The sequence below is a fragment of the Mytilus californianus genome, unplaced genomic scaffold (genome assembly GCF_021869535.1).
Source record: "Mytilus californianus isolate M0D057914Y unplaced genomic scaffold, xbMytCali1.0.p SCAF_4, whole genome shotgun sequence".
Lineage (NCBI taxonomy): Eukaryota > Metazoa > Mollusca > Bivalvia > Mytilida > Mytilidae > Mytilus > Mytilus californianus.
Genome location: NW_026262690.1, coordinates 76141724 through 76195704, shown reverse-complemented (window position 1 = coordinate 76195704; position 53981 = coordinate 76141724). Strand labels below are relative to the sequence as shown.

The following is a 53981-nucleotide window of genomic DNA, read 5'->3' as shown; positions in this document are numbered from 1 at the left end:
CTGCTTAAAAAACTTTCTAGGTTTTTTTCTCGTGCTTTTCTTACTTTACTATATATGTGCAACAGGACAACTATATCTGGTATTTAGAATAATTGCAAGATACGCCAGACAACGTTCACCTGACAATGACCGCATTATATAGATCAGTGCTCAACCTTATTGCAAGTTTTAAGTTCCTGTATAATAAGCAATACGGACGAAGAAGAATTTAAAAAAAGGCGGAAGATAACAAGGAGAGAGAAGTCGAGAGAAACTGACAACGCCAAGGCAAAAAAACTGAAGACGACGAAAAGACAAACAAGTTAACAGAACACTACATATGATACTAAGACTACGCAAAACGCACTCCACAAAAAACGGGGGTTATCTCATGTGTACCGAAAGGGTCGGCAGATCCTGCTCCACTGTTGGCACCCGTCTTGAACATTTACGTCTGACCAGGTTCATTTGACCTCGGCCTCTTTTTTAAGGGTTCACTAATCAAGGTAAAGTATGTTTCTCAGATTCCGTACACAAAAAGTCAACTTGTCCATTTAACATTTGAAAAATATTTTTATAGTTCATTGTCCTACGTAAATTTTTTGTGTTAGATAAGGAAGACTATTTATATTTTTTATTACATGTTAATTTTTAAAGATTTTACGTAGGAAGTGCACCATCTTCTAACAGAAATCTATTTTAAAACAAAATCTCAGAACAAAGGTATTGTGGTTTCAACCATCCTATTTTACAGTTTAATGTTTGCGTATTTATAAATAGACATACTCATCATAGATACCAGAATTCAAAATTTTAACGCCAGAAGTGCTTCTCGTCTACTAAAGACTCATCAGTGACGCTCGTATAAAAAAAGATTAAAAAAAAAGGCCAAATAAATTACGAAGTTGAAGAGCATTGAGGAAATATAAGTAAAACTATGTTTCAGAGCAAATATTGAAATTCTTAAATATGTTTAATTTGTTTATATAGAAGCGGCCAGTTTTTATTGGTGGATAGGCCGGAGTGTCCGTAGAGAACCACCGACCTTCGGCAGGAAAACTGGCAATCCAGGATTCATAGTCAATTAAGATTGGAATGGAAAGTATGTGCCACGTGAACTCACAAATACAGTGTTGACAGACTAGTGATATAGTAGTTGAAATACCTAGACCATTCGGCCACAAGGAACTACGAAGGGTTATTGTAAAAACAAAACAGTTTCTCAAAATGTTTGTATACGTATAGAAAAATGATAGAATAAAATGTGAAAAACACATGTTCATAGTTTATGTAATATTTTGTATTCTATGATGAGTATTTTCTTGGATATTCAAAAGCAGTTCACAAGGACATTTTACTGGAGCTTGTACTTTTTAAGTATAATACTAGTAATAACATGCAATCTTAAGAACTAAGATTATCCGTTTCTTCGATACTATAAGCAAAACGTCAACTGTTCTTGGTGTATGGAAAGATTGTAAGGTGTGAATGTTTGTATGTCAGTGTTCATCTCACTTTGACTTCATGTCCATTGTTCATTGGTCAATACTAAGTTTTTATGGTTACATCTGTGTCGCAAATACTATTCGCAAACGGTAGAATTTACAGAGTGTGTGGAATGACTGTTTTATGTTTTGTTTCTGTATTACAGTGTTCATCTATCCATGCCCTTATTTTCATAATTTTGATAATTGATAATGATATTAAGTTTATGTGATGACTGCAGTTAAACTTTTATCTAAAGACTTTCAACATTATATTGTCATTTAAGTATGCGAGACATTTCAACATGTGCACTCTTGTTAAACTACCTTTTTGAGCTATAGTACTTTTCTGCTCCTAAAACTTTGGCTGTTCTGGTGATAGCCTCTAGTGTTCTATGCTTTGGAATATTTTTACCAGTTTCTTTAATTTCGAAAATCTTTGGTCTCATCGTGTTGTTAAAAAGAACATCAGGCCGTTAGTTTTCTCGTTAGAATTGTTTAACATTTGTCATGTCGGGGCCTCTTATAGCTTGCTATGCGGTGTGGTTGAAGGTGTAATACCACCAAATCATAGTACGTCACTTCCGGTTGCCTACGAAAAAGTGTCGAAAAAAATATTCCCTTGAATTTGACAGTTGTAGGAAATTAATCCTACATTTTATTGCAATAAAAAAATTCTGAGTCATAAACATATCTTGGTTGTTTCAAAGCACCATTCTTTTTTTTGTTTGGTGTTTCTATAAAATATTTTGGAAACTTGAGGTTACATGGTTACTGAAGCTTGTAAACAGGAAAGAAGTTTAAAGGGCTTTTACACAGGTTAAAAAAGGGGGAAAATTTGATTGGTTAACTTCCAGTGATGGTTATTATCTTATATGCAATGAAATGTTATGTGAAATTTTGTCTGTAGTACTGAATAGGATAACACTTTACTCATGCCAAGTATTTCTTTATTTGAAACAAAGATAAATTCTGTACAATTTTTTGAAAAGTGCAAATTTAACAAAGACTAATAGGGGAAAAACAATGGTGGTATTACACCTGAAGGTCGTAATATTATGGTGACCTATAGTTTCTAACATCTACGTCATTTGGTCTGGTGGAAAGTTGACAATTATACCACATCTTCTTCTTTTTTTATATTGTAGAGGTTCATTTAGATATAAAATTTAAAAAAAAAAAAAAAAACATATTTTCTATTTTGGTGATATGTATTGTTACTTGACCTAATCGTTTTGCAAATATTCAAAATCGACGAAAACGTGCGATATTTTGCAAGTTGTCGGTTTTCTGCGTTTCGTATATTGTGACAAGAATATGGACAGGTATAGAAGAATGTTTTACAGTTGACGTGTTTTCATCATTTACTAAAAAGGTCGTTCTTTAAGTCTCTTTTTCCTTTTTTTGTTGTTTGTAGCAAAGGACAGAGAAGACACATAGTAACCTTGATGCTTTCCAGCTGATATCAGATTTTTTTACAGATATGGCAGTAGTATTCTAGTAAACATCATTGGAGTAGTGAAATCTGTTCAGATTTCTTAAGTCAAGATATAAGCAAAAAAAAAAAAAGAGAGTAAAAACAGACGTTTATTGTATAAAATCTAGATGATGTAAAAACAATGTTCATCTATCTATTTGGTTGATTTTTTCTTTTAACGTCCAGTGACAATTATATGATGCTTATTCAGTACGATTATCCATTTGGATAGCATCAACTTCTTAATATGCACCACCATCAAGCGTTTCCACGGTATACCTTAGAGATTGTAAATCAAAATAAACTTTCAGTCGGTCTTCCTTATTAAGTCAATTATTTTTTAAGTTGAGTTCAACTCTGCATGTAAAGTGAATATGAAAAAAAAGGATATAGTATATGATTCAAATGAGATACACATTCAGACGTTCTAAAATTCATGAAATATAAGTATTAAAACAAATTGAGAATTATTTACTACAAAAATTATTGGATACAATTTTACTGCCCAAGATGCACTTTTCGACAAGTAATGTCTCGTCAGTGATGCTCGAGGCAAAACTATTTTAAACCCAGAACCTAATACAAACAATGCAGACCTAACAAAAAGGACCAAAGTAAAGAAAATCTAAGACAACGGATTAGTTATACGCATGAGTGAGATACATTTATTGATTTAAAAGATTTAAAATAAAACTCATTTTATATTCCATTAAAACAATATCCGTATTTGTATGCCAGTACCGAAGAACTGGCTACTGGGCTAAATTTGTTCACCAAAAATTATCTTTAAACATTTTTAAATAGAAATGAAAGGTTTATTATTATAGATTATATGTATATAGATTATTGCTATTAATGTCTTTTTTCAATTCCATTTCAAAAGAGTACAACAACACGTATACTAGTAAGAGTGATAAAAATAAAAGAAAATAAGAAAATATTCTGTTAATTACCATATATTGAGAGTGGCCTAAAAAATTACAATCTGCACTGGCATTATGACTATTTCTTTTAGATAAGTAGATCCATTCACAAACGATAGGGTTTTGGTAATATCTAATTCTTGGATTATATTTGTTATTTTTGTAAGAACGTTTTGCTTCATCGTTCCAGATCGGATTTAATTTGGAATGTCAATCTCAAAAAGTAAAGAATCTTTGTTCCGGTATTTTAAACTAAGGGCTTTATGCATTGAAATCATGTTAGCATGCTGCATTCATTTGTTGCTCGTATAGGTGTAGTTTTGCACGAACATCTACAACAAGAATATCTGCCGAAATTCTATACACTGGGACCCCATCTGTCTTTAAAACTGCTTTATCTTTCGAAAGAAAACCTTGAACAGAGAACCCTGTTGGATAGTTGTCTCAATAGCAATCATATCACATCTCCATATTTTTATGTTAACCCACTGAGCAAATTGCAGCTGCTACGTTCATTTCTCCGAAAAGTTAGACTTAAAAAAGGGTAAGCAAAAAGCTGATTTTAAAATCTCTGAAATTACACGAAAAAGAAAGAGGCGGAAGATACCAAAGGAATATTCAAACTCATAAGTCGAAAACAAACTGACAATGCCTTAACAAAAAAAATACAAACTTCAGTCTACAAAAAAATACATATCTAAAGACAGAGCAACAGGAACCCCATCAAAAACCGGGGTAGATCGCAGTTGCTCCAGAAGGGTAAGTAGACCAAGTAAAATGAAAGTTTTCAAAACTTCACTTTGTTAATTTTTTGCCTTTGATTAGGTTATTTTTTGGGGGAAGGGTGTATGCGCTTACATCCTTACGCTCACCTTTGATTCCTCTACTAATATCAGTAAAGTTACTCTCAAAAATAAAAATAACAGATAGGTATCAATTTGTGTTTTCTTAATAATTTTCCCAACAGTGCAAACATAAGCCGGTTGATTTGCAGAAGCATTATTTTTTCCTTGAAATATTTAAAAAGACTAAAATTTGTCATTTCAAAAATTGTCATTGCGATTTACATTTCAGGCTAAATATACAAGAAAGCTATTTTCTTAGATTAAATATTTAAATGGATAGATCTAGTTCTTTTAATTAAACAAATCATAACTACTTTTAAATGGAAGAAACAATGGCTACATGCCTTTTATTCTTGCAGTTTCACGACTTTTGTGTTACTTAGGTATTTGTCAGTGATGTTCTTTGGTCACTTAATGGCCACTTTGATTCTATACTGTTCGGTTGTCCTGATGTCGAAAATTTCGACCCGAGGGATGCCAATTATGAAAACAGCCTTTATACTTATCATTAGATTTTATTGGGAAATATGTTGGGTAGTAATGTAAAATAAAGAATGGTAAAAGAAAACCTTTAGCGAACTGTTTCGCATCAGTCAGACAAATTATGTTATATGAATTGTATAGATCCTTTCGACAAAATTTCTATAAATCAGACCGTCAGCTTTCATAAATAAATAGTCTTTTTCAAACACTGACAGAGGTAATCAGTTGATTTTTTTTATACCTAACATCTAGTAACAAATGTTAAATTTATCATCAAGATAAGACCAAATCTAGAATGAATCAGTGGGTACGGTATAAGAAGGTTGAGTTCTCTAGAAAATTTTACAATATACAAGCCCCCCATAAAGATTTTTTTCTGAGTTCTTTTACATGCACAGAGACTTAGTAAGGTATAAAGTTATAGTCCGTACGTGAATGTATATTTTTACTTCCCGCACATTTTACAGCTCCCCAACCAGGGATTTAGTGGCGGACTGAAGAAAACAGAGTAACCGTATTTCTATAATTCAACTTTAACTATGATAAATAAAAACGGAGTCATTTTGGACATCATATTTTTAGCCATATGTTGTTCTTTATTATTTATCTAATGTAATTCCGCCTTCGTTGTCATCAACATATATGAAATTCGATTTTGAGGAATGAAGTTCTTATACAAGTATATCGAGATCTGTGCCATGCAAATTTTAAACCAAATCGTTTCCGGTTGAGTGGCATGGTGTCATTTTATCAGAAAAATAAAGTACATGAAGTTCTAGATAGGTGGTCCTTCATTTTTGTATTCTTTATTTTTTTAGGTAATTTTTATCTTTATATTTTTTGCCCATTATTCTCTATTCTTTATATTTTAGCACCCCTTTGTTCTCCATTCCTTATTAATTTTCCCTATTTTCTCTAATCTTTACTTATTTGTCAATTTTTCTGTAGATTTAACCCATTATTGTCTTTTCTGTAAACCCCATCCAGACCCTCGTACAGTGTGGTCAATCCGTTATAGCATTGATCAGAATTAAAAAAGTTTAATGTATACATATGGTCTTCGTGCCATGTCACTAATTATATTGAGTTATAGATTTTATATAGCATTTGTATACCAAAGATTAACAGCCAACTAAATTTTTCCCAGTGGATTTGTTTAATTAACAACAGTCAACAGTGATTGGTCACATAAAAACAGTCCAAAGAACTACCTTTAATTGCTAATAATGTAATGGTCTTTTTCAACACTAAGCTTCATGTGATAAATATCGTTTCAATTAATTATCTTTCTTTTCTGTTTTTTTTTTATCTAAGCCACATAAATACTTCATTGATGGAACCAGTCTACCATGGTGAATATAATTGCAAGTAGATGGATTGTAGAACAGTTTAAAGGATTACTTTTGACCTTGTACAACTTGGACTTATTCAAACTGTAAATCATTGGAAATGATTAAAAATGAAATTAGGAAATCCCTCTAATTTATCCTTGAATGATGAGAATAATATATGATGGATCATGCTGCTGCTAAATTTTTTATTATTGATGTTGGTTAACCGGGTATATCATTTCAATATTCTAGGCGTGGTATCTCGTTTGCCACCTATTACTTTTGTCATTTACACCATGTTCACTTAGTCTAGTCTGAACAATATCACACCTGACAACTCTACACCTTATTTTAATTATTTAGCAATAACTTCTATCAATATTTTTTTGATTTTACAATTTTAATTTCATTAAGATGTTTAATTTCACCATTAAATTTTAAAATGGTCGATGTAATCTAAGTTACAATAACTATTATCATATTTTATGAATAAACTCATCATAGATACCAGGATTAACATTTTGTACGGAAGACACGCGTTTTTCATTCGTTCCGTTCGTTGATAACGTTTGGTTTTCTCAGTTTTTATGAATTTCGCGTCTTTTTGAATTTACCATTGAGTTCGGTATTTTTGTTATACTTTGTTAGTTGAATTTCTATTTATGATAACAGCGAACACATTTTTTTTTTATCTCACGACTTGTATAGTGTCTCTTCTTCCAAACTACATTTCCCTTCATAAGGTTCTGTAAAGCTTTAAGAAGACTTTTTACTAATGTTTTCAGGTATTCTGGATTTTCCAACAACGTTAATTCTTATTAGCTAAGTATATATAATAGGGTCCAATACAAGTTATTGTAGATATATAACTACAAGAACAAGGACAAGTGGTTGTAAAATACTCAAATATGATTAATTTGGACTATGACCGGAGGATTTAGTGAAATATCAGAACGGACAATTAAGAATATTTTCATCAAATATCTGCTTTCCTGTGATAAATCTATCACACGCAGTTGTTGATAACATAAAGTATTTACACATTTAAAAAAAAGTATTTATTTGTTTATGTGGTAAATTAAAGCGACAGTAGTTAACCGATGTTCCGAAATTTCGGAAATCGATTAAGAAAATAAATATTAAGGTAACAAAAAAGCAGAGAGAATCGCATGAACTTCAAACGGAGCGAGACCCGGTGTGTGACAGGCAAGCATCTTCTGCTATACATGCATCACAAGCCATGCAAAGGACAACATCGGTAAAACTACAGATCAGACACTATACTGGTACCTAATGGTCTAAGACCGCGAAACCATGTCGCTAGTGAGTTGACACAGACACATCGAATCGGTCATCCAATTTGTGATGGTGACCGTAAAACTTAAGTAATGTCGATTTCAGTCCTCATTACTCTGTTGGAGCAGTTAATGCGTAAAATGACATAAATTTGTTAATATAGCAATTATTATAGTTCATGTCCTTTGAACCACAACAATTTTCGTTTTGTCGTTATATATTCGTTTTGTGTCCCTTTCCGTCATATAGCACTTCACGTATTCAGGTACTTATACACCCCTGGATTATAATATTTTGAGTTTTATTGTTCCTTGTGAATGTGAATGCGCCTCGGAAGCACCACATTTACAATAGTTACTAGTATTAACATTTTCGACAAACAGGATAATATGTCGTTAAAATGAAGAAAATATAAAAATAAGAAGATGTGGTATAATTGCCAACGAGACAACTCTCCACAAGAGACCAAATGACACAGAAATCAACAACTATAGGTCACCGTACGGCCTTCAACTATGAGCAAAACCCATACCGACTTTTAAAAGACTTTTTAAAATTAAAAATAAGAATATAACAACGGGGCAATTAAAAAGCATAAGTAAAAAAAAAAAATAAATAAATAAAAAAAAAAATAACAACATCACGACCAAAAGCAAAAAGACAAAAAGACAACCACTTGACACTTTAAAACAAAACTTTTCACAGAACTAATTAAAGTGTGAGCAGTACGAAAAAAAGAAAAAAATACTCAAGTTAACATTTGTAAACGTTAAATCGAGCCATTCATTGTGAAACGACTGGTCTTGTACACATTTACTGTTATAAAAGATAATGTATATGTAAAGCTTGAATGGTTAATTGACAGTAGCTTTATCGTACATCTCAAATTTCATATCTCATTGAATCCTTATCTTTTTCAATAATTAACTCCTCCTCAGAATCAGTTTGGGACGTTATCACCTATTATACATTGTTTATAGTGAAGTTATACTTTGGTCTTAACAATTAATGACAAAACAGATATGCATTGTGAGCAAGCACAACAGCCTTAAACTTTAGCAATTTCCATAAATATTTCCGAATGAAGCAAAAAGTCATAGTAAAACTTAACGGTTGATGATAACGGGAAGGATTTACGTCCTTGGCTACAAGTAAAAGGTCTTGCACGGACGGTTTGTTGCCTGAGGGCGAGAACTGCATGGTCTTTTAAAATATCTTTTACAACGAAACATAAATAAAAAATAAAATCTAATCTGCCTTTCTAAACATACATTTCTAAACAACATATGTTGAAAAAAAGTTTTTTTAATTTTATTTTCAAAGCAATTGATCACAAATGATCTTTTCACTGTTTTACTAACCTGTATAACGCCTGGAGGTCAACTCAGAATCTTCAAAAATAAAAAGGTCTCTTTTCAATATTTCAAATTCCGAATCTTTGTTTATTCTAAAAAAAATGCAATTAAATGTATTAGTAACTTTTAAAGATCTAACATCGTTTAATCAACTTAATACTCCAAAAGACAAAAATATTTAGTGACACATATACAGACACACGCTAACGAGGTTTCTGACATGGAATTGGTGCATGCATAGACACGTGGCGAAGTTAAAACTTCAGATCTCGATACATCAGAAAATTATGTAAGAGAGGTGAAAGATATCAAAGGGATATCCAAACTCATAAGTCAAAAGCAAACTGACATTGCCATGGCAAAAAACGAAAAAAGGACAAAAAGACATACAACAGTTACTGTACACAGAACAAAACGTAGAAAACTGAAGACTGAGCAACACAAACTCACTCAAAACCAGAACTACAATAACGGAATAATAGATAAAAAACAAACACAATCACAAACAATTAAAAACAATACCTAATAACAAAGTGCTAGCATTTACTGCGAGCAAGCTTAATATGTACTCAAATACTCAACATGCTGCTATGAAAGTATACAGCAAGCTAAAAATGTACTCAAATACTCAACATTCTGCTATACACTATAATCGCAAAGGCGGAATGCTGAGGGCCTTAAGTTGATCCCTTAAATTACAAAAATAGTAAAATTATTAAAAAAAGCTTTTAGTGTTAAATTTTCACTGAAACTAAATATTTATTGCTGTTTACAATTATATTTTATTGCTTCGCATTACAAACTTTATGGTAAATCGACAAAAGTGTGTCAGAAATCGTATCTGATATTCTTCCTCAGTCATAAGTAACCTTCCATCATTACCGGAATGGACACAGAAATAACACGACGGGTGTCGTAAACGGCGAGAATGCTTACCCTTTCGGAGCACCTGAATTCACATCCGGTTTTTAGTGGAGTTCGTGTTGTTTCTTATTTATTTAAACTGTTGTAAATATCTTTTAGTTGTACAAGTCTTTGTTTACTCCTTGGTTTTGATTGTTATTGTCTTCATCACTCGAAATCATGTTTCTCTTAATCAACAAACCTAAACATTCATATATATCTAAATAAATTATATATATAACTAACAATCAAAATCGCAAGTCAATGACCAGCTAAAAGAACTAGAAAACCACACTCCACAGAAACACTGAACAACCAGTTTAAAGTTTCCAAAAAATTCATCTTAATATATACACAAAAATTGATACTCCAAGTCTAAGACATCCATTTGATATCAATCAATATCTAAAAATACCACATTTCCAATACTAAATCAATAACCACATGCACACATATTATCTTAAATTAGGATAGATCGAAGGAAGCAGTCCACAGCTTTTTAGAAAGCTCAAACTTGTCAAATCTAGTTTTGGTTTGGGACATAACAGTTATGAGCTAACCTGACCTTAAAATATGTTTGATATGAATAACCATCTTAATATATAATATCTTGTAGCAACATTTGTTCGGGTAAATATAAATGACAAGATTCCAAAAAACGTTATTTTTAAAGTTTTTCACCAAAATTTGAAAGCGCACAAGCTAATATGTAAGACAAAATTCAAAAACAAAATTATTAATGTCTGACAGGCTAAAAGAGAGGCGAAAGATATCAAAGGGACATTCAAACTCATAAGTCGAAAACAAAGTCTAATGAATATCTGAAGGATTTATAACTCTTGTTTGAAAAATTCGAAGTGCCATAAAATGACTTTATTATTCCTTCCCACTGTTTTGTTTTTAATTGTTACTTGCTGTATTTAAATAGTAATACATCAATCTCCCGACTTTATCTGAGCTACGGATGAAGAATATTTGTAAAGGTAACTAAAAAGGTGCTTTCTCTTTTGTTTTTTTGTAGTTGCGATTTCCTTCTATTTTGTTGTTGAAAATCCTATGAAAAAAATACCAAAGGATGATCGTATTTATTGTTTTTCCTTATCATTACGTTTGCAGAAATGTTAATCAAAAGTTTACACACTGTGAACAACAGGACCACCCATAACGTCCGCGTTTCAGTATTTTATCTGTACATATTTTCGGATGTCAAATAAAATAATTAAGATGATATCAGTATTTCATTGAATTATTATACAAAATTGTATCATTAGATCGGTTTCTTATTCAAACCGAATGACTTTTCATAAAACCCAAAGATTGTGAAATTTAGTAAGCATCGGAGCATTGAACTTGAATAGAATAGTCGAAGAAGGGAGTTGAAACTTTCACCCTTCATTTTCAATGGAATCAAACGATTTTTCGAAGGGGGATTCTACATTGAGTTTCTAAAATGTTCCTGTATGTTATAAAAAAAATGTTTCTTTTATATTAAAGTATAAAAAGAAGGTTCCCACCAAGATGAATGGTCGGTACCCTTAAGAAAATCGTTCTATTGATTTAGAGAACTTTGGGAGTTCTAAAGATGTCACGTAAATGCAGGTTAAACAGCGTTATAATAGACGAAACAAGGATTTTGGAAATGATTGATAGATTGTTGGTTGCTTAATGTACAGTGGCAAATATTTCATGCATGTTAAGGACGAGAACATATTCACAATAAACGCAATGGGTATGCCTTATAAAAGAGGCCGTCTAGGTGAAGATCGGGGTATTTGAGCTACCATTGTAAGAAGAGTATATTGGATAGGGACAGAAATTTCCCCTGGCAACAGCCCACCTATGGACCCTTCAAATAGTTGTTGCAGGGGTTCTTAACGTGCAAAGTGTGTGGCACTCTTTCTACACTAGGCATCGGGATTTAATGTCCCCATTTTGACCGGCTGTGGCTGAGTACTTGTACATCTCAAACAGCCAAACGGACGCCCCACTTTGGCAAGGGTTCTACTACCGATCGGGAGAAGACCCAATTCAAGTGACCATATTTCTATTCCTCGGTCATCCTTGGGGTGATTTTGGAAATTAATATTCTGGACTAGTACTTACTGTATAATAATAATCTTGCCCAAGACAGGATGAAAATGAATATTTTGTCCGACAAAATGCAGGACCTTGCAAGAAATAGTTGTGTACTAAAAGTAAAGAAAAATGTGAGGGATAAATAATTAAGCCGTACTATCAACAGGTGTTAAATGAATACTAGTATTCCATCAGCAAAAAACCTTCCTCCCACTAAAAATCAAATGGTCCACTAAGGTTACTGGAATTGAATCATGTTTTAAATGAGCAATTTTTGAGTTTGTGTTATATAAATAGGCAAATAACTTAAATAATACATAGTATCATTATAATCATTATTATTCAATATATGCATGTAACTTCCTGATATAGTCATGATAAAATCCATATTCTTAATATTTTTATCAATTGGAACGTAAAAGAGTTTAGTTTAAGTGTTGATAATAAGATGTGGTATGATTGCCAATGAGAAAACTCTCCAACAAAGACCAAAATAATGCTGCGTTCACACGTAATTCGAATTCGATTCGCATTAAGGATGTTCGCTACTCTGTTTCAAAATAACAAGCTTTTTAAAAGACTGATATAAATTGATAGTATACAAATAAAGAAACTAAAAAAGCAGAAAAAAATGAAGGGTCCGTGTGCTTGTTTTCGAGATATAAGCCATTGAAAATTTGGCGGGAAATAATTCTCTCTAGATTTTTCATACATTTAACATTGGCACCTTTTTTCTTTCAAAAACGATGAAAAAATAACAAGGTGTTCATAAGATTTTCAAAGATGACATTTTAAACTATATGTAATCAAATTATGGAATGAAAAGTAGGGGTTAATGGGCAAATTTTTTTAATGGCACTACATGGGTAAAACCAGAGGATTCCGAACATCTGACAAAAATTCAAAAACCCAGAGGAGCGAACATCTTTAACTAATTCGAATTAGTTTAATTCGCATTCGAAACGTTTAACGTCCAAACGTAAATTCTAATTCGAATTGCAATGCGTGTCAAATCGCTTTACTGTCCTAACGACGTTAACTTTTAATTCGTATTAACAAAAACGCATTTCTAATGCGAATTGGATAATGCGATTTAGCCAATTCGAATCAATTCGAATTAAAAAAGAAGAGTGTGTGAACGCGATTAGCGAATTCGATTCGCATTCTATTCGAATTCAATTCGAATTAAATGTATGTGTGAACGAGGCATAACATAAAAGTTAAAAACTATAGGTCACCGTACGGCCTTCAACAATGGGCAAAATCCATATCCCATAGTCGGTTATAAAAGGCCCCGGAATGACGAATGTAAAACAATTCAAACGAGAAAACTAACGGCCTGATTATGTACAAAACAATGAACGAAAAAAAATGATATACAGCAGCAAACGACGACCACTGACTCGGTATTGAAGTTATGATACAACAAACTTGACCTCAGCAATATGATTCACAGCAGCCCACGACTATATAATTACACATAATTTCGGGTTTTCACTTTTCGGAAGCGATAAATAATTAAATTTATAACCGGAAGAAACTACGTTTTAAATGGTGTTTTGCATAATCTTTAAGATTTTTTAGTGTGAAAACATAGTCTTGCCAGAGAAATACACGTTTCCTCTTATCACAGGGCATGTTAGCAGCAATATATTTCAAAACATCCTTCGTTGACTTTTTGATCAAAAACAATATCTTACTGATAAAAATGTTGACTTTATTAATGGTTTAAGTTGAACATTTCTAACTAATGTTTAAAGCAAAATGTGGTTCGACATTCTACAATCCATATACAACAATGACTGAGAACGTGTTTTTAACTTTGGACCTACCTTTTTGGAGGCCAAAATGTAATCTCTGAGGACGTAATCCATTGTTGTCAATATCCAATGACAATATAGAATATAAACAGACTGATATGAATAAAACCATTTAAGTTAAGGTATCCAATCGAAGAAATAATTTATCGTAGGACGTGAAAAAAAAATCCGTCCGTTCGGAACAAATCTTAACTTAAGTAGCTTTATGCATACTAGACTGGTTCTGAGATACCCGTATTTTGCAAGGGAGAGGACCAGTCTATATGAATACGGGCTCTGAAGTACGCCACTCAATGTCGTTCTCTAAGCTGTTATGAAAATAAGTCTTTATTACTGCCAAGGGACTCAATAAATGTCGCGTGAAACTTTTCTCGACACCACAATTGTTTTGTAATCCGTCAAGGCATATGCAGCAAAATGTTGCGACCTTGATAAAAGTTTTTTTTTCAAAAATGTTACCAACATGTTGGAGTGCAAAACAACAATAAATCATTTAATAATTTATGTAGCACATGCTGATTTAAAGCAACTGCCAATATGAAATGAAAAATTCATATTATGGATCATGAAGTACCGGTACCGGTATATTGTACTGTACATCAATTATTGAGTTAATTCATTGGACAACTTGCATTATAAATCGGTAATGGAATATACTGTAATATTTGCAGAAATGCTGTTTGTTTTCAATCATTCAACCGAGCCATTTTTAATTTCACGGCGAGATAGCTTTATCAATTAGTTTCATATTACAATGATAAAACGTGCAAACATGATTCCATTTAAATGAAGAAAAAAATCTTTTATAGAATTAGTACTCAGAAAATGATGTCAATAAAAAATTTCAGTTCCAGAAAAGTGGTTATTGAGCTGATTGCACTGATGAAGATATTGGAAATCTTATTTGAAAAGAAAACTGTTCTGCTAGACTTTGTTTTGAGGTTTGCGGTTCATTTTGGCGCCACTGACGGGCCTAATTGAGACGAATCTCGCGTTTGGCATACTAAATTATAAACCTGTTATCAGTTTTTACGACCACTGGTTCGATTCCACTGCTGGTGGTCGTTTTCTCCAATGGTATCACCAGTCCAGTAGCAATGCTCCTGTGCTGAAATAAAAGATCTTTGATGCAGTCATATTATGTTAATATATATGTAAAGCATTCGAAATGTTTTGTTCTATGCCTCAACATTTTGATTTGAACTTTTGGGTTTTCAATGATCTTCAACTTCGTTATGGTTTGGTTTTTTAACAATTATATTTAGGCGCAACTGATGAGTTTCATGCAGACAAAACGCATGTCTAGCGTACTCAAATTTAAACATGTTAATTTTTTTCAAAGTGTATGCTGTATTCTTGTTATAACATATAATTTAGCGTTTCGCGACGTCTTTAAAATGTCATGGCCCAATCTTTTTGAACAACTTATTCATGATGTCGTTGACAACGCGACGTGTTTTACATGAGAATCTACTTGCCCTTTAGGCACACCTAAGATCAACCACAGCTTTTGATGGGATTCGTGAGGCTCTGATTTTAGTTTAGTTTTTTATATATTGCACTGATGAAATTCTGTGTCTATAAATAAAATTCATATGCACTGAAGTAGAAAGAAGTAAAAAGTCCAGATCACAAGAGTTTCAGGGCGTTGGTTTTCTACTAGTAAACTGGATATAAAGGCATTACTTTCGATTTACTTCTTTCTAATTTACTAATTTTTTCAATGAACGGTTAAAAAAGCAAGAGCAGCCACCTGGGCAAACAGTAGTTTACGTCTTTGTGTCAGTGATCTGATCATCATATTTTCTTATTTCTGCATAGTTTTGGTAAACGGTCTTCAAAGTTAAACTATTGTTAGATGTATGTATGTTGCTTCAGGAGCCTGTAATTCAGTGCTTGTCGTTTGTTGCTGTATATCATATTCGTTCACTTTTTTGGTACATAAATCAGGCCGTTAGTTTTCTTGTTTGAATTGTTTTTACATTTGTTATTTCGGGACCTTTTATAGCTGACTATGCGGTATGGGTTTTGCTCATTGTTAGTACGGTGACCTACAGTTGTTGCATGATTTCTATGGCATTTGGTCACTTGTGGAGAGTTGTCTCATTGGCAATCATACCACATCTACTTATTTTTATATGTTGCTTGTCGGTGTTTGTTTTCCCCCATGGTATTGCCCCCCCCCCCCAAAAAAAAACAAACGTACACACAGTTGATACATCGTTAAGCCCACATACATGTATGGTTTGTTTGATTTAACATTTTATTTCAAACCTGAAACTCCTTCTTTAATCTATTATTTCATCAACCATGACAATTATATACAGAATTGTAACTGATAGAAGATTGGTTTTGGTTAAGAATGTCTTTCTCATATATTTTATGGACAATTACTCAAAATTTGTCAAAATCTATCAAAAATATTGTTTTTCAGCAATTTTCAGGCATCTATGATATAGTCAAATGTTTAAATACATCAAATGTTATAAAAACTTTAAAGCACAAATACGAATCTACCATACAGCGAGTTTTACTAACGGTTGCAGAAGTTTAGAAAATAGTTTCAATGGAAATTACCGGGCTGTTTATCTTTCATAATTGAATGTCCCCAGTAGAAAAATTCACAGTCGATTTACACTTTCTCATGAAGGTTTGAAATAGAAAAAGAATATTTAAAAAAAAGGGCTTGTGCAACAGGCTTTGTCTTTTTTGTCATTTCAAAAACGCCACGTAAGCGCATATTTGTTAAACACGTTTACCCAGCAATTTTATTTATGTTTGCCAAACAAAGCAAAATGTCAATAAAAGTGAATTTCAAAACAAACGATACATAATTTGAACTTAACTGTTATCAGATGTCATGGTTTGTACAATCGACAAGATATTTAAAATATCTATGTTTCAATATATATAATTTTCATTGTTTTTACCTGAACAGAAAAGAAATATAGATTACCACTGTTTAAAATATAATCAAACACCTATTGATGCAAGTACCATATATTCCTTAATGTGCTATGTTTAAATAAATTATTTTGTTGTCTTTTATTACTAGCGCGATCTGTTAGTGTTAATTTCTTTAATCATTATCTGTTTATTATCAACGATCAATCAAAATTGCAAATAATGTAGCTTGGGTGAAACATTTTGCATACTCAGCAATCGATATCCGTTCGGCTATATATGCGCGATACATACTGTTACAAATATATCAGGCCTCTAGGGATGATAAATTCAAATAACCACAACAAGAGAAAACTGAGCCCAATCAATTTTAAAAAGTCTTTCTATGACAGACAAATTTCTTTAGAGAGTGAGTTACCAGCTTATGTCCGACACGGTTTGTTGGATTGTATGTACATATAAGACGGTCTGGATGGGTAGTCCTTTATTTCTGTATACTTCAATTTTTAAGTAATTTTTCTCTATTCTTTATTTTTTTTGCTTATTATTATCTATTCTTTATTTATAGACTAAGAACACAGTATTCTCTTTTTTATTTTTTTGTCCTATTTTTTCTCTAGTTTATATTTTTGGGTCGATTGTTTGTACATTTGGCTCTTTCTATAAACCCCATCCAGAAAATCATATAATGTAGATCCGCATTAACTTGATATTTTGAGGTATCGTGTTTTACTATTGTCGTAATGTTTCAACTAGTTTAATTTCGAAAAAAAACGTCATCGAAGATGAGTAGAAAATTAATTCAATCATATCTGATTCAGACCTCAACATACCTTATTCCTGTATGTAACTAAATAAGTTTGGCATAATACTATAACATGTATTAGGATTCTAATTTCAAGACGAATCTTCCTATGTCACACAGATTAATGTGACTATGTTCGATTATGTTGACATTATCGTTCACTGTGATTTTTTTTTGTGAAATTTTCTGACATTTGTTAAGACATCTATAATTTGAAATTACTGATAAAAATGAGAATAGAAATGGGGAATGTGTCAATGAGACAACAACCCGACCAAAGAGCATAAAACAGCCCAAGGCCACCAATGGGTCTTCAACTCAGCTGGCCTCTAAACAAAAATGTATACTAGTTCAATGAAAATGGATACATGTATGTTCATTGTTTTGCTGTTTTCTACATTTACGTATATCAAAAATAAAAAAAAAGAATTTTTTATTCAATGATTGATTGCTGATAGTGGAACGTCTAGTGGAAACAAATTTAAGAATAAACTCATTAAGTAGGTTTTGAAAAATGTGTTGACCAAAATGAAGGGTGGGAAATTTAGACCCCACTATAATTAGCGGGTGTGTTGGTAAATGTCCGATATGCTTCTTTGTAACAGGCCACCTACAAATCCCTAGAATAGACTTTAATATGAATATAAGGAGATTTGGTATGAATGCCAATAAGAAATGACAAATGAAGTGGATGTTAGCAATTATAGGCAACCGTATGGCATTCAACAATGAGAAAACCCCATACCGTATAGTCGGCCATAAAAGGCCCCGACATGAAACAATTGAGAAAACTAACGGCCTAATTTATAACAAAACAGTTTACGAAAAACAAATATGACAGACATAAACCAACGACAACCACTGAACTCAGTACAAGATCCTGACTAGGGACAGGCAAGTTGATATTGTACTCTTCCTACAAGGATAATCGAATGTAAAGTCTCAAAACAGAACATGACTGTGTAAACATTCTGTTTGAACATGAGTATTACTGCTGGATGAGTTAAGAGGGGGTAACCCTTTTCTATACCCAAGCCACATTGGGTGAATTTTTTTTTAAAGGAGTCAAAGTTTGGCTGTATTACACGCCACCTAGTTGAGAAATACCTTTATGTTTCTGTAGGTAGGATACTCAAGTTAAGGGCATGATAAAGGCCCAGTAAGAATGCAAGAGAGAACTTGGTTCACTGTGACGTTACTTTATTCAAAGATGCAAATTGTTTGGTCTGAATCTTTGCTACAAGTACGTGACATAACTACGTCTCGTGTTGACCATTTTTGTATCAAATATCATTGATATCATTGATATATTCGTATAAGGGAATCTTTAATGTAGTGGCAATTCTTGCATAAGGTAGCACTCCACAGTTAGGTGTATAGTTTCGCATGTGGAGCAGGATCTGCTTACCCTTCCGGAGCACCTGAGAACACCCCAGTTTTTGGTGGGGTTCGTGTTGCTTAGTCTTTAGTTTTCTATGTTGTGTCATCTGTACTATTATTTGTCTGTTTGTCTTTTTATTTTTGGCCATGGCGTTGTCAGTTTGTTTTCGATCTATGAGTTTGACTGTCCCTCTGGTATCTTTCGTCCCTCTTTTGGCCCCTGTGGATTTTTCTAATGAAAGCTAGTGTGCAATAAAATTTTTGGATAACTTAAGTTTAATATAGCCTTCATAGTGGGTTTATAGCAACATCAAGATTGTGTAATGTATGTATTATTGGCTGTTTTCTGTATGACAGTCCGTATTTTCATATCCATACCGGAATTGTTGTAATGTCTTTTCCAATTTTTTGTCGTACGAACTTTGTGATTAAATTTTACGAAAAAATGAGGCGAAAGACACCCAATTTTCATTTGCTCATTTGGTAGATTAATATCAATAGTTTCAGAAAATATATCAATCAAAGGGATTGAAATTCTTGAGTAAACCAAATTTTGGGGGATTATGCGACATTTTCCTCCTTTTTGCAATATTTTATGGTAAATAAATAAAGAATGTTGCCATGGGTACACAAAAAATGAATTATATTTCACCATTTTTAATTTTGAAAATTAAATCTATGGAAGATACTGATTACAAACAAATACACATGTATGACACAAACAGTTGGCTTAATTCATTAGAAAGCCAGGAATAGAAGATGATTAGAAATTGTGTGGTTCAATTTTAACTTTATTTTCTAACTGTGAAGTGCTACCTAAAAGATTGAAATTGACGGACTCATATTGGAAGCAGCTTTTCATTTAAAAAGAGGCGGATGATACCAAGGAGATATTCAAACCTCATACGTCAAAGAAAAACTGACAACGTCATGGCGAAAAACGAAAAACGACGAAAAGATGAAAAGGTCCAAAAACCACTATATAAAAAAGATTAAGCAACCCCAACCTCACCAAAAACTAGGGTGAACTCCGGAAGAGTAAGCAGTTCCTGTTCCACTTGTGGCACCCGTCGTGTTGCTTATGCAAGTACAAATCAGGGGATAAGTCTCATTCGGCGATGTTACAATCGAGAGAAAAAGGAGGGATAGTAGTTTCGACAATTGGAACATATTCACAGATATTCCATAACGGTCAATCAACTCGTGATGGCGTCCTTAAAACTTTTAAATTATTGATTCAATTTTGCAACAAACTTTGATGAAGTATGCAACTTATAGACGAATATTTAAATGAGTATTCCAACCAAAATTGTAAAAGCCAATCCAAAATATTATTTGCTAAACTATTGTTTGTTTTAAAGTTTTATCAGCAATAAATATTTATACTTCCTTGTACGAATAATATAAACTAAAGAAATAAATGAAATAAAAAAAATTAAACTGCAGGAATTTTAGCACGCCTTAAACAACACTGAGAAAAAGTGAATTAAACGAGAAAAATCCTGTTCGTACAGATCAACTTTATTGTAAAACTTTGCCCATTGTTCATGAAATTTACTTTAACAGGAAAATCAATCCGAACAGCAATGGCAGTACCACGGTTGCTTAGTGACAAGTGGAAGTCTATGAGGACACGTTATATAGATCTATATTATATACAGCCGAGATCATTGAGAAGACGTACGACATTTAAATTTCAACATGTCCGTAATACTAACTGCATGTCGGAATGCTAAGCAGAGAAGCATTGAGAAGGCTTTAAAAGAGAGAGCAAAAAAACAGTAAGTAGAAGTCGTTTAATAATGAATGATCTGCATTATCTGTTTCCAGTGTCAGGTTTTTCAGGTAATATCATTTTCATTTTTCTCCGGATTCTTAAACTTTTCATCGATTTTTGTCAAAGCCTTTTAATTGTTACGGCAATGATGATTATTATTCGACGATGATTTTTCAATCGCACGCCAGCAAGTCAATGAAGCAATTATTATTATGTTTATAAATCAATATCGGTAAAATATTTACTAGATCCGAAACACCTGTGTCTGGATATAGGTTGGAAATACAGCTGATTTCATTTAATACGGTGAAAGTAAAGCTGAAATATGTCCAGCCTTTTGACAGCTTTCCGTATTTCTCAAATGAGGAAAGCTGAGATTAAAAGAAAGGAGAAAGCGGCTGAAAAAAAGAGGATGAAAGTGCTACGGTAAGAAAATTTTCATGTAAGGTACATTTATTCAGTTGGTGCCTTTCAACTAACGAAATATTTAGTGTGTTTTAAAAAGAAAAAAAAAAGAAAAAAAAAGAAAAGCTAAACACGTTTGATAGCTAAAAACATTTGATGACGCAAAATCTTGAAAATGTCTGCCAACAGAGCCATTAGGTGTAGTTATTACTAAAATCAGCGTTTATTGAACTTTTGCCAGGTAAATATTCAAACCTTTATTTACATTCAGATCCTTTTCAAGATCGATTCTAGATAAAAGCTTGGCTTTTCCATTATGGATGAGTTTAACAAGCGGTATACTTATTAATATACAATATTCAATGACTGCTTCGGAAGCTTCATTTATTCCATAATAATAAAAAGATCATATTAATGAAAATAATGACCGATTTAGAAGGGGGGTGAAGATTTATCAGTCTCACAAATCTGGACAATAATTATGTTTGAAAGTTCTAATCAAACAATATTATTACGTCTTAAATTGCAAGTACTTCTTCTGTTAATATGTTTTGTCGCATGCTGTTATAACTAGTTTTATTGCCACGTGTGAATGTCAGAAAAAGTCGTAACGTACACTATTAAGATTCGTATCATACTCAAAGATAACTTCTGATGACAAATGATATATTTATAGATATTCCTTAATGATTTTTTGTCACGCACCTTACTCGTGACGTGAAAAAATGTTTGGTTTCAGCTTTTAATACTTAGGATGATTGAAAAAAATCTATCAAATTATGGAGGTATATTGTATCAACAATCGTCATAGTCAAACAATCAGCATGCTTGGATTTGAGTTTCAGTTAAAAATCTGTTAAAAATAAACAATGTTCCTTGGCACCTAAAATGACTAGTGTTGAATTAGGAAATTTTTTAGTAAAGAGTAACTGAACTCCAATAGGAAAAATGTGCCTATATTTCAGCATGTATAATTGTAGCTCTTACTGTGTGAGAGATGTAACTTTAAAGACCACACAATTTAAAAAAATTAATGATAGCGTTTTTAAAGCTTATTTAAGTCCAGTCCAATTGATTCAGCTTTTTTTAGAATTTCCTAGATGCTGGAATAAAGCGGGTTGTAATGGACAAATTCCAAAATGAATACATATATTTGGAGCAGATTTTTTTTTATTGAAATCGTTAAAGATACCGGGCTTACGTTTTTTTGTAAAATAAAAACAGCAACTCAAACCATGTCTGAGTATCCAGATTATAACCAAGGTCAAGCACAATGTACACTCGATTTAAAAAAAAACACCTACTGATGTTCTCTGAAACAAAGACCACCAAATGCGTTTATTTAAACCTCATGCGAATCTCATAATCTCCTATTGATTGCTCATTAACATTATAAATAATAAAATTTATAACTTGTGTATCAGTCTCAAGTTTATAGTACTTTTAGTGACAAAATCTCATTCCAGTATTTTCTACACCCACCATCCTTACGTTTCTATGACGGGGGGCTAAGATGAAATTTGTAAAAAGGCAGGACAGGAGTTTGAGTAAAAAAAATTGCAGGATGAGCAACTTTGCAAAAAAAAAAGGCAGAATGACAAGTTATGTAAAAAAAAAGTCAGGATAAACTAATAAAAAAAGGCAAGCTAAAAATATTGATACATGTAGGTTATGGAGCTCCTTTTCAAGATATTTAATATTCAAAAAATGGAAAAGGCTGACTCGGACTTTTACCGCTTATATTTGCATTGGTATTATTTGGGTCTCAAATCGAAAGAAAAGAACTCTAGAATCTGATTAAATTTTGGTAAATGACCTTTTATGAGCTATTGAAGTTTAAGCTTATATGAAAAGAAAAAAAGAAAAATGGGTGTTATGGGGCAAAATATTTTACCCTGTATCGTAAGAAAAAACCAAGGAACTTTTGACAAAAATTCCTAAACCTAAACAAAGTACATCCTTCATCCTTTTTTTCGGGAAAGCTTGTTCTCGACCTAGAATTCTGAGTAGGTAAAGCGTTTAATTGAAAATCATGCGAGAATGTGCGAGATTTAAAAGAACAGGGGGCAAAGTCATATGGTGTTACAAATCAGTATTCGATGTAAAGGACGCCCGCCGCTTTCCCGTTTACCTGTGAAGTCGTTGAGTGTCATCTGTGTTTTGGTTTATGTTTATGTTTAATAAAGTAAAAACATATTGTGTAGAATTTCGAGACCAAATGTTTGAAAATTAACTTACAGAGGAGAATATTGGGAAAGAAATTTGAAGGAAACTTGAAACTGACCTTGCAGACAACCACACCAAAATGTTTGATAAAGAATGAATGAGGGCCTACAAGTCCTTAAAAGCTTCCAAGAACTTTTAGGAAGGATATATGCATAAATATCATATTTTGAGATTGAGAATAATTCCTGATACATATGCTGACCGTAATGGCATCAATGGCCAACTGAAAATAGTATATCATTCAACGGTGATACTACACATTACTTTTCTTTGGCTTGTGCCGGGCGGATACAGATAAACAGTTGAAACCGTAACACAGCTCGTTGATTGTCTTGCAAAACGGAGCTTTTTTGAAAAGTTGTCGCTGGTCATAACACAAACGGTCAATTTCATGAATGACATTATGCGAAGTGTTCAATCAAATATAACCATGGCTTCATAAACGTTATGTTTTGAATATTGTATGAATAGTCTGCTCATTTAATCCATAATATTAACATTCAGATAAAAAAAAAATAGCTACAGGTCGTCGTATTTTACTATGATATTAAACGCTTAGCGAAGAGGCCACACCCACTAATAAGCTATAAAATGTCTTTACCTGGACAGTTGCATTTTGAACAAACATGTGAAAAGTCCAGCTCAATCTAGAACAAAACAGTTTCAACATTCATATCTCATTACCATGATCTTACTGGATATACTGGACGCAAGCAAGCCATTGTTTGGTTTACGTCCATTGGTAATTAGTGCATGCTCATGCAGAGTGAATCACCTCTAATGCAACGCAGCTCTAATCTCCAAAGACAATGTAGAAAGAGGTCAGATACTTGCACGATTGAAAACTTCAATTGAAAAAAAAATAATATATTGAACGATATACGTTGTAATAACAATAACAAGACATCACCATGTTTTTCTATCACTTCAGCTGAGATCAGGATACCATAGACACCGCTCATGCTGATTCATCGATAGAACAACATGACAGTATCTTGTTATTATTATTGATTTCGTTCAGCAGATTTTTTTTTTCAATTTTCAATTTTGAATTTTGCAGTCATGTAAGTACTTGGCTTCTTTCTACTCAATGAATAATAAATAAGTTGAGTAAGTAAATAAGGTAACCTCGCTCTATATAAATAATTAGTAAAGAAAACCCAACAAAGAACATTTAGTGCTTGTAGTTAAAAAGATGAAACAAAATAAATAAAATTGATAAAACTTCCAAGAAGTGTATGCTGTCGAAGCCACGTAATCTGTATTTGTTACTTTACTATGTATTAGATACACCTTGAGGGCGTTAGCTCGAATGGATGTATCTTATTTACACCAAGATGATTATTATCAATGCAGAATGATAGTTTTCAATAATTTAGGAGGGGGTTTTTTGTATGTTATTGAAAAGCATGATAAATGCAGGGGAAATGGTGAAAAACCGTGTTGGATTTAAATTATGGAACTATGGCATAACTTTACATTAGTTGTCATTTTTCGGGAAATTTAAAAAAAAATATAATGTGATACACTAAACTCGAAATAGGGACATGGAAATATTAACCTGTTTTGGTTAAAATATACGGCCTGCAACATGCTACAACGACAAACGATTAGTCAAGCTTTCAATGTTTTATAAGAAAATAAAAGAAACTATCAAGATCCACCAACACCAAATTCTATAAAAGACAAAAACATTAAAACACGACGAAAAACACCCGCCTTTGCGGTTTCGGACAGGCATATGAACATGTAGAAGAGTTAAACTAGTTTTTAGCATACAACCCTCCATATTAAATGTCGAACATTGAAATAAAATTTAGTGTATGGAAGAAAGCACAACAAAAGCAAGTCAGAAAAGGCTTTTAATTCTTTAAAAACGGTATAATAAAGATGGAAACACATGTACAAGTAAACCAATACTAAATAATAAGATATATAGTCATTTCGTACCCATAATCATTTCGTTTCATCAATTTCGTACTATGGTACGAAATCGTAATTTGAGGTTCAAAGAAGGAATATCAATTAGAGAATGATCGTATTATATGGCACGCAGATTATTTTTTGGATTCTGATTACAGGAGTAATACCCCTATTAGTCTTTGTTAAATTTGCTTTTTTTCAAAAAATTGTGCAGTATCTTTGTTTCAAATAAAGAAATACTTGGCATGAGTAAAGTTTAACCCTGTCCTATACTACAGTGAAAATTTCACATAGCATTTCATTGGAAATAAGATAACAACCATCACCGGAAGTAAACCAATCAAATTTTGATCCTTTTTTGCTGTTTACAAGCTTTAGTAACCATGTCACCTCAAGTTTCCAACAAATATTTTATAGAAACACCAAATAAAAAAAGAATGGTGCTTTGAAACACCCAAGATATATATGTTTATGACTCAGAATTTTTTTCTGTAATGAAATTCAAGGTTATTTTCCAACAACTGTCAAATTCAAGGGGATATTTTTTCGACCCTTTTTTGTATTAAACCGGATAACTATGATTTGTTGGTATTACACCTACACAGACATTGTGATAAAAACTACTAAACGGTGTCTTCATCAATTTTGACATAGACTATATAGTTTCATCAGAAGATTATGAAGTTATTACTTTGTCTTTCATGTAAAATTCTGTTATATTAGACCTACTTTCTACATTAGCAGATAGAGTACTTTTATATTAAACAGGTTATCACAAAAAAACTTGAACAATGCCTGACAGATTCATTTTTCATGACTATTATCGTTCCCAATATGCGATAAAAAATATCAGTACAAGTTAAATTCGGCATTTGATCTTCCAAAAATCTTCTTCCGCCTTGAATTGCTATGAAAGTTTTTATACCTCTAAAATTCTAGTTTTTTATGATTTATTATATATATGTGAAAGGTCATATAACTTTATCGGAATAGTAGAAATGTCAAAGTATGCTTCATGTGACTAAAAAAAAAATTCATATTTTCTTAATACAGTTCCATTTATACCCTATCAATATTTTCTAGTAATAGGAAATATCATATTTTAATTTACTTTATATTAATTTTACTGATTTTGTTTTAATGTTCGACCGATATAATTACTTAATTTGATTTAACAATAATCATTACAATTTTCAAAAATTAACAAATGCCTAAACTAAGACTGGTCTGCTCGTCTTTAACACTAAGAATAAATGTCCTGGATAAAAATTTAGAGACATCAACCCAACGATACCAACAACTATTTATTTCTGCTTGACGTTTACTTAAACTTACTATTAATAACCAAAACTTGACCCAAGCAACAAACCATTTAAAGGATAACGCTGATCAAAACGGCAATCTTCAAATGCCTTATATTCAAACAAGTTACTGCAACAATAAATAGCATAATATACTGAATTTCATCAATATTTACTTTAATATGATATTAGAAATACATGTATACCGAGAGATTATCCCATTGTAAATATCAGTGTTACAGTTGCGCAAGACTTCCTGGTACATTATAGACTGTAATGAAATAAGGAAAAAGCAACAAAAAAAAATAATACAAAATTAACTTTCAGTTTATCAGAACCAGATGTAACAGCATGATGCTAATGTGCAACGAATATTTGATGTAATATCGCAGGGCAGAGTTAAGCACAGAGAGGGATGAAATAATTATATCACAAGTGTTTGCTTAATGCTATGTATTATGATCAACAATTAAGGTTAATGTACGACAGAGTATTACTGTTGTCATATTGGATTCTGTACTTAGTGGGTATCGTTATTAGTATAATTAAATACGTTCTTTCATCAAGAAGACTTTACCGTGGTTGGTCTTGAATATGCATCTGAATAAAAAGACTGGCATACGTTAATATTCAGCAACCTAACGGCAACTATATATATATAGGTAAACACCTTTTCAACAATCGTCAAGTGTCTAGACATTCTGTCACGCTCCATATCAAAACGAGGCTACAAACACAAAGCCAATCGAAGAACTGCCATTAGCGCAATACCCCTTAGAATAAAAGAGAAAAATGGTTATAAAATGAAAAGAAAAAAGAAGCTGAAACGTCTGGCGTATAACATTATAAGCCTGGCAACTATACTATGATAAGTTTTTACAACTGGGTCGATGACACGTTTGACAGAAGTTTGGTCCCCAAGGGAATCACCGCCCAGTCGTCAGCACTCTTATGCTGAAATGAAATATCATTTTTTATCAATTCAATGTTCAACATAATTCTTCGACATACTTCGGTTTTCTTCTCCAGGCATAGATGGCCGTAGCCGGATTTTGACCAATTTTTTGGAATTTTTGGTTTCAATTCAATTCTTTTTAACTTTCTTATTTGATTTGACACAAACCCACTGAAAGTCTTGTTTTGATGAGACATGCTTCTGGCGTACAAAACTATAAACCTGGTGTATTTGTTTAGTTTGTTTTATATCTAGCAAACTGCTAATACAGTGCACTGTTACCTATATATGTGACAAGGCATCTGACTTGATAAAAGATCTGGGGTAAATTGGCCTTACTGCATTTGGGTTCATATACCCTTCAAAGACTGAACCCGTGGCAGTCCAAATTTCCCGCCATTCATCAAGGTCTTTCCAACATGCATAACATACCTATTGTATTAAAATGATTTGTTCTCTTCCTGAATATGCATTTAAATAGTTGCCACTAGACGTCAAGGAAGCAACAATCAATCAATCAATCTAAGACTGAATAACGATTATTTCGTACTGGGGTGTTTTTTTCTTCTTTGTAAAATATGCTTCTTGTTGCCATTGACAAAATGATAGGTTTCGTGTTAAAAGTTTGCTTTATGTTATATTTTGTTAATTTAATTTTGGAAATAGTTTAGTGCAGTGACATTAAAAAGCGAAAAAGCCCGCGACGTATCTCGGCCCGTTGCCTGGTAGTCTTTTTATCTGTTATTATATGCACAAAGGTTTCTGTACATCGTTTGCATTTATTTGATTAAACAAACTGCCAGTTTAGAGCCAATTGTAACTACAGCTACAAAACTGACATGAAATAGTTAATCTATATTGAATTTTTTTTGTGGTCATAACACATCCTGCCTATAATGTAATAGTCCATTTTGTTTTTAATATGATCCCTGCTTGTTTAGTAGACGAAGCCAAAAATAATCTGGGTTTTCCATGCTTTTAAACAAAATTTAATGTCGAGATGGAATTTCCAATTTGTGAAAAGATATGTAGACATCTATTATCATTCGTGTCGATAAAGCTACTTTCTGTTTCAATGCTACATATTCATAATACTACTTTAAAAGTTGTTCCAACAGAAAGAAACCAAAATCGATATCTTTGAAAAACCTCCTACCTGATTTCCTGGCTGAATCTCAATAAGAAAGATTATTTAGAATAAAAGAGGAAAGAGTATATTTGCATTTACGATGTAATTTTATATTACAATGTTCGAAAGATTGCCCATAAAAACAGCCTCGACGGAACGAGAATAAGATTAAAAAGAATAAACAAAAACATTGCAAAACGTTTCGTCCATTTCAGCTTTCAATCTCGATCGCAAGTACAGTAAGCTCTTTATTGTGATATCAAACATCGGCTTTTTACGTGAGTCTATAGATCTATTATATGAAATCAAATAAGCAATAACAGTTAGTTAAATCATCTATTTGATCTATTTCTGTCCACCATTTTCTACATTTGAAAATGCCTGTACCAAGTCAGGAATATGACAGTTGTTGTCCATTCGTTTGATGTGTTTTATCATTTGATTTTGCCATTTGATTAGGGACTTTCCGTTTTGAATTTTCCTCGGAGTTCAGTATTTTTGTGATTTTACTTTTTTTGTATGCAAAAAAAATCTACAGGGGTTCATGCAGGTTTTAAATTGCAGTAACAGTTCTGCATGGATCAAGTCCACTGACTGTAACAAAATGCAAAAGAATGCTTGCTAGATCTGATGCATCCTTGGCTTTCTAATGTTTGGGTTTGATCGTTCCGGATGAAGGTTATCAAAAACTTTTGGCAAAGGACTTTTTTTTTTCATTTTATGACAATATGTTTTGATGGTTGCATGTAACTCTTGGAATCTCATATTAGAAGTTATATCACTATGTGTATATCTATACACAATGTAATCTATTTAAGTATTAGTAATTACCACTTATTCATTAATTCTACTAGCTTTACAACAAAGTAATAACATAAAATCATATCCTCTGGGTTTTGCTGGAAATGTGTTTTAATATGAAATAATTTTAAAATCAGCTAATCTATAAAGTAATTGTGTCAAGGCAATAGGATCTGGTTGCACAAAACCCGTAAAATTACATAATACCAGTAAAAAATTATTAATGATAAATCAAAATAACCCTATGAAACATGAATATCAACAATACATTAGATCGTTTATGTGAAATGTGTTGGTTGTAAAAAGGAATTTTTTACCCCTCCTCCTAACAATTACTGATGCCCCACCCCAACTCCCCATAAGAAAAACAATATTTTGGTTTTTTTAATAGTCAATAAGCAAATAAAAGATACGTATTGAAATAATTTTCTACAAAACAATCACACAAATTAGTATAGAAAATAACCGATATATCAAAGGATCAGCGATTCTGTTGTTGTTGATCATCATCTTATTAGTTGCTAGAAGATTTTCAAGAATGCCCTAAAGACATCAAACCTTCAAGTTAGACTAAGACAACCACTAGCAACGACTTAAGTGGTACTCTTTCAATTTTAGTCAGGTCTTTCCCATAATCCAAATAAACCAAATATAGCAATTCCCAAATGCTCATCATCCTTGTTTTCTGCTGGTACCCTCAAGGGTTGATATTTCGTAAGGTCAAAGTCGATTAAAAAATGGCTATGAAAACAAAGTCAATGTTAAACAGAAAAAATAAATCGAATGTACGCAAGATTGACTATGCGTATAGCAGTTGAGCTCATTTTTTCAAAGAACTTGAAATTTTCTTAAAATATTATTTCTATCTATTTATTCTGTATGGAAGTCACGTTCTCAATATTTTTATCAATGGGAACGTCCACCAGAGACCAAAAAACATAGAAGTTAACAGCTATATGTCAAAGTACGGTCCTCAGGAATGAGCAAATCCAATACCGCATAGTAGGCTATAAAAGGCCCCGAAATGACAAATGTAAAACAATTCAAACGAGAAAACTAACGGCCTGATTTATGTACAAAACAATGAACGAAAAACAAATATGATATACAGCAATAAACGAAAACCACTGAATAATAGGCTCCTGACTTGGGACAGGCACATACATTATGTGGCGGGGTTAAACTAGTTGAAGGCGCCAACCCTTCCCCTAACCTGGGACAGTGGTGTAACGGTAACACATATGAACATCCATTACGACATCCTTACGAGCTATTTTTTTTAATTTGGCCCTAACCGGTGTCCATAGTTCTAGGCACTACTTATTTCCAAAAAATTTTTTTTTTTTGAAAAATTGAGGTTTTCGCCTTACAATGTTTTTTTGGTTTCAAGATAAAATGTTATTGTCTAGTATTTAATAAATCGATTAAGTAGTTGCAAATTAAAATTTTAAATCCAACAATATTCGTTATTACGTTTTGGTGATAAAGAAAATCATTATTCAAATGTAGCTGTTGTAATCAATTGATATAATCAATATATATATATTCGTTGTTATTAACAAAACTCATCAGTGAAGGAAACATAATAGAGAAGTGTAATGGAAACTTGAATTATGCATAAAAGTATAAATAAAAGTACAATTTAGCTATCGCTACTTGATGTTTTAATACCTTTGTAAATTATTTCCGTTACAAAAGCTATATTCATGAGGGTCTGGATGGGTCTACGGAAAAGAGAATAACAGACAAAGAAACAAAGAATCGAGGAAAATGGGCAACAAATATGATGCTAAAGTATAAAGAGTTTAGAATAATAGGCACAATGATAAGGCATAGAGAAATGTGTAGCCTAAGAAATTAAAAGATACAGAAATGTATCCCCTTCCACTCCATTAAGATCCTCATTCATTTTATTATCATTTCATCATAAATTTTAAGATACAGTAATATTTGACACCTCCATTAGGTTTGACGCAGAATCGAAATTGCTTGAATTTGCGATAAAACTCCATTGTTCAGACAAATGTGTTTTATGGCAAATCAACATATTAGACGGTATAATAATTACAATTAAAATGTTTTTATTTTGAAATAAAGACGATAAAGGAATACTCTTTGGGAATTAGAGCAATACTTTCACAATATAAAGAAATAAATAGTACTTGCAGAAATTTGTGTTGTATGTAGGAAGATTTGTATCTATGATTTGAATCACTCGGTCGAGGACAATTCTAGAGGAGTTTCGACATATTAAGGTACCATATTATTCGTCCTGTGGTCAACATTCTGAACTGACGTCATTTTAATATTCTTAATGTCTCTGTTTAGCAATTCTTTATTAATGCGATGTCACAACAATCTTAAGATCAACTTCCTGAAGTATCATTAACTGAGTTGTTCGTGTAAACTGCTCCTTTACAGTGTATATTCTATCTATTTGGTTTTGAGAGCATACATAACGAAGATGATACCTCTTCCGGATATTGCGCGCAGCAGAATTCCTACTTTGTGTTGTCTGTATAATATATAATAAATATATAATTAAGAAAGAAAAATAAATCATATTAAATAAAATCCGTTAAAATACTACTATTTGAAATAATTAAAGATGAAAAAGCAGAAAACAGAAATATTTTTAGATCAGAACCGAAAGAAATCAATATGCATTTGAAGACGATACATTATTTCATATTCGATAGTGTTGAATTAACTTGTTTTTGTTTTTCTTCTTTTCTTTTAAAAGAAAAAAAAATACTTCGATATTTAACAAAATCAAAATTGCGTTTTTTGAACAATCAATTTAGCATTTACAGTTTTATAATATATTGTTGCCAGAGTTTTTTAAAAACACAATGTCATATGAATCTGTAAACGTATGAATTTAAACAGTTTATGGAAATGATCCTGATATGAAATAAATTCAGAGAAAAATTTGTCTCATCTCTGTTTACAAAGAGTGAGATATTTCCCTTAGCTACTTGTAAAAGTAACGACTGACTGTTGATATAGTTTTGCTGTTTCCTTTATTGCGCTATACTAGATGAATTTTGTATTAGGCCTAATAAAATTGTCTTTACGCATATTTATTGCTGGAGCGTAACTTTCAACCTGTAAATGCTACTGGTATGCTATACTCTACTATAGTTTAAGCCTACACTGAAACATTTAATTGTTATTGGTCTACTTCAGTGTGCTAGTGATTGGAGGAGTTGAGATATCCAAAAATGTTGACCCCGTCATATACTAGTACTCACGTTCATGTCTCATGTAAGGAATCTCGTCCTCACGTGCCAGTCACAAGAAAAGAATCTCGTCACTGGTTATCTTTAATCATATCTTAATGTTTTTGGGCAGATTTTGAGAATTTGGTGTTAAAGACAACACTATGAGAGTTTCTGTTTATTTTTTTGACAACTTTTACAGAGGTCGATTTAATGGGACATTAGCTGTCAAATTCATGTTCACCGGTTTTCCGACTACGAAATATTTTTATTGATTTATAACAAAATAAAATGTATATCCAAATTACAAAAAGTCCAAAAGAAACAAGTAAAAACGCAAGAACTCAATATAATATTCCAGCTTTTGTGTATTTTAGACTAGACGCCATCTAATGAAACATCGAGGTGACCTCCGAAAAATGTCGATGCTGATAATATGACCTGATGTAAACATAAATAAAAATATAAATGCACAAACAAGCATGTGCAATCGTATAATAATAATTTCTAGGTCTGTTTGATGTCATGTCACAGATAAAAGATGTGTAAATCATCGTTTTACCTATACAAGAATGCATTTTAGTGGGCAGAATCAGTCAACAAAATTGTTTTCCCGGTGGTTCCCTGGTTCACTTTTCAATAGATATAAGAAGATGTGGTATGAGTGCCAATGAGACAACTCTCCATCCAAGTCAATGTCTATATTTGTTTTCTTTTTAATGACTTAACACGCTTTGCACATGCGTAACCCTTCTCCAGCTAAGGGTCAAATTGAAGGTCAAAAGAATATGGATTCAAACTAGGTTGAATTATTAACTTGACAGCCAAATATGATACACCAGGGATGTTATTCATCTTATTTTAATAAAATTGAAATATTATTTCACAATACCGCTTTTATTAATGTTGAAAAAAAATCATATTCATGCCCTCGCCAATTTTGGTTTCCGTTCTCTAACTTTAGTTTGCCTCGACCAAATGTTATGAAACTTATACACAATGCTTATTACCACAAAATACAGATCAATTTTGAATTTTAGGGGTGTCACTTTTACTGTTCTAGAGTTATGCCCCTTTACAAATGGAAAAATTGGTGAATTTTTCGTTTCCGTTCTCTAGTACTTATACACAATACTTATTACCACAAAATCAGATCAAGTACAAATTTGGATAGCGTCACTTCTACCGTTCTTCAGTTATGTCCCTTTATAATTTTATACGATATGCAAGTGGGGGTATCATTTGTGTCCCATGGACACATTCCCCATTTATTTTCTTTAAATAAGTCATTTGTTAAAAGTAAAATAAAAAAATTACCGAACTCCAAGGAAAATTCAAAACGGAAAGTCCCTTATCAAATGGCAAAATCAAAACACATCAAACGAATGGAAAACAACTGTCATAATTCCTGACTTGGTACAGGCATTTCCTTATGAAGAAAATGGTGGATTAAACCTGGTTTTATAGCTAGCTAATATAAAAAGAAGATGTGCCCCTTTAAAGCATGACAAATTGTATAAACACCTGTCTATTGTTGAATGTATGTTGCATAGGTGTCTTTTTTCTATTTTTGTCATTCGGTTGCCGTCTCATTGACGTATATTCCAAAACTCTTCTTAGTCATAATTTGCTCATGTGCTTATTTTGGACAACTTTTATTAAAACGACGATTTATAGCAACCATTTATAAGCTTAGAGCAGCCATGTATCAGCTGAGATAATCCCGCTTTGTCGGAGATAAACTAGGATTAATTATTAAAAGTTGTTATGGCGTGCCATAACCATGATATACTATATAAACTCTTTTCTATTGTTAAAGACTGAAGATTGCCTTAGTAGATATTCATTTTTGTTTGGTTTCTGTTTCATTGGCGTACTTATCACAACTCCTCTTTTTCTTTTTCATATTTCCATTTCATTTTTGTTGAATCGTACTTGCATTTGCTGCTGGGCTCTTGTATACTTGTGATATATTGCTGTTTGTTAGCCATTTGGGGTAATCTGCCTGATATATTATAAAACATTTATTGTGACTTAGGGTTTTCATATTATTTGATCCTTAAAAAGGTTTGTTTGTGATATATTTAAGCACTGTTGCTTTTGCCAAATGTAACGGACAGGATCAAAATTTATTAATATGTTTATTTCTAAATAATTTTAGTTACTTGCATTTAATTCCGATTTTTTTTTTCATATCTTAAATGATTTTCAGTTATTCATATTTCCTTATTTCATATTACAATTACATTGTATATGTGGATTGTAGGTATATGCAAGATGATTAATACCCCTTTTTAAGAATGAAAAAATAACAAAACCTACATAACTTTAAAATTCAGTATATGATAATTGCAGAGACAAAACATAAATGAATAAATAATAATATAATTGATAAAAGGAAGTGATACAAATAAATGATACATATATCATATATTCATAGTAATGCTTTTTCTTGAATGGTTACATGAAGTATGTATTCATAATTGATAAAAAGGAAGTGAATAATATAATACATTATATATTCATAGTAATGCCTTTTCTTGAATATGTATTCCATGACGTAGTAACCCAAGTTAAGGAATTCTAATGACGTTGTAATAACAGTTACGTATAATTGCAATTTTCTCGAAGTTTTAATTCAAATATTTACTACTGGTAAATAATTTTCTAATGGCACGAAATAGTGTAGATTATATAATAGACCATTTGACATTTACCAGAATCGCGTGGGAGTTCAGGTTTGTACAATTAATATCACAATTTATATTACTCAAGGTGACTGCATTAATTTGATAGGATAAAAGTAATTACATTTCATCATCATCTCCTCGTGAACGATATTTCAATTGTGTTTCATGGTTTTCATTAATCAAAATATCATATTGACACGTTTGAACAGTAACAGTTTTAGACGAAATTTGTCTGAACAGCGAAAAATCTCATTCTAAAACTAAAATTAATAAATTGCTTTTATGAATTCTAGTTTAATAGAAATAAGAAGATGTGGTATGAGTGCCAACGAGACAACTCTCCATCCATGTCAATGTGTAAAAATTAAACAATTATAGGTCAAAGTACGGCCTTCAACACGGAGCCTTGGCTCGCTATAAAGGGCCCCAAAATGACTATTGTAAACCAATTCAAACAGGAAAAAAACAACGGTCTAATCTATATAAAAAACGAGAAACGAGAAACACTTATGAACCACATCAACAAACGCCAACCACTGAACAACAGGTTCCTGAATTAGGAGAGGTGCAAACAAATGCAGCGGGTTTAAATGTTTTAACAGGCGCCAACCTTCACCCTAACCTGGAACAGTAGTGTAACATTACATAGAAAGACACACTATGAAATATCAATTGAAATGGCTTAACTCAATCAAAAAGACATATGAACAAAACCAATAAAAAATACACCGAACAAATAAATTTGATCTATGACACAATATAGATACAATATAAATAAAAAAGGGGGGAATGTAAAACAATGCTTGTTTATCTGGTCGCTTTTTGTGTGTTTGTTTCTATGCTCTAAATCTATACGAAGATACTGTCCTTCTCTGACCAAGAGGAGCCTCGGTGGCCGAGTGGTCTGAGAAGTTCACTTATTGTTAGTCTTGTCTGTTTGTGATACTGAGGTTGTGAGTTCGAACCCCGTACGTGACAAATGCGTTCGACTCCAATCTAAATTGACAAGGATTGACAATTTTCCTGCCGAAGGCCGGTGGTTCTTTCCGGGTACTCCGCCTTCCTCCACCAATAAAAAAGTGACCACCATGAAACAGCGAAAAGTGTTGAGAGTGGCATTAAAACACCCAAATTCATTCAATCAATATCTGATTATCTCTGTCTAAGCGGTGAAAAAGTCACAGAAAACGTTAGGTTGTCGTGAAAAAATTTAACGCGCTTCATTAACGAAAAAAGATTCTAAAATCTCCACAGAAAGGAGAATAAATTAATTACGCAAAAAAATGAAAGAATCATGTAGCTCTTTCATAATTTTATGTTAAATCTATGCAAAATTTTAAAGTAATGATTGTTGAAAGCATATATATGCAAATATGTTAGTACTTACGAATGTCATGAAATTAAAACAAACCAGTTTGATTTATTTGAACCATTTTCTAGATTAACTTGCATCAGAAATCCTAGAATTAAAGAAGTTTAGAAACTAAAAGAAGTTCAGTTTTTGTACTTCAGTGTTCACAAATAAAGCTTATAAATAGATAGTAATTTTGACCTAAAAAGTAATTTTGACCTAAAATTAAATGTTTCAATTATTTTTCCCTGTACGTATTTAAAGAAGCAAACGGAAGTACATGCTATTTTTGAAAAGATAATTTTAAATGAAAACTAATTTGATACTAAACTTTACCATTACTTTTTCAGGAACCGAAAGAAACAAAAACAAAAACAAAAACAAAAACAAAACAAAAGCTCTGATATGTCATGAATATGATCGAAAACAGATAATTAGAGGAAACGATACGATTAAAAAATTATTTCTGTCTAAAAGCTTTTTCTTGTATCAAGTATACAATGTATTGTCGATTGCTATAGTGTCTGTGTAAAAAATGTATGTCGAATCTTTTACATGGACACTCAAAACTAGAACCTAATGTAAAAATTATACCTTTTTGGTTGTCATTGAATGATTTACTGTTTTTTTCCCACGACATGTTGAATAAAATTGCTATAATTGGACTCATTTTCCAATTAAACAGTATTTTTACATCAAAAACACACACAAATTAAATCTATTTACGCAATTAATTTGAAAACTTTTCTATTTTCCTATTCTGCTTTTGATTTGACACAGTTACTGACGTAATTATTGTGACGGAAAAGCAAGCATGTAAACACAAGAAACAACGGAAATATTTGTGTAGCAAAGAAATGCATTGAAGAGTTACGAATAGAAAGCATAATGTATTAGATACACACATGAGGGCGTTAGACCGATTGGGTGTGTTTAATTAACACTATGATTTAATGGTTAATGCAAAAGATGCAAAAAGATAGATTTCAATAATATATGAGGGATATCTTTCAGAAATTTGACTTTCTGTATGGAAAAAGGGATATATTCAGAATATCCAATTAAATTTAGTAACATCTCGGTGTAAATATGTAAATATCGGTAAAAAGTCCACGTTTTTTTTTTATTTGAGCAAAACGATTTGCTTGCTTGCAATACATGTTGGTTTGGTTGTAAATTTTTTAGATGGGAACGAATAATTCTCACGCCTTTTCATTACATTGACAGCTCTACGACTTTCAGTTGACGTAGCTATGTGATATATAAAAAGAAAATTTTAATTTCAGACGTGAAAGGAAAGAACAACAACAAGCAAGATTATACGAAGAATCACAAATAGACAATAACAATCCCATATCTAATCCAGTGGATATACCGGAAGCACAATACCTGCCACCTGACCAAGATGGAGAACCAGCTACAAAAATCTGGACTTTTCTCCTTGATGAAGAACCATATAGCATCGTATTCTGTAAGTTCTAATCAAGATCTAAAACATTCATCTTTATTAGCAAACCAACTCTTTTGGAAATTGTTTTAAATAGATTAAGGAATATATATCACTCATCCAAAGCTCTGATTCCTTGCTTGGCTTCGGCAATACTTTTGATCCTTTTTGGTTTTTAAGCGCTTAATTCTTTCTAAATAAGTCTTAAATTTACAAATATTTGGCCTTGGGTATCACTGGAAAGATATTATTGTCGAATTGCGCATCTGGTGAGGAAAAATTGGTACCGTTGTGTGATTACACAAAAGTAAACCCGTTGTGTGATTACACAATAGTAAACACTGATCCCGTTGAGTGATTACACAATAGTAAACACTGATCCCGTTGTGTGATTACACAATAGTAAACACTGATCCCGTTGTGTGATTACACAAAAGTAGACACTGATCCCGTTGTCGTTACTGGTTTCGCATAAATTTGAAACCTATAATAACACTATGTCCCCACAGCGGAGAACATAGTAAGTTGAATGGGTTTGATTACACTTCTACGCTCCCTAGTCTCTCTCCTATTGGAGTTCATGCGGTTTCAGACGGTTTCACAACAATTTCTGTAGCTGGACCTACTGATTTTAGAACTGATTGAGGTGCGTAACTCTGATATTTCAATAAAATATTGTCTGATTACTATACATACCAAGCATGGCATATTTTAAGGATTTAAGCATGTCTGTGTAGCAGAAAAAAAAATTACACAGATCTTTAAAGTTGTTTGTTTGGTATAATAGTATAATAATACATATAACCCTCAAATTTAAATAAACAATATATATGATCTGTAGATAAACTGATTTTGTCTTATTTCATATCGTTATATTTTGACTAAGTCTGAATTCGATTGGTGGTTGATACAAATTCTGTCTGTACATCCGGTCGCACTCCGTTTGGAGTTTAAGCTATTCCCTGTGGTTCTTTGTTGGTTTGTTTGCTTTTATCTTGGTTTGTATATTCAGAAGGATCAACGATATTTGATAATCGACAAACAACTGGGGCCTTTTGTCTCTGGTCAGAATAATGCTCAATTCAAATTAAAAAGTGATCGGTTAAGTCAAGGACTTGTCATGTTCTAAATCACCTTACAAATAGAAAACAAGTGTAAAGCCAGCTATTATTTACCGGTAAAATGTTTCTTATTTATCAATTAAACCAAAATTTCACATATCTTGACAAATTAAATGTTTCAGAAACAACCCTGTTGATGTCATATTAACACAAAGTTGGCATCATGTGTTGTTTGACTAATCCACAGTTATTGTCACGAAGACGACTAGAGATCTTTTTTCAGAATGTGGCTTTCTTAAATTTGGTTTAATTGATAAACTATTGGATATGATTACATGGGAACAGATTGCAATTGCTTGTCTTGTTACACCTACCCTTTCTAGTGTGTCTTGATGTGAATTTGTATTGTCCCGTATATTGTTGTTTTGATTCTGGTATTTTAGGGTCGCAATATACCTTTTGAATACAGATGTTACATGCATGAATTTAAGTTATATGTCCAACATCATGTTTACGCAAATATTTATGTCAGCAAAAAATATTACTATTCATTTGCACATATGTGTCTTGTGATTCAGAGTTTGTCCTTGGTTTTTTGGATATACCGTACGCATTGTACACGATCTTGTGTTTTCCTTGATTCAGTTACTACGACATTCTTCTAGCCATCACACAAAAAATTCCATTTTTTCCTTCTAATAGATTTACAGTTTTGTGGTTTCTTAAACCATTGAACTACCGTCAGTTTTATCTCTTTCTTTTCTCATTATGCTGATCTATAGTGTGTTGCTTTCGTATTTGTTTATATTTAGAGGAAGTACTTATTGGTGTCTAAGTTACATTTCTATGTATTGATTTCAATAAATATAGTCTAATATACCCGATGAACTCCTAGAAACATGCAATTAAAGAGATTAAGTTGGTCTCTTTTAATTTTTACAGCATTTCAATTTACAAGCCTTTTTCATCTTTTAATTATATAAATGATTTTGAAAAATCATCATTCGTATCATATGTTTTCAAATTAGTTCTCTTCTTTAAAGGAAGAAGGAATTGCTGCTGTGCTTCTTTGTTCTTGCTTCCGGAGTTTTTTTTTAAGCAGACAGGAAGTGACGTCAGAAAGACATGCTGGGCTGATCAAATATTGGTCAAGCTTTAGAATTGGCTCTAGCCAAAACATACTTTGATTTTGGATTTTATTACAAGTTATAAAAGCAATCGATCTATAAACCACATTTATGAAATGCTATGATTGTAGTTCTGTACACTAGAGTTCCGTTATGATGTTGTTAATTTGAAATGAAATAGATTTCCTGCGATTATCACTGTATTGAGTGACGGTTTATGTTTATTGATGTCTTAATGGAAGAGATACTGGAGGAAGATTGATTTTATGAAAATAAAAAAATTCTGACGACATAAGAAAACAATAAAATTAAAACAAGTTATTTTGAGAACACAACTCAAATAATGGGAAAATTATTCTGATATCGCAGTGATCTTGTCTATATCCGTTCTCTTTCGAAAATACAACCGAGATTTCGTATTCACGATAAATTAACCAAAAATAGACGACAAGTTCAATAAACTCATTAACTTGAAGAAAACATATAAAATAATGAGATATGATATGATTGTCAATTATAAAACTATCTAACATTAGAATCCAAATGAAGCGGATTTAAACAACTATTGGTCACCGTACGGCCTTCAATAAGTAGCAAAACCCGTAAATTATTCAGCTATAAAAGGACCCGACATGACACAATGTGAAACAGTTCGAACAATCAAAAAAACAAAACCTGAGTAATGGCAAAACAATAAACGAAAAACAAATTTGACAAACAACAACCAACGACAACCACTGAGTGACAGACTCAGTAATCAATGCAACTTATTTCGTGTGCATGTATCTCTTGACTGAATTTCATTTGCATTTCACTATTAGTACTTTAATGATTAACTTTATATGAGCGAAAACAATTACAACTTGATATTCAAATTAGTTTTTTTTACATATTCGATAATGTACAAATTTTAAAAAGATTTGATTTGAAGATCAACACAAAAGATATGAAAATTTACCAATTAGTAATAAGAATTGACTTAAGAGGCAATATTTGTAGACATATCTAAAGAAATGGAATAACTGTGTAAAGAATTCTTTGTTAGATATTTGTTTCAAATTGAACAAGTAGTTCTAGAGGAGATGATAATATATGAGAGGTAAATGGAGCCCCGACGTCACAATTATACTATACGGTTCCTGTGGTATGAAAAGTTGAGTGAACTTGTTAACTATAAAAAGTTAAGAAGCAATGGTTTTTGTTCGCTCAACTTAAAGTTGAAAGGTTGATATAAAAGTAGCTGTCAATACTTTGAGACTTTGTCAGAAATTGCACCAAGCCCATTTGAATAGACGAAATGGGTCCAGAACATCTTCCCATACGAAATAAAATCAACAAATCACTATAAGTAAGTCGCATTCTAATCACTTCATTCCTAGAATAGCCGACAGCAGAAGACAGTCGATAAGAATATATTATTAATGAAAACCGAGACAATAATCAAACTGGAATAAACCATAAAATATGTATAATCCCTGCACACAAAATTTCAAATACATTAAAGACACTGAGACTATATTGATATTCGGTACAATTTGCATTTATTAATAAACTAATTCAGATAGTAATGAATAATTCTTTTTGACATTTTTCAGATAAAGATACGCTTGATGTCTACCTTAACGGAGAGGAAATGGACTGCTTGGTAAGATTCCATGTTCTGCGCTAATTCCATGTTAAATAATATGCATTGAAGGATGATTGCTACAGAAATTATAGATATTTTTTTTTTGAATTGGATCATTTTAATAAGGAATAAGGCATAAGGTATCAGTATTATCGAAAACAAAGAAAATTATACGTGCTAGGCTTGGAGGTAAAATAATTTTTAAATAGTCGAATGTTGGCACAAAAGTCTAGTCTCTGGATTTTTTATATGTAAATGTTAAACTGTATGAAAAATTGAATAGTAATAGATATATCTGAAAATATTTTGTTTCGAAAAAGATATTTGATATTACCGAAAAAGATCTAGGATAAAACCAAAATATGTTACATAGTGGAAGAGAAGCTGCCACTGTTACAGAAAACATTTTAATTTTAACTTCGAATTCTTTATTAAGAAGTTAAATTGAAACTTATCTTTTGACTAGTTTTGTTGATTTCTTTACTTTTTTTTTCTCAAGAATTCCAGATTGCAATAATTTGCTCTTTCAAAGATTTTTTTCGGTTAACAGTTTAGTTTTAATTTATCTTAAGAAAAAAATAATCCACATCGCGAGTTTTATTTTTCAAGTTATAAAATATTTGACATATGCCAATAATTCAAATTTAAAAAAAATTGTAAAATTTTCAAGGTATTGATCAGATTCCTGCCATCTTATTTTCAAAGATTATATTTTCATCATCAAGATATATACTTTTAGTTGAAAACAACTTAACCATCATTAGTTCATGAGAAAGAAAGCTTTTTAACTTAAACTAAATCTACAGTCGTAATTGCGATTATTAAAGTGTTTCCCATTCAGAACCTGCTTGAGGTTTTATAATAGATTGCAAAATCGCCGTTTTAAATATAATAGGGGACTATGGATAACTTATTTCATTTTGACATTTTAAAGTCATATTGGACGCTAGTGGAGAGTTGTCTTATTGGCAATCATAACCGACATCTTATTTTTTTTTACCAATAACTCTTCAATCTTTTAAATCTCTCTGGCAAATTTCAAACAAAAGAAAAGTATGTAAAAACATTTATTAGGCTTGGATCAGCATCTCAAAAACTTACAAGTCTACACAACATAAACTATACACACAACACAAAAAAACAAATGACAGTCACAATACAAGTACATGTAACTTACTCAAACAGAAGGTACAAAAACCTATCTTTCAAAAAACCTGCTAAACACACGGGAGAAAAAATTCTGAATAAAATTATATAATTATAATTTTTTTTTTAAATAGGGCTGGGTGGGCGGGTATTTCAAGAATTATAAATTTAAGTCGATCGACGCGTCAACTTAATAAAAATTATGACCTGTTCTGAGAAAACAGTTGGAAAATTGACCATGTATCATTCTAATCGTGCATGCAGAACCAGCACTAAGGAAAAATAAAAGCTAATAGTAATAGAAAACAAATAAAAGATAATTGAATTTTAATTATGCATTTTTAGAATAAAAATTTTATAATTAGTTATACTTGAAAAAGAATATAACTTCACGTCCTATCATATTTTATATGCAATTACATATATTTATACAAAAATGATCAGACGCAAGTTATAACAACTTAGATATTCCTCTCCTAAATAACATTGAAAATTTTTAATTTGTACAATAGTTATAGAAAAAAGTTCACAATTTCCCAAATAGATAAATAACAATTCTACGTCAAAATACTTATTCATCGACATACTAAACTACAAAAATCCATAAACGATAGGAAGATATCTTTTTAAAGGTCAAAACGTTAACTTTTTCGAATAAAATGCAAGACTTTTTTTTGAAATAAGGACGTATTTTGATTAAGAGTTAAATTTTCCTATCCATTTATTAGTAAAGTAACGAGATCTCAAAACGGGACAAAAAGTAATTTATCCAGTCCAATCACGACAGTTTTTTTCATAAATATTTTCCAGAAAGTATTAGATTCTAAACCTTAAGTGGTTTACGACCATGTCATTCCGGTGAATAGTTGTCTCATTGGCAATCATACCACATCTTCTTATTTTATAGTGGTGATTTGTACAACATCGTCAATGTGGCATTGTTATCGGGTTTCGTCATGTTCTTGTCTTTGTCACGTGCTACTGGTTATGACCGTTTGGAATTGTACGACGGGCAATTCATAGATATCAAAAACTAGTTATTCTGTCAACCTACCAGATATCGTTCCGTTTAGATTTTAGAGATGAGATTGTTGCTTCGCATCACGATCCGAAGCTATTATTTTCATTCGATATTCACGCCATCTTGAAATCATAACTTAACAAAGACCGGTTCTGATTGGTGGATTTATTCTGTGGCTAAGGTTTTATTGGCTAATGTGAGGTACAGGAGAAGATATTACAAACGGAATAAAAAGAAATAAAATCATAGTATGGGTACTCAAGACCCAATCAACGATCATTGCTTCATACTGATATCATATTATACACTACTTACCTTTTTAGAAAGGTTAAACTTGTTTTTACTCCTACGTTTGTCTGTTTATACTAAGAGTAAGGAAGTTACAGTTGACGCAGGCAATGCGAACTGTATAAATATCATGTCCCTGTACAGTTAAATTATCATAACTGAACATGAAAACCTACATATCTCATTAAGCATTATTCATATTTAATTCGCTGTGAAATATCAACATTGGCAGTGTATATTGATTAAAGTTTGAAAACTTTATAATTAAATTCTAAATTATTAAGTAATATAGAAAAAATGTAATAAACATTTTTTCAAGTCAAAACTGAGTTTATAGCTCCAACAGATGAACTTAGCCTCGGACAATATTGGGTCTTCTGTTCAGGGTCTATTTGGTGTTTGCCTCGCGTGCGACGAAAGTCGCAGATTGCAAGACATAGTGATAACTTTTTGGCGGCGGCGGCGCAAACTATTTGTAGAAAGCTTTATAATTATAGCTGACTATGCGGTATGGGCTTTGCTCATTGTTGAAGGCCGTACGGTGACCCATAGTTGTTAATTTCTGTGTCATTTGGTCTATTGTGGATAGTTGTCTCACTGGCAATCATACCACATCTTCTTTTTATATTTATACTTTAGAGGGTAGAAGACCTGAATGCTTCATACCTAGTAAACGGATGCCTTATGTGACGAAGTTCAAGTCTGTCCATTTTCCTTGACCCCGTTTTCATGGTTCAGCGACTGCTTAAAACGTGTTTAGTTTTATTGGCATGTGAATTTCACACAGTACTTGCTATAAATAATATCACAACTATTTTTGGTATATGGGTTCCTTGCAAGGTTTACATGTTCATCAGATAGGGTCACATGACCTCGACCTCATTTCATGGATCAGTGATCAAGGTTTAAAGTTACGTGAAAAGGTCCGTTTCTCACATACTATTAGCAGTAGGTCAACTATATTTGGTGATTATGGAATGATTATAAAGTGTTCATGACTGTCTGGCATGGTCGGTCTGACCTTGAATTCATTGTCATGGACCATTGATGTTAAGTTTATGTGATACTTGTAGAAAAACCTTTGATTTCACCATTATCCTTAAGACTTTCAAAATACAATTAAGCATGGGTAGTTAACCTTTTCCCACCAAAAAGGATATTTGTTAACCGTTTGTGACTGAAATATAGCACATGAACCTTTATTTATCATCGCACACAATTCTGATGTATTGTAAACTATTTATTGAAAAATTAGTCATTTATGAGATCATTGCTATTTTGTATTTACAAAGCAAAGATCTTTTTGAATAAGATTCTGGAGATGATGGTATTCTAAACTTTCCATCCACTACATTTTTTGACACAGACCATTTGAATATTGATAATGTTATTTAATATCTGGAAATTCCAGATAGTTTGCATCATCGATATAAAACAATATGCCATTTCATTTTCCAAGTTCTCTTTATATGTTTAAAGAAATGATACAAGTTGTACTCTAGATTAGATCATCCGACAAAGTTCAATCATGTTATGAAACAAAAACTCTATAGTCTAACAAGAAAAATCAGCATGAAGTCATTTCCATTGATGCTAATACCTTCAATATTGATGGAATCTCCGTGGGATTCCTCTCTTCAGGTAAAACCGACAACGATGCATTAATTCAATGATTTTTTGCTTATAGGCGATATATGAGCAGACAAAACTTAAATATATGATACATAAATCGATCATAGGACGAAATTGAATATTATAACTTTTGATATTGTCTCGAATATACATTTTCATTGAAATAACGATTTTGTTATCTACATTCTGCAATATAATCCATTGATTAAAGTTATCCAATAGTTGTCGTCTGCTTGGCACGAGACTTGGAGATCATTTTGTTACATACGAAAAGAATACAGGTATCTCAAGTCAGACCTGACATGATAAGTAAATAATTCCATTCGAGTTCTTTTTCACAGATTACTAGTATGCCGTAAGGGGACACCAGTATTCTGCAAAATAATCGATTTGTAGGTTAGTTTCCTGGCGCCATCATTGTAAGAAAATTGTGGTATTTTGAAAAAATAGCATACAAACTGTGTTTGCAAATATTGTCTCTACTTCCACAATGTAGAAGACATACTACTGAAATAACAAAACAGCAATATGCAGGAGACAAGTTGACTAGTTTGTCATTATCGGTTACGAATCATGTTGCTATCTAAGATTTACCATTTTATAGAATACGCTTACTAGTATATCGACCTAAACCTATTTAAATCAGAAGTATGAAATCGTATAGTATGCTCTCTTTTATGTTTATATGTTAAAACTAAATACAATTAAGTATCACCTGCAGACTTAACTATTTCAAAGTATATTTCAAGGCGTTATTTCCTTACCATCAATAAAAAAAAACCCAGCTAAACTGAAGATTTTTGCATATCCCAGGTTAATGTTTATTTTCTCTAGCTTACTTGGTCGGTAGCTATTTACTTTGAATTACATACTAGTACGGTTTTTTTTATCTAATAACTTCTGTGCATTTTGGAAGCGGATTAAACTTTTACAGGTCTAAACTACTGATCAATCTAGCTCTTCTATCCCGGATTTTTTTCCATCTGCCTCTTACATTATCGTATATAATTCTGGAAAATATCCACATTTAAAATATGTTTGAAACTTGTTGAACATGTCAATGAGTGTATACACGAGAAAACATTTTAATTTTTAAAAAGAAAAAACAGAAGTGTACACAAAAGTCATACACTTACATTGTAATTGCAATTGCATATTATTTTTTTTATCTTTCAGAACAATTTTCCAGACGACGATGCCAGCGATGCTACCGTTGATTTTTGCGTTGGAGCCCACAAAGCTAGGATTTCTCTACAGAGTGCCGGATGTAGTAACGCTACAGTAAACCAGATGCTCACAATTGACGGTATACCTGTTCCGGAGTAGAAATGAATCATCATCCGGAATGAAATGGCCAGCTGTGATATACACAGATATTTTTTTTTACATATGACACGAATTTTCTCTAAATTCAGACATTGTATTTGATAGAAATTATTATAAAGGAAGACATTCTGACCTTCTTTTAGGCTGATAACAATGTCTTCAGATTTGAAGACCAAATGGTTATGTGAATTCAATTTATACAGTGATAATTGAGTATTAGCATGCAATTTTTACTGCATTATTCGTATCCCTATTTCAAAATTAAGGAAAAGGACGATATTTAAAAACTAAAATAGTTTATTAAATAATTTTGAGATTCTTTTTAAGACCATTTTTGGTCAGGAAAACAGAAGAAATTTTATTATTTGACTTGTGCTTTTGAAGTACAGAAATTTGTATTCAATATCTGAGGCAAGTAATACTCAGGAAGATTCTTTTTTTTTCTGGATAGACGAGGCAGACAAGTTATGATACTTACGTATGAATGACTTTGTATTTTTTCATATTTATGTACATTTTATCTATCAATGCACTTGTTATGATTACAAAGATCCCGTCCAATATCGAGTGATATTCCGACGCAAATGGTATTGTCCCGAAATTTTTCTGTAATACAACCATTTTGCCTATTTTCTTTGCAAATGCTCAATTTTATCAGGCAATGACATTCCGCTAACAAGTTAATAAAATTGCCTCACTTAAACCGTTCCATACAAGAAATGTTCATAACATTTAAAAAACTAAATATAATTCGACACTTGAAAGAATGAAAGTTGATTTACAACTAAGTTGCATTTAATATAAACTTGTTTGAATACACTTCAACCATGTTACATTGAAAATAACGAAATTGATCAATTTGTATTCATACGTCGTCGTTTAAAGCTTTGTTTTTTAATAGTTTATAAATTCTTCTGAAATTTGAATGCTATGACAATTTGGTATGATAGAAGGCCGGTACCAATATTTTAGAGTTTTCCTGATTTTTATGGAATACGAAAATCATGATTCAAACATTCAACTCTTGCTCTCTTTGCATTTTATGTTGTTGGGTTGCTGTCTCGTTGACTTGTACCCCACACCCCGTGATACAAAGAATCAGCTATCAGACGCGTTATAAATTAACTGCAAATTCTAAATAAGTAAACTTGTCCAAATCTTTGATTAAACATTTAATACACCGTTAAAATAATTCAAATTTCCTTCGATTTTTCATCAGGAACCTTGAAATAAAGAAATACAAGACAATATGTTATATTCGTAGTTTTGCTTTAAATATCACCGGAACAATGCCATGGCTTTGGAATATTTTTCGGTATAAGTTATCCTCAATCATAACATAGTATATACAATAGGGTTTTGTATTTATATAACTTAAAGATATCTTTTTAGAAATTGTCTGTTATATTGTTATGTTTATATATCATGTTATAGCAAAAACCATATATGTGATTTAATTTGTCGTATTTAATGTTGTCGAAATGTGTGTTATTGTAGAAATTCAAAGTATTCTTAAACCGTGTTAATTTTTTATTGTTTCAACTGCTGTTTTTTGTAATAATGCTATTGTCTGTTGTTGCTGATTTATGTTTTAAAATAAGAAATATGTTTAATTTCTAGTTTTATTGTTAGATAATGCTTATATTTTTTAAATGATTCTATTTTTGTAAAGAAAATGTTTAGATAAAATTTTAAACTTACATTTTGTTTATGTTTAATGTTAATTAAGTTTTTATTTATGTTATAATGATATCTTAATAATGCTAATTGTCCTCATCCGTTAGATTATTTTGCAGTGAAAATTAGTATGTGTCCACCAGAATGCCCATTTTGTAATTTTTCACCAAATTTAAAAACTATATTAAATATTTAACGAAAATCTGTTATTTAATGATGATATGAAACCACCGTGCTTTTAGACACCAAATTAATATGACATCGTTTTTTTTTGAAAACTACAAATTTTGTGATTGGTGAATCTAAATAGGATATGATTCACAATCGTCAATCTTCGATCAGATCTTTTTAAAGATTAACCAAAGCTTTGTATGTGCATGTTGAAGGATTTTTAGTTGATCGTTGGACTTTTTTTGTGTTTGTAGAATTTTAAAAGTTTATAAGTTATTCAAATAAAACTAACACCAACTGAAGATGTTAGCACTAATATGCAAAAGTTTTTCAACGTTCATACACAGTATTTCGAAATCATCTTGGACAACCTTTCCCTTACTTTAAAAGAGAACAATTGAATGGAGCTGTATGTCAGTTTATAAATTTAAATGAAAAAAAGATCAAATAGAAATAGAAGAACCACGTATACATTTGAAAAAATAAAACCCCTTTTCATGGCCTCAATCTAACATAGATATCCGCCCCTTTCCACCTGAATTGTGTTTAAGGTTAATGCAGCCATATGCAAACAAAAATAATCCATTTCACAGTAAAATGGAATAAAAAAAAATTGATCAAAATATTGCAATAATCAATTCATACATTTTAAAAGTTTCATTAGTTTGTAAAGACTTATTATAATTTTAATTGCACAGATAAAAATGTACCATTGTCAACATTTTGGAAACGGAACCACATAAACTAGATCTGCGGTCAATGATTATGGATCTCCCTTGTTTATACGTTTCTTGTTAAAACTTATCGTCACTTATGGATTTTGTGAACTGTGTTAAATTTCATATTTATATTTGCTGAACGTTTACGAAAGGCGTTATTATGTAGCGCATGATACTGCATATATATGTTATGTTAGTAAATATATGTAACAAAAAGTATTGACAATTTAGTTATTAAAATGCTCTTTGTTAAATTGCTTTCAGTAAAATTTCCTCCCCATTAACTCCCACAATTGTAAAACATGTTTTTGTTCTGAGAAGTTATTTGTTTAACAAATACCGTCCAGGAAAGTGCTATTTGATGCATGTTGAAACAAGGATTCTGTTAAACATTTTCTGTTTGACGCTCTTTATGTTTCATTTATTTGGCTTCCGAAAGTGTTTGACCAAACCTACTAGAGAAAGGTTTCTCCACAATATCGTGTCATATACACTGAAATTTTTGTCATACTTTTTATTTTGTCCCGCTCCAAAAGGCAATCTTGCTTTACCACTGTCCGTCTGCCCGTAACTCACTTTTGGTCGCATTGTTTTTAGCAAAAACAAGTCATAAATTCTTGATATTAGACACCCAGCTTCATCTGGTTATGCCATGCCGTGTGACACGTTACAGTTCCTCGTAGTTCTTCCTGTTGGTCAAAAACAGATCTTTTAGATAGGATTTTTTACTGATGAGGGGTTTAATACTTGAAGAAAAGCACACAGCACATCTTGTATCAGGTTGATCGTATTGCATTTTTGATTATTGTAATACTATGATATTGTGTATGAAAAATTGAGAATAATAACACTGCCACAGTTAAAAGAGCAGAACAAAGATATGAAAAATTGAGAATAACAACACTGCCACAGTTAAAAGAGCAAAACAAAGACATGAAAATTTGAGAATAACAACACTGCCACAGTTAAAAGAGCAAAACAAAGACATGAAAATTTGAGAATAACAACACTGCCACAGTTAAAAGAGCAGAACACAGACAACAGTAGATAACTTTGTAACGTTAATGTTATTTGATTTTCAATAGTTGCTGTTGCATTTATCCACAACTTTTCCAATTACCAACTCGGTTGAACTAGTGCATTCTATATATCATATATTGGTGAAGATTGCATGTTGACTTCTATATTTTTTTTCGGTTATTTGCATCTTTTAGATGCTATCTCATTTACGTATTCCCCACATATCTTTTTATTCCTATTATATCGATTTCAGTGGATACAACACGTGTCCTTGGAATAACTTTTATCAAGTCAACTCAACCAAATACTTCTGGAGACCTTCATCAGGATTAGTACACTCAACCGATACTAATGGAGGCGAATTACATTACACGTGTTCTTGGGACAAACTTCATCAAGTACGCTCAACCCATTCTACTGGAGGCGAAATACATTACACGTGTTATTGGAATAACCTTCACGAAGTACGCCCAACCCATAATTCTGGAAGCGAAATACATTTCACTTGTTCTAAGAATAACCTTTACCAATGTAAGTACGCTCAGTCCATTCTTCTGCGGGCGAAATAAGTTGCACCATTTCTTGGAATCATCATCATCAAGTACACTCAACCCATTTTCCTGGAGGCGGAATACGTTACACGTGTTCTTGGAGTAACCTTCACCAAGCACGCTCAATCCATTCTTTTGGAGGCGAACTACATTACACGTTCAGCGAACCAAATTCGATGAAGGCAAACATGAAAGAGTTAAAATGTTTCAAGATAAAAAATAAGGAGATGAGGTATGATTGCCAATGAGACCACTATCCACCAAAGTTCAAATGAAGTGGATGTAAGCAATCGCAGATAACCGGAAGAGAAAAACCCATACCGTATAGTCGGCTATGAAAGGCCCCAACATGAAAAATGTGAACCAATTCAATTGAGAAAACTATTGGCCTAATTCATAACAATTTAATTTACGAAAAAACAAATATGACAGGCATGAACCAACGACAACCACTGAACTACATGTCAAGGTCAACTATAAGCATTAAGGTGTATAAGTTTTGATACAACTACACAATTAATAAACTGAAAACTTACAAGTTTGGAAATCAGATTGGTTAAATAACTTCCGATAGAATAAACCATTTATACGAACAAATGACACTTAAAACACTTGGGCTATATTGTATGCATTGATTTAATTCTCGCCTGGATGCCTTTTACATTGGGATACTTAATACATATGTTTGTCATTTAGTTAAGTTACTAACACAGAGTGAACAAGTCAATGTTAGTTTTCGATTTTACATTGAAATTATTGAACTCGATTCGCATGTACAGTGATATTTTATCCGTATATCTAAGTTTTCGAGTGGTAATTAACAATCCTTCACCTTGTCTCTCTGTTTAGTGTCATTTGTTTGTCTTTTCAAGTTTTGTTTGGTTGTTTTGCATTAATTGATGAATTTTCATCGAGTATTTTGATATTTCATATTGTTATTTTTTTCACAACAGATGGGTTGTGTTCCGAATAAGATGTCAGATTGGATTTGCCGCCTGCAAAGTCACGTTCATAAGCAGTATTCTTTCCATACCAGAAATCCAAATACTAGTAAACAAAATTGTGGCCAACTGCAGAATTTTAATAAATTAAGAAGCCGTCACCAGTCCTGCTTACAGTATAACTTGGATAATTGGGTAAAACCAGTATTGTTGAATTAAGTGCTTCTGTTAAAGCAGATTAATATATAAATGATATACCGACATCAGAGGTCTTTGAACAAGGTAGCTCCCAATGGAACTTTTGTTATTGGAAGCCATATTTATTATGTGAATCAGAAGAACAAAATATGTAGCTGATTCACATGATTAATATGGCTTCCAATAACAAAAGTTTCATTTGGAGCTACTGTGTTTAAAGACATTTCGATATATCATTACTATAGTACTCATCTAATCTTTTCCACTGACACAAGAACTCTAAGCAAAAACCTATCAATAACCAGAACTTGATGAGTATATGTCATAACCACATAACAAACCAAAGGTGTGTGAACTTTTAACACTGATGGTTAATATACTATTATCCTTAATTATATACTTAACCCTAACACTAATATTAGGCCACACCAATTTGATTTGTAGTTATTTAGACAAAAGCTCCAAAAAACATGGGGCGAGCAAGCGAAATTAAAAAAAAAAAATTGTTTCCTTGAAAATGAGTTTTTTTTTTAGGCGAGTGCTTTACAAGTGAAGCGAGCGGTATATTTTTTTTTTAATTGTGCGATTTAGAATTTATGTACATGTTATAACTTGGTTACTTCATAGAAAAACGAGGAGAAACATGCTCTAATGCATATAATTTGATTTATTGGTGCCTGTACCATACCAGACTTTCTTGTCTCACTGTGGTTTAAGTTTATTTTGGTTATTTTTGTCAAGTAAGCTTTGTCTGCGTGAATTTTCATTTAAATCCATACATACATATACATATTAAGGAAGCATAGCAGATGCAGTTTTACAAGAGGAATTATGTTAGTTAGGTAAATGACACATATTGAATAATATGGAACGCCACAGCTGTCTTATGTGGAACTCTGATATTACTTAATGTTGTTTTATTATTACTTGATGATATTTTGTCTTTACTTAATATGGTTTTGACATTACGTAATGATGTTTTGATATAACTCAATATGGAATAGTCATTACTTAATGATATTTCGATATTACACGATATGGTTTCGTATTGACTTGATATAGTTTTGTCATTACTCAATATGGTTTTGTCATTAGTCGATGTGGTTTCACCATTATTTAATGTGGTTGTGTCATTAGTCAATGTGGTTTTAACATTACTTGATGTGAATGTGCCTTAACGTTATGTAGT

At 31.9% G+C, this 53981-nt stretch overlaps 1 protein-coding gene across 2 annotated transcripts; it reads left to right on the top strand.

Annotated features, from left to right (window-relative positions):
* Positions 1-20684: 20684 nt before the first annotated feature.
* Positions 20685-50336, top strand: LOC127738559 (fas apoptotic inhibitory molecule 1-like). 2 transcript variants are annotated; one of them, XM_052249847.1, is made up of 4 exons: positions 20685-20842; positions 38127-38311; positions 42071-42120; positions 47366-50336. In XM_052249847.1, the coding sequence occupies exons 1-4, from the start codon at positions 20763-20765 to the stop codon at positions 47513-47515; spliced, it is 465 nt and encodes a 154-aa protein (XP_052105807.1). In that variant the 5' UTR covers positions 20685-20762; the 3' UTR covers positions 47516-50336. The 2 variants fall into 2 exon arrangements, with proteins under 2 accessions (XP_052105807.1, XP_052105806.1); XM_052249846.1 differs by lacking the exon at positions 20685-20842 and adding an exon at positions 20879-21264.
* The last annotated feature ends 3645 nt before the right edge of the window (positions 50337-53981 follow it).

Coding starts and splice junctions, on each gene's coding strand:
- LOC127738559 (XM_052249846.1), top strand. CDS start 21,164: ATGTCCAGCCTTTTGACAGCTTTCCGTATTTCTCAAATGAGGAAAGCT. Junction 21,265..38,126: donor AAGAGGATGAAAGTGCTACG/GTAAGAAAATTT, acceptor TTTTAATTTCAG/ACGTGAAAGGAAAGAACAAC. Junction 42,121..47,365: donor GAGAGGAAATGGACTGCTTG/GTAAGATTCCAT, acceptor TTTATCTTTCAG/AACAATTTTCCAGACGACGA.